General features: G+C 32.2%; 2 protein-coding genes and 1 long non-coding RNA gene across 5 annotated transcripts in view; 1 reads left to right on the forward strand and 2 right to left on the reverse strand.

Moving 5' to 3' along the window:
• LOC127718268 (uncharacterized) overlaps positions 1 to 3,156 on the forward strand; it is a 7,191-nt gene extending 4,035 nt beyond the window's left edge. Inside the window, exons 4-5 of the long non-coding RNA XR_007989679.1 lie at positions 1,593 to 1,621; positions 3,018 to 3,156. This is a non-coding gene — a long non-coding RNA (uncharacterized LOC127718268). The remainder of the gene's footprint in view (positions 1 to 1,592; positions 1,622 to 3,017) is intronic.
• A 14,970-nt stretch (positions 3,157 to 18,126) lies between these two features.
• On the reverse strand, positions 18,127 to 31,139 carry LOC127718256 (carcinoembryonic antigen-related cell adhesion molecule 1-like). Of its 3 annotated transcripts, XM_052224255.1 has the most exons (7): positions 31,079 to 31,130; positions 30,571 to 30,610; positions 24,328 to 24,648; positions 22,115 to 22,381; positions 21,110 to 21,388; positions 20,247 to 20,582; positions 18,127 to 19,672 (listed from the first exon to the last, which is right to left on the reverse strand). In XM_052224255.1, exons 1-7 carry the CDS (start codon positions 31,079 to 31,081, stop codon positions 19,242 to 19,244), a joined length of 1,677 nt encoding a protein of 558 aa, XP_052080215.1. In that variant the 5' UTR covers positions 31,082 to 31,130; the 3' UTR covers positions 18,127 to 19,241. The 3 variants fall into 3 exon arrangements, with proteins under 3 accessions (XP_052080215.1, XP_052080216.1, XP_052080217.1); XM_052224256.1 differs by lacking the exon at positions 24,328 to 24,648 and having other exon boundaries at positions 31,079 to 31,139; XM_052224257.1 differs by having other exon boundaries at positions 18,127 to 20,582.
• Positions 31,140 to 56,703: 25,564 nt separating this feature from the next.
• LOC127718752 (mucin-2-like) lies at positions 56,704 to 60,084 on the reverse strand. Its single transcript, XM_052224807.1, has one exon. The coding sequence runs from the start codon at positions 60,082 to 60,084 to the stop codon at positions 56,704 to 56,706; it is 3,381 nt and encodes a 1,126-aa protein (XP_052080767.1).
• Positions 60,085 to 72,089: the final 12,005 nt, after the last annotated feature.

Here is a 72,089-nt window from a genome sequence, read left to right on the forward strand (position 1 = left end):
TTATTGATGGTTGTTGCAATGTCTTACATTTTTGTTATAACAAGGAATAGAAGGCACAAGATTTATCGATTCGAACCTTGTCGGAAATTATCAATTACAAAGATTGATTGAAAAAAGTAAAGTAACAAAAATACCGAACTCCAAGGAAAATTCAAAACTGAAAGCCCCTTATCAAATGGCAAAATCAAAAGCTCCAACACATCAGACGAATGGAAAACAACTGACATATTCCTTACTTGGTACAGGTATTTCCTTATGTAGAAAATGATAGATTAAACCTGGTTTTATAACACATGTCTATATAATCATAAACTAAAAACATAATAAAATTAACGGTATCAATATTTCAGCATTTCGATAATAAATGTCTCCACAGTGTTGATCGAGGATGAAATCTTTGACGCTCCAAAACTTATCAGGATCAGATATTTGCATGAGAGAGATACATTCCTTAATTGGAAATTCCAATAAAAAAATATCCGTTTTTCCATGCCAGTACCAAAGTACTGGATACTAATATTCTTATAGGCTCGAGAACTAACAGCCCAGCAGACGTCAAAGAGGGACGAAAGATACCAGAGGGACAGTCAAACTCATAGATCGAAAACAAACTGACAACGTCATGGCCAAAAATAAAAAGACAAACAGACAAATAATAGTACTGATGACACAACATAGAAAACTAAAGACCAAGCAACACGAACCCCACCAAAAACTGGGGGTGATCTCAGGTGCTCCGGAAGGGTAAGCAGATCCTGCTCCACATGTGGCACCCGTCGAGTTGCTTATGTTATTACAAATCCGGTAAATAGTCTAATTCGGTAAGTCAATTATCCATATTGCAAAAACTTCCATACGAACGTTTATAAATTCAGCTGATAGACAGATTATTTTTTTCAATTTTTTTTTTTAATTCTAGATATTTATTCTCCCATTTTAGCAACGACAAATATAAATCTTTAAGAGAGGATAATAATAACATGCATCACAGAAAAATGATACCAAACATTGGCAACTAAAATTTATAGATTGATTGATTGGTGTTTAACGCCACTTTCAACACTATTGTGCTATTTCGTGGCGGTCAGTTTGTATTGGTTGAGGAACCCGGAGTACCCGGAGAGAACACCGATCTTTGATAGGAAAACTGACAATCCTAGTCAATTAAGTTTGGAGTCGAGTGCACCTGCTTCGTGCTGGATTCGAACTCACAACCTCAGTGTTAACTGGCTAGTGATACAGTAGTTGGAACACTGAGACCACTCGGCCACCGAGGCTCCCACCAATTTTATAGACAGATATTAGCTATTGAAAAAGTAAACGACTTTCTCATTATTTTCCAACTTCTTTTTACGATGTTTTGATAGTGGATTGCAGATATTATTAAAATATATTTTTGTGTGTTCTACATTAAACTTGTTCATTTAAAACTGGAGAGCCTCGTGTTATCACGAAATTTTGCTAATCTTTGCTTTTAAAAGTCTCTGGACGTATAACCAGTTCGTAATAATTCGATGCTTTATTGTTTACATAGATGCATTAAGTTTTTTTTTTGTTTCCTATAATGTAATATTTTGCAATTCTGTTTGCAGAAAGTAAAAGAGACATCCTAATGAACGAGGTAGGCTAGGAATTATGTCCTTAGGTCTAATTACATTGAGTTCATTTTAACTTAAAACAGTACTGAATATACTCTTATAAAGGAATAACGGAACAAAAAGGATAATGCCCGTGCTATGACAGGGTAAGCTTCATTTGCTATGGATGCATTACCCGCCATGCAAATCCACAATCAGTAAAGATGTCACATCCGGAAAACCACACAATCGTTAACATTATAGACCAGACGGCTGTTCTATTATCTAATGACTAAGACCATGGAAACATGTTGCATGTGTGTTGAGACACATGCACCCAGTATCAGTCAAACAATTCGAGATAGTGATCGTAAAATTATGTACTGTCGATTTCACTTCATAACTCTGTTGAAGCAGTTTTTGTTAAAGTAGCACACCTGGTAATGTAATATGCATGGACGTAACGTAAAAATAAAGATTCGTACATGCCATACGATTGGCAAATGGTAAGTTACTGTTGAAAAATGGGAAGTTGACAATTAGAAGTTGAAATCTTCACGTTTGTCATGGATTCTAGTTTGAGGTCGTCCTGTGTCAGTCTCGCAGAGCATATACAGATATCAATCGAACCTTCTAGTGTCAGTAATATTCGTTACCTTATGATCACTGGGGTATCATTCAAATGTTGGATGAAACATGTATTATGGTTGGCTGAATGATTTTTGTCTATCAGCTCATAGACATAATTTTGTCATTTTACCGTGACGTCATCAACATTTTTGTCATGATTTGCACCTTAAAAATGGAATTTATAATTAAATTATAAGGAACGACTGTTATATGTTTTCTGTCTATTCGAAATAACCTCAAAAATTTGGTGCACACTTTTAAATAACCCGCTACGCGAGTTATTCAGTGTGTACCACATTTTTATGTTATTTCTTCATAGAAAAAATATAACAGTCATTCCTGCATTATGAGATGCAAGCACTCACTGATATGTGGGTTAAAGAATGACAGGACATAATCAATTTATCTGAAAGTGAAATGAAAAGAAAACGTATAAGGATTAACACATGATTTTAATAATGAACTGAATGAATCGATTCAACATAACCATTTTATGATATCCTATTAAATAATTAATAATTAAATCCGAGAAGGGCGAAACATTGATAAAAACAAAGAGCATTACTCTGAGACCAAAAACAAACCATCTTCCATTGGCGATTTGTGTATTCATTGTCAATAGTTTGGATAGCTTATTTTGGATATCACTTTGATAGCACAATTATTTAAGAGGAGCAATGAAGCCATATCAGATACAGAATTACATTATAGATGTTCTGGTCGGTTTAATTGACATGTTCGTAGTAACTAAGAGCGTACATTTCGGAAGTTAAGTATCTAAAATGAAATTATTATTATTTTTGTTTTCAGGAATAGGTATGGTACTTGTTGGACGATTCTGATATGACGGTGTTAATTTTTTGTGACATTATCATATGTGGATTCTTTTTAACCAACCAACATACAAAATGAAATGTTCGTCAGTTTCAAATAAAACCTAGATGTTTTATGATGTCTTGTCTTTTTTCTTTTTTTTTAAATTGAAGATGTATTTAGAAATATCACTTATTTCTATATTCAATTTTTTTTATGGCAAACCATCTATTTGTTCAATTGATTAACAGCTATCATAATTCTTTCATAAAGCTTCACACTAAAAACCTTGATTGTTTGAATTTGCACGATAAGTCAGTCAAAAATATATTCTGATGAAGTTGACAAAGAAACGTAGGGATGCTGTCGCCTTTGGTATATGTGATTTAATTTTTATAATGTGACATCACCGAATTAGAATCATTAGCACATTTAATGAAAACCTTTAATTTTGCAACATATGTAACAACAAAACTTATAACACTTCCTGCCGCCCCATTTTGAAGTAAAATTACGTCTATAGTTTTTTTTTCTTTTTTTATGTGTTTCAATGACTGTTGATTATCTTTTTGTTGTTTGTTTTAAATTTTCTCATAGTCGTTGGTTGTCTCCTTCGGATGTTCTCCCACTTTTCCACCTAGAACGCCAAAAGGCACAAAAAAATATGTTACAATATATAGGGAATTATGTAATAAAATGTTATCTAAAAAAAAAGATAAGCGGAAACTTATAAAATGAAATATGTTAACTGTCACCAAAAAGGCTCGAAACTAAAATTTTGGAAAACTAAAAAAAAAAAAAAGAAAATAGCAAGAAAAAAAAATTAGAAGTCCATACAACGTAGACCAACAAAGATAAAATTTTACGGAGTAACTTACAATCGTACTTGAATTTATTACTATTATATGATTAATGGAAATTCACATTTATAGACTAGACAAAAACTATATAATACAATCATGATAATGACGTTGCATTGGCTCCAATGAATGCCAAAAGGTTAAAGGTGATAATAGTTTCAAATCTCATCAATCAAATAAAAAAAAACGAAGGAATGCATTAACTTAAAAAGAAGCGGGGCAGGTTGCATCGACAAGGTAAGTGTCTCCTGCTAGGCATGCATTCCCCTCCTCCAATAAGAATTAATACTCAGTCAGAATTTTACAATCGGTTAAGTTACAAATCAGACGACAATACTGGTATATAAAGATATCAGACCGTGAAACATGTCGCTAGTGAGATGAGACGCAGACACAATGTATCGGTCAACCAATTCGTAATATCGATTTCAGTCTTTCTTCCTCGTAACTTTCTTGGAGCCGGTTTTGTCCGTTTAGTGTGAGCATGCACGAGTGTAACGTATTTACTGAGGAACATGTATATAAGCGACATGGAGCAGAGAGCAAGTTACTGTGACATACAATTTTGACCTGTAAGTTTGAATATTCCTTTGGTATCTTTGGCCTCTCTTTTAAATCTAAGAATTGGAAAGATGACAACTGGAAAGTTGAAATCATCAATTGTGTCATAGATTTTAGTTTGAAGTTTAAGGTATGAAGCTAACCTTCTACTTTAGAACACTTGTAGAAAATATCATTTCTAACAATCTAAAACTGTAATATGTGTATTAATGTTGTACAATTTTATACAAACACAGATAGGTAAACTTTCATCTGTTTGTAAGTAGTCCGACGTCACCGTACTAAAAAATAGACACTATCGAGTCGAAATATTTTTTTCCTGGGTAATTAAGTCCCAGTGAAATGACGTGTTTTACTGATACGTATTATATCATTCTTTATTGCTTTCATATACAGTACGCGTTAGTTTGTAATACTGGTCGCTGGAAGAAAAACTACAAAATAACTCAAACTTTCTCCTTCTTTGTATGTGAGCAAAATGTAAATTTTCGAATTATCTGTTCACGAAATTTCTATAAGCTGATATGTTCAGGAATTTACTCGTTTAGGTCAACTGCTTTTAAATTTACGCTTCTAGTTGAGTATAAATATGTTGTTTTATATTTTTAAGACTCATGTGAGGAACCGACATCCTAGCACAGTAATTGTAAAGTACATGTAGGTATCATTTGCTCTAAAATTATATTATTTTTAGTGAAAAAGCTAACATGAGCAACAAGACGGGTGCTAAATGTCAAGCAAAATCTGCTTACCCTTCCGAAGCACCTGAGATCATCCCTAATTTTTGGTTGGGTTCATGTTGCTCAGTCTTTAGTTTTCTATGTTGTGTTTTGTGTACTGTTGTTTGTTTTGTCTTTTTCTTTATAGCCATGCTTATTTTCGACTTGTGAGTTTGAATGTCCCTTTGGTAATCTTTGCTTTTAAATTGGGATGTCACAGTTTATGGAAAGTTACGGCAGTAAATTTCAAGTAGGTTTGAAGAGACAATACATAAATGGGGTCGAATAATAAAAGGAAGTACTTTAAAGGCAGATGAATAACTAGTTTTGACAGTAAAGGCGTTTTGCTGATTGTGATTTTTAATTGAATATCCTACTTTAGCAAATGCTTCATTATGCACATGCTCAATACAAAACCAATCTGTTTTGTTTTGGCTTTATAAATATATCATACCTGTTTATGATAATATGCTTCATTGCCATTCGATAAAAATATAAAATAAAATAAATAGTTATCATTTTGACTACTGAAAATTCAGAAATCATTGCGTGCATTTATTATTGCGATTTTTGAAGAATGGACATAAATGCGAGATTAATTATTGCGATTTCAGGAAAAGCTGCATACAGATATATGCATCAGATATCAGAATGAGGGTTCTTATTATTGCGATACTCACACAGTCGCATTATTCGCATTAATAAAAACCTCGCAATAATTTCTGAATTTACAGTATTGTGATTGTTTATCCTCGTGATAATGATTAGGATGAATTGGTGTCTAACGTCTATTGTAAGTATTACATGTATATCAATACGATAACATATTAATGTGATATGAATAGAACCCCTGTTATGCACTAGACCGCCATGCTGATACAAGTTTTAACATGCTTGTTATCAAAGTAGCAGTCAAAAAGAAGACAACGGAATAGAAGATACTTTGTTTTTCTTTTGTTTTTTTTTTTTACTTTTTAAAAGTTAATAAAAGGTAATTTGCCAATAATAGTCTGAAATCATACGCCTATGAGACTGTCAACTGTGTATTATTTATCTTATCATGCAATAAATCTACATCTACATATATAGACGGGTCTTTCTAATTATACCCCTTAGTATTGCACATGTCCGCACGAGGTCATCGATATCCGGTCGCCATTAAGGTCGTGAAAAATTGTAAACAGTAGAGAAAGCACGCTATCAGAACACACATAATTTTATTGTTGATACAACCAAAATGAATAATCTGAATCCACCAAGCTTAGATAAAATAACAACATGGGCAGACGATATGAGGGTATGGCCAAATGTTATGTACGGTGATGTGTACAACTTTTTAATTTCGTCAAAAGCTGTCGATGGTCAAGAAATGAAGAATTTCAAAAGCCTGCAAAGTTATAATTACTTTCAAAATGGAAATGTCGGAGCTATTACGCACCATGTTTATACTGACAATACGTTTTTAATGAGAGCAGAAGTCCGTTCTTCCCAAACAGTATCGAGAATGAACATTCTACACAAGATTGCACAGTGAAAAATGGATGGTGTTCGTTTATGGCAGGCCGATGTCATGCGTGTAGTCATGTTGGGGCTCTTCTTTGGAAGTTGAAACATGCTGTGAGAAATAGTCTTACTGGGATTGCCTGCACTGATGAAAGTGCTCAATGGAATAAAGGGACCACAAGGAATGTGGAACCAAAGGCACTCTCCAATATAACATTTAAGAAGCCCAAGGTTGGCGAATCTGTCATGGAAAATAATGAGGATTATGTGCCGAGCGTTCGCGTCACTCCTCTATTTTCATCAGATGCAGAACTTAAGGCAGCTATAAAGAATTCACCTATATACAAACTGTTCGAAATAAAAGGAACAACTGTTTACAAAAGTTTTAATTGTACACATATGTCTAATGTGATAATCCAAGAGGAGCATGGTAAACATACTTCTATTAAATCATGTAGGAAATGTAATACCTTTTTCAATAAATATATTGAACTTAATGACACAACATCATTTATTAGGGAACATTTGCATCCCAAATTTACAGGGAACAAATATACGAGACATGGTACGCAGCAAGAACATGTGGCTAAAGAGAACCTACGGTCACTGGGCAATATTATTATAGATACCGGCATGTATGTCTCAACTGAGGAACAGTGGCTTTCTAGTAGTCCAGATGGAATTTTAAATGGTGACACATTACTTGAGGTTAAATGTCCAGTTCCAACAAAATGGAATATACTTGAAGAACTGATAAATGGTGGGAAATATGATGTAATTAAAACCAAAGAAGGACATTATCAAATTAAAGTCAAAGGAAGTGGGGGTTATTACATGCAGATTCAATTGACTATGTACTGTGCTGGCCTTCGAAAAGGCAAACTGTACCTGTGGAGGTGTCCGGATGACTTTATTTTAATAAATGTTGATTATGACCAGGAATATTTTCGTGAACAAGTCCAAAGATTAAAAGACTTTTATGTGAGAAAAATGATTCCCAGAATTGTTGATGAAGTAGACAGTGATCGTCTCACTTTCAGTAGACTGTTTTGTAATTTTATGAGATAGATTTTTACAATAATAATAATTTTATGGTCTAAAGCTTTAAGTTGTTCATTTTATCTTAAGATTCAGATTGACCCTGTAAGCATTTGTACTTGTAAATCAATGTATGGTCAGGGAGGTTAAGGATTTAAACCCGTACCAGGTCAGACATCTCTGCTAAGCACACAAACAGTATATATGTGTATATTTTTTTACAGAATTTACAATGTACATGTAGGTTTAGAAGTAAAGACCAGTTGACTCCGAGTTAAACAATGTGTCCTTGTTATAATACAGTATATTAATATAAAAATAAGGAGATGTGGTATGATTGCCAATGAGACAAATATCCACTGTCAACAATGAGAAAGACCCATAATAAATGAAAGGCCCAAACATAAAAAAAATTATGAAACAATTATATTCAATTGAGAAAACAAACAGCCTAATTTATCATAAAAGAATCTACAAAAACCAAATATGACCGACATGAACCAATGACAACCACTGATTTAGCTCAACTGGTTAATAGTTCAAGGAATGTATAAAAGTAACATATTCTCATCGCAATATTCATGTAAAATTTACCACTGGACGTTAAACACTATTACTTAATCTAGGTCATCGTTTAGCATGTTTAGTAAAAGTGCATGAAAAATCACACACTTAATAAATAGCATTTTGAATTAAATGTTTAGTTATATATAATTACATGGAGTAAACATGTACACTAGTCTGAAAAAAAATTCTTGAATTTGATAATTATCTCATATTAATGAGATAACACATTGGTATGCAATGTTGATGTTTGGACAAGAAGACTTCATAGACATGTGTGTAATTTACTAGGGATAATCACAGTTGGAAAGGCAAACAGTGTTGACTTGTTTACCTTCACATGTTAACGTAATTGATTGTTATGTAATAAACATTTATTACCCCCATGAGTTCACTTCAGGGGACCCGTAATTCCTACTTTGATCATGTTGATAAGTCCAGATGCTTATAATTCGATACAATTTAATAATAAAAAGTAATGAGCAGGTCTATGATTACCAGTATATATATATAATTTAACATACAACTATCTTTTACATTGTTCATAACAACAATAATAATAAGAAGACCAGGAATTATCGTCTCCACGCTAGTTTATACACACTTACATTTAATGACATCCAAGACAGGAGATTTAGTCCACTTTTCATTGAAGAGTTTTTGATGATTTAATCTAACGTTTATTGTTGGGTTACAGTCTCATTGACATATATCACACTTCCTGAATTCTTTCAATCAAGTCAATTATGGAAATCAATTAATTAAAATAAAACAATCTGAAGGTTGAATAAAAATGTAATAAAAAAAAAAATGAAGGACAAAAAATACAATTTACAATGTAATTATATTCAATCCGTATCTACACTGACATCCCGTATTAAATCTGATCTCAAATTTACCAATGCAGAACAAACAATAAGAATGTCATCAAAATTCTTTAAAGACGACACTGGTACAGTTCCACTTAAAACTTTAAATACTTTCAGTCTACGAATAGCACGCTCTACATGTATTCGTATAAGTGCAATACGTCTAGTAGTTGTGACATCTTCATTTGAAAGCTGGGGTTTGCATTTTGTAAATGCAGGAATGTTTAATTTTACACGACGAGGAAAAAGAAAATCTTTAATTGTAAATCCACGATCTGCCATTACTTCGTCTCACGGCAATAAATAGTTTAAAAATCCACTCTTTTCCACGATAAAATTGTCACTAGCTCTGCCGCCAAAAGCTTTGGAAATACACATGATTTGTCCATGAGGAGATATTACAACTGAATATTTTGCGGTATTGTGCGACTTGTAATTACTGAAAGTTTCACTTCTAGTTTAAAAGTTCGTAGGTCGTTGTATAAATGTTTCGGCACAGTCTATTATTACAGTGGTGCGAGGGTAATTTTCTCGGAAAGATTCGGGACAACATGCTCGTATTGTTTCCCTCGGCAATCATGCAACTAAGTCCTGAAGTTTTTCTGCAAGGACTGGCATCCAAGCATTGAACATTTTACTAGCTAAACTTTTAGAAATTCCAAATCTAAGAGCTTAGTCATCAAACAGCAAGTTTAGTTTAAGTTTCATCAACACTAGTAGTAACTGGTCTGCGACTTCAAGTTGAAAGTTAAATGTATTTACTTCTGACATAACCTCTGCTAACGTAAAGAACACTTCTTTACTTACACCAGTATATAACAAAGAGTCACTGTCCGTTACTATACTTATTTTTGCGGACATAGCGCTACTTTCAATTTTAACTTGAACCCCCTTTTCTTCAGTCAACGCCGTATTTGTTTGAGTAAAGGTATTCTGTGTGTCCGACCAGGGTTTTGAATACATATGATCCTGTGAAATCATATAATCAGAATCGACATATTGTGTTCCAACTGATGCCGTAGGTGGATTAACCACATTCAAATCACAAAAAGCTTCTGGAAGCAGTTCAGAACTAGACGGTCCTTCAGTCTGATAAATGTTAACACACGTCTCGGTACTACTGCTTTCTTCTAGTAAACGTTTTCTTTTTCTACTCTCTGGTTCTTGTCTTGACAGTTTACGTCTACCGGGGGTTGTCTGGCATTCATACCCAAGATTTAATTTCGGGAAAGGATTTGGTCCGTCGGAGCTCCGTCTAGAAAGTGATCCGAGCATACGAATACTTGCTTTGGAAGTGTTTTTCTATTTAAAGCGTTTATCCACTGTAATCGTTTTGTCTCATTAGCGGGCATAACATGTAGTTTAAATGGAACCAAACAAGAACAGTCTTCGTGATTTTGTCCATGTAATTCACAAAATGATACGTTCTAATCATTTAATTTACGACGATTATTAGAACATCCTTTAACAGCACAAGAATTTCTACCCCCTTTTCTATATTTTTCGTTACTTGCCATGGTCATATAAACATGAAATATGTGAAACAAAAACGTTATAAATGCCCGATAATTATATAGACTATATAGATTATTGATTGCACGTGCGTTATCATTCACGAGTGCTATGGCCGACGCACCACGAGACCTCTTAATGGCAGCGCACATGTTTTTGATAAACCCGTCTATATGTTACCGATATATTTAAAATTATATGCCCCAAAAGATAATAATTACTAACTGCCTATCATAATACAATTAATGGTATGAATAAGTTTATTGTTTAATCTGGCCCCCTTTAACATGAAAAGTAAAAATTCCGTCAATTTACTCAAACGGTACAATATACGTCTAAATATGTGACACTTTACGTCAGACGTTTTTCATCGGATAACCAAGGATTATACACGGCTAATACCACAATTTACATATACTTCGTTTAAAATTTAGCCAAACAATGTTAGATCTACAGTTTTATTCTCAAACATTACAAAGACAGCATGTATATAAGTATATAAGTGTTCTCATAATCTTTGATATCGGTATGATATAATAAGAAATACGTTTTTCATAGCAATCATACGCCATCTCCTTATTTTAACACAAGCGTTTTTTCCATACTTATTTTTATGCCCCGGTAACTGAAATTTGGGGGGGGGGGGGGGGCATATTGGTTTACCCCTGTCCGTTCGTCCTTCCGTCCTTCCGTCCGTCCCATTATCGGTATATAGCTATTTCAGATGGGTCAATATCCCTAATGCTCCTCAACTTGAGGAACACAAAAGTTGTGCGTGAACAAAAAATCTCTTTGTAGTGATATTGGACATGTTTCTATTTTTAACAAGTGACTGACCTTAACCATTTGTGTTAATTTGAAAAATAGAGGACCATAGAAAAAATGTGTAAAAACTATGCAGTTATTAAATGTATGCGAAGTATTTTATTTTCAAAGACCTTATTGTGTAAAAAAAAGGGATGTTTAACCACCAGGAGCCGCATCAAGAAAGGATTTTCGGGGTGTCGTTATTAACGGAAAAATAAATCACACTTTTCAGATTCGAAATGAGCCATTATGCATATCCAGGTTTACGATATGGACTGTGCTACAAAGGAAAACGTTACCATTACCGCCTACAAATATGTATGTGAAATCAATTACGCATATTGCTCCAATTTACAAGATGAATTTGAGAAGTTGTCAGACTAATTTATGCATGATTGCAACTTGTACACTAGAGAAAATTGTGAAAATGAAGGTTAGTTGTCTTTTAAAAATACCTAGTTATCACAGTTGGTCCTTGATTAACATTATTTATAAAGATCAGCAACAATTTTCGCATTTGAAATGTATGACTGGCATAGGGCTGGAGCACTTCTTTTCGGAACAATCTTTGTTTACAATTACATGCATGATCCAGACGTTGAAGGAAAGCACATGTCATTGACTTGTAAAGGGGACTTAATTCTTATGGAAACATTTAATATTGTTAAATAGTAAGTCAACATGACACACTAAAGACATTGTTTTGTTATTATCATTCCAGTCTACATGAATAGCTTATAATCATGATCAAGGGAAATAACAATCTTCGTACGAGTATAATTTAAAACATGTGTTTTACACCAATATTTGACCATTAATTAGCAGCTGCAGGTCAATAAAATATGCAAATAGTGAGACACACATTTTTGAAGAAAAGTATACTTGCTCTATTTTAATGCACAGTAGCAAATCACTAGATGTTGTATTTTCTCTGTGAAAAACGGAGAGGGTCAAATCTTTTAAAAACAAGGTGCTTCACCTATTTAGCTATTAAGCTATTACCGATTATAATAAAAGGTTAAACTGAAGGTTGTGAAGTCATCAGAGAGAAGCATCTCTCTTTTATTGTGATAAAACTTTGAAGAATTTGATTCTGTCTCTCTCAATAGTACAGTTTGTATTTAAATGAAAAGAAAAAACAACTTGAGCCAATTGTTTGTCTTATTTCAGTTTCAGACATATCATTCCAGTATTAACCTGAGATTGCAAATTAGAGGTTCTATATAAAGTTATGAATCACTGGTGAGCATTTTGTTTTATTAGGCAAGCTATATATTGTTTATTTATGGTGTTTATGCAATTCAAGTTACAGTCAGGACGTTGAAAATATGCTAATATGAAAACTGTTGCTATGGTCTTGATATTAAATAAAAATGCTTAGTTACTGATCTTTTCGACTCGACATTTTGAGTTAAACCATGAGGCAACTGTTCGTTATGTAGCACTGCAAACTGTTCTTAGCATTATTTTAATCTGTCGTTATTAAATGACATCATAAAACGTGTGATGTCATAATGTTTACTTAAAAACTTCATGTGCATCTCTCATTGATAAGGTTTTCAATGAAATACATAAAAAAAACTTTGTTGTTTTTAAATAAAATTATTTGAAAGGACATTTTTTTTAAATTTGCACTTCATTGTGCTTTAATTATATGATAAATATGACATTCACAGCAGTTTGGAATGGTCTCAAAGGTTGAAATAACAGATTTCAAGTGGTAAAAATTATTAAGTATTTTTTTTAGGGTTTTTGAAAAAATCTACATTTTTGCATAATTTCTCAGTCAAAATGCACTTTAAGACATCAGAAAATTTAATTAAATGCTAAAACATGGTCCGTTTATTGTAATTGAAGGTTATCCTCAGGTGTTTTATCCATATTTTGACTTGTAAAGGTATACTGGAAGAGATCAATTATACTTACACATTGTATTCAGAATTAATAAATATAACGATAAAAGGGTCATTGCCTTAAAGTGCTGAAACAACTTTATTTTCTTTCAGAAATGAACAAAAAGAGAAATTTATTCAGAAAGTCATACTGATGAAGATCACACAAGAATATTTGGAAAAATCAGAACTATGGATTTCAATATCCCTAATGCGCCTCAACTTGAGGAACACAAAAGTTGTGCGTAAACAAAAAATCTCTGTGTAGTGATATTGGACATGTTTCTATTTCTAACAAATTACTTCGCTTAAAAATTTGTGTTAATTTGAAAAGTAGAGGACTATAGAATAAATGTGTACAAACTATGCAGTTATTAAATGTATACAAAGTATTAAATTTTCAAAGAACTTATTGTATGAAAAAAAGGGATTTTTTATCACCAGGAGCCGCATCACGAAATGATTTTCGGGGTGTGCTAATTTACGGAAAAATGAATCATACTTCTTAGATTCGAAATGAGCCATCATGCATATCTAAGTTTACGATATGGATTGTGCTACAAAGGAAAACAACACCATTACCGCCTACAAATATGTTTGTAAAATCAATTACGCATATTGCCCCAATTTACAAGATGAATTTGAGAAGTTGTCAGACTGAATTATGCATGATTGCATCTTGTACACCAGAGAAAATTGTAAAAATGAAGGTAAGTTGTCTTTTAAAAATACCTAGTTATCACAGTTGGTCCTTAATTAACATTATTTATAAAGATCAGCAACAATTTTCGCATTTGAAATGTATGACAGGCGCGGGGCTGGATCACTTCTTTAAGGCACAGTCTTTGTTTACAATTACATGCATGATCCAGACGTTGAAGGAAACCACATGTCATTGATTTGAAAAGGGGACTTAATTCTTATGGAAACATTTAGTATTGTTAAATAGTATGTCAACATGACACACTAAAGACATTGTTTTGTTATTATCATTCCAGTCTACAGGAATAGCTTATAATAATGATCAAGGGAAATAACACTCTTCGTACGAGTATAATTGAAAACAAGTGTTTAACACCAATATTTGACTATTAATTAGCAGCTGGTCATTTAAATATGCAAAAAAAAAAACAGACACACATATTTGAAGAAAGGTATAATTGCTATATTTTAATGCACAGAAGCAAATCACAAGATGTTGTCTTTTCTTTGTGAAAAGGGGTGAGGGTCAGACCTTTTTAGAAACAAGGTGCTTCACCTATTTAGCTATTAAGCTATTACCGATTATAATAAAAGGTTAAAATGAAGGTTGTGAAGTTATCAGAGAGAAGCATCTCTCTTTGATTGTGATAACACTTTGAAAAATTTGATTTTTTCTCTCTCAATAGTACAGTTTGTATTTAAATGAGAGAAAAAACAACCTGAGTCAATTGTTTGTCTTATTTCAGTTTCATACATATCATTCCAGTTTTAACCTGAGATGTCAAATTAGAGGTTTTATGAAGTTATGAATCACTGGTAAGAATTTTGTTTTATTAGACAAGCTATATATTATTTATATATGTTATTTATGCAATTCAAATTACAATCAGGATGTTGAAAATATGCTGATATGAAAACTGTTGCTATGGTCTTGATATTAAATAAAAATGCTTAGTTACTGGTTTTTTCGACTCGACATTTTGAGTTAAACCATGAGGCAACTGTCCGTTATGTAGCACTGCAAACTGTGCTTAGCATTATTTTAATCTGTCGTTATTAAATGACATCATAAAACGTGTGATGTCATAATGTTTACTTAAAAACGTAATGTGCATCTCTCATTGATAAAGGTTTTCAATGAAATACATAAAAAAAACTTTGTTGTTTTCAAATAAAATTATTTGAAAGGACATTTTTTTAAATTTGCACTTCATTGTGCTTTAATTATATAATAAATATGACATTCACAGCATTTTGGAGTGGTTTCTAAGGTTGAAATAACAGATTTCAAGCGGTAAAAATTATTAAGTATTTTTTAGGGTTTTTGATGAAATCTACATTTTTGCATAATTTCTCACTCAAAATGCACTTTAAACACCAGAAAATTTAATTAAATGCTTAAACATGGTCTGTTTATTGTAATTGAAGGTTATCCTTAGATGTTTTATCCATATTTTGACTTGTAAAGGTATACTGGAAGAGATCAATTACACTTACACATTGTATTCAGAATAGATAAATATAACGATGACAGGGTCATTGCCTTATAGTGCTAAAACAACTTTATTTTCTTTCAGAAATGAACAAAAATACACAGATGTATTTAGAAAGTCATACTGAAGAAGACCACACAAGAATATTTGGAAACTATGGATTTCAATATTGGTCAATATCCCTATGCGCCTCAACTTGAGGAACACAAAAGTTTTGCGTAAACAAAAAAATTCTATGTAGTAATATTAGACATGTTTCTATTTTTAACAAGTGACTGAGCTTAACCATTTGTGTTAATTTGAAAAGTAGAGGACCATAGAATAAATTTGTAAAAACTATGCAGTGTTTAAATGTATGCAAAGTATTTAATTTTCAAAGAACTTACTGTGTGAAAAAAGGGATTGTTTACTACCAGGAGCCGCATTACGAAAGGATTTTTTGGGTGTGCCTATTTACGGGAAAATGAATTTCACTTCGTACCATTTGACCACATATGTGAAAATGTCTCAGCTTCGAAATGAGCCATCATTCATATCCAAGTTTACGATATGGACTGTGCTACAAAAGAAAACGTTACCAGTACCGCCTAGTATGTAAAATCAACTACGCATATTGCCCCAGATAACTTATCCTACATTTTGAAAGCTAGGACGGTTTCTCTTTGCTAGCTGTTTGTACATATATTGAAAGTGTGCATGTGGTCAGGGTTTGTTTTTTATTGATATTTGCTCTTTTGGGAGATAGTTGAACTTTTTTCATTTTTGGAGTATATACTTGCATAAGAGGTGCATAGCTATTCAAGATAACTCCTCCTATAGTTTGAATGCTAGGAAGTTTTCACTTTGCTGGCTGTTTGTACATATATTGAAGGTGTGCAATCTCCTATATTCTGAATGCTAGGAAGTTTTCACTTTGCTGGCTGTTTGTACAAATATTGAAAATGTGCATGTGGTGAGGGTTTTGATTTTTATAAATAATTGCTCTTTTTGGGAGATAGTTGAACTTTGTCATTTTTGGAGTATATACTTGCATAACAGGTGCATAGCTATTCCAGATAACTCCTCCTACAGATTAAATGCTAGGAAGTTTTCACTTTGCTGGCTGTTTGTACATATATTGAAGGTGAGCATGTGGTCAGGGTTTTGATTTTTATTAATACTAGAACACACCCGCAAAATCGCGGGCATTTAGAGCGTGGTTGAAAATATGTTAACTGTTGTAGGATGAATTTTGTAAAAGATTTCATGACTGGAGAATTTCAGGAAAGGTATCAAAAGTCACAGGTACTTGGTGACAGGACAATTTTTTTAAGCCTTCCCCCTTTTTTTCAAAGTCCGTGGTTTTTTGTTTTCTGTTTTTCTGTATACAAATACTATAAATAAAGTGTATTTGCTATTTACTATCAATTCCAAGTTTATTATCAAGAGACTCTCTATATAATATATCAGTGACCGCCGTGGATAGTAAATTTGGAATTGATAATAAATAGCAAGTACACTTTATTTATAGTATATGTATTATCATTGTATACAGAAAAAAAACGCAAAAATAATTGTCAAAAGTACTTATGAAAATTGTGTGTAATTTTAAAACAGTCCTTAACGGAAGTCTTGTCTATGACTTAAGTCTGTCCGATGACGGAAATAATATCAGGATGCCTTTATTTTCGTTTTCCTCCCAAAATAACCCAAACTGAATAATCTTAAGCAAGAATGACAAATGCGACTATGCATGGTACCTATAGGACACAGATGCATGATGATCAATTCATTGTGGAAGGAAAAGAAGCTACACACATTGTCTTCTCATTTAATAGTATAGATATGCTCTTTTGGAAGATAGTTGAACCTTGCCATTTTTGGGAGTATTTACTTGCATAAGAGGTGCATAGCGTTTCCGGATAACTCCTCCTACAGTGAACCATTGAACTATTTGCTCAATTCTCAGTTTTGTGTATCTTAAAATAACACTTTGCATCTGCGGGTGCATCATTTGTGTCTCCCAGAAACAATAATATCTCAAAGAAAGTCCTACATTGACTTTGTTATAATACAGTTACTTCAGAGTGGAGTGCGGGTGCATCACTGTGTATAGTTATTAAATATTCTTTTGTGTATATTTACAAAACTAGTTTCACCCGATACATCTCCATATAGTAAACTTAAAAGAGAAGCCAACGATACCAATGGCACATTCGAACTCGTGATTAAAAAAAAATATAATCTGACAACGTTTTGACAAAAAAGAAAAAAAAAAAAAAAAAAAAAAAAAAAAACAAAGGACAAAAAACAACATATAAAACGTGTAAAACACAACACAGAAATCTAAAGACCGAGCAACTCGAACCCCACTTAAGGGAACTTGGAACTATGTGAATATGTAATTGTTTTTCCCGTAATTCAAAGGAAAGAACGTACGTTTTGAATACTATCTTTCTTCTGTTCTGTATTTGTGAATTATTTGACTAACATGTACCCGTCGTCAATTCAGTGTGTATATTTGAGATAAAGCAGAAAACTATTCTTATTATCATAAGAACAAATTTTTAATAGTTTAACTGCAAACAGAGAAAGCAATCAGACCGTTTTATGATGTGTAACTTAATGGAATACATTGATCATTTACATCTGTGATATCTTTATTTCATTAGTAGAAAAGATTGTTTCGTGTAGATATATGCAATATATTTGCTTTTTTTGCACAGCAGTATCACTCGTAGATGCATTTTAATATTAAACGGTCATTTAGACTTTAGCATCATCTGAAAACAAATCAGATCAAGTCTTGTTAAGAGATAAAGTTATTTTTCAGATATTCTCTTATAATATATACCCATATTCTGACAGTTTGCTCGCAGTCAATTACGTTCTGTTCAATACATGTATAGACAATGCAGCATGTTGTTGTTTCGAACAGATGAAAACAACTACTGAACAATGTAAACAAAGATTGAACAGATTTTAATGGAATTCAAGCACTGGCTTATTCAGTCTTTCAGGAGCTGTTCAGATCAAAATGACCGTTTCATTTACAAGACTTAGTGTATTTATGTTTCGTTAATTCATAATCAACATACGACAAAACAAATATATCTTAGATAGAATTACGTGGATTTAAGCAAATATATGGACCGTAAGGCCGTCACCAATGAGAAAAACCCTAATCACATTGACAGCTTTAATTAGCTTCAAAATGATACTTGACGATTGCTTTCAATAATTATTGTTGATTACATCTAGCTATGCCTTTTATGTGAACCAACCAATAACCTGAACCTTAACCATGACCGCATTTAAAACTTCAATACACATTTGTTTTCGATTAAAACAGTCTTATTTCAGATCTGAGTATCTTGCAACGTTGATCGAATATATTGCAATTGAAAAAATCAAACGCGTTTTACAATTCGAAATTAAATCATAAAAAAGTTTGATCTCAATTCGTAAAACTAAAATGTCATGGTTACCAGCTATGAAAATATTATACAATAAATAATATCAATTATTTTGATTCCACCAGAAGTATATTGTTAAAAGCTTAGTATTTCCATGTGTTTCAAACAATTCAATGTTAAAGAATCACTAACGATGACTTTGATTCCTTATGATATAACTATGGAACTGACAATTTTTATATTTTATAATCTCAAATTATGTTTACTATACATTACAACTGATATAACATCCTGTAAAGTGTGGATTCACAGTCTAATCCAAAACATCACGTAAATATTGACTGTAACATTGATTGTCGTTTCTTTCGCGTACAATTGGTTGATACATATTTTCATAGTTATTGCGATGCGATGCGAGTCTGTTGGTCTGGTTTGTAATAACTGCATCGTAGAATTGTTTTCTGTTACATTTTGCCTTGACACATTACTGTCTATAGAGTTACCGTCGTAGCTTTGGTCATGAACATCATCTACAGGTTGCTGAATGTTGTCCAATTCATAAGGTACTACGTCTATTTCATCGTATGAATTTTCTTGAATAACATCTAATCTGTTGGATCGTGATGATCGGATGAGACAATGGAAATGACTTACGCCAATGTATAACACTAGAAGAGCAGAAATACTAACAGATACCAAGAAATGAATTTTCATATGTCTGCTTTTATCTACTTTGTCTGCAAAAGGGCAAATAGAAAGGTAGAAGTTAATTAAAGTAAGACAATGTTATTTGAACAGGACATTTTTTTATGGTTGTTGATGGTTTTGTTGTGCGGGTTATAGAGTTTATATGTCTACATTAAATATACTATTTTGTTTTTATATCAGACTCTTTCTATGCCGTAAATAAAATCACACGCACAACTTGATTACATCTTCAATATAGATTGATTTTTAACTGCTTCGCTTTCCAAACCTGTATTTAAAACATCTTTACCCAAGATAACTAAAATTCATTGAATCATTTAACTGCCTACATATTTTTATTCCGATGGATAACTGTTCCTCAATATATAATTTAACGTGGTTTCATTGTAGATTTTTCTTTGTGTTTATGTTTTTGCTGATGGTTAATATCTTCGAATTATGTGTTTTGTTTACCTACCTGGAATCTTCGTCGTTGAAAAAAATAATCAAATCAAACTTCATTACCACACCGGAAACATACAATATTTCTCGATAAGATCTGTTTTGCTTACATGTTTAGGTATATAGTCACTTCTCACGGTATACGATATCTTTATTACTTACCTAAAGCTATAATTTTGTACATATAAAATGATTCCCCAAAACTGTTTTTTGCCCACAAATTGTAAACAGTAAAATCTTCATTTGTCAAAATGTTTTTTTCGTATATAACTTCATAACCTGGAATCTTTTCTTTGGTGTCGTATTCCGTATAAGATAAAAGACTTTTCATAGTTTGATCTGTTCCGACATTTTGATTCGTTGAATGATTACCAAATTTCTTCTGGGGTCGCAATTCTTGTAAAATCGGGAAACTGTATATTATGAATTTCATTAAAAATGGCTTTCCTAGTTCTCCATATAAAACATTAGTATTTTCGTTCGAAAACACTGGTCGTCCTATAATTATAAATTGTTCAACCATATATTTAGGAATAATAGAGTGATACATATATCAAAAAAAGATCAGCAGTATTTCAATCAATTTGTTGACGGACAGAGAACACAAAGACTAAAAGATGCGAGCCTTAAATACAAATAAATTTACAGAGCTAAACACAAACATGGTCGAAAAGCTTAACACAAACAATGTAAGATGGCTCATATAAACCAATCAAAGACCATCGGGTAAGCTACTCTTCTAGTGGTTTTGTCATTCTGCTGCTTACGAGTAATGTCAAAGGTAATATGTGCAACCCAATGAATAATATGAATAAATATGTATTGAAAGCTACCAAACTACAAAAGTTCACAGGCAAACACTTATCATTAACAGCGTTAAAGGATAGAAGAAGTCTTTTTGAAAATAGCAGCATAAAATGTTTTAACACGAGTTTTGTGATTACCATTATTCTCAAATTTCAAAATCATGGTCAATTTGTCAAAGTACCAGATTATTAATGCATATGTACAAACGTGATCAATACCTGAATGTTTGAAAATCGTAGATTTATTATGAATTGCAAATCCATCAACGTCAACTACACCATTACTAGCTTGACAAACATATATTCCATTGGTTTCATATGGAATATACGACTTTAGCAGTAATAACTTATCACTTGAAAATGAATGGATTTCTCGAATGTGCACACCAAACACAGACTGATGCTCTAGCTGGAAAAGATTGTTTGAAGCAGGAATTCCTTGGTGTAAAATGCATTCAATAAAATCTTCTGATACGACTAGTTCAACTGCAGGCGGATCTAATTAATTTAAAGGAAATAATTTTAAATGTAATATCATAATTGTTTTTGATTTATACCATGGCGAATCGTACGAGACCTTAGGAACGCTTAACATCCAATGTCACCAGAGCAATAATGAACTCAGTATGGAAATTGAAATGTTCAATAAATACACATATAATGAAAAACAGAAAACAGGAATATGTCCTGTTTCCTTTCTTAACTTGTACCAAAAAAAAGTGTTGGTAAATTGCCTGTTAATCATGTTTTGGTAATATGAATAAAGAAAGGCAACAGTAGTATACTGCTGTTCGAAAGTCATAAAACGATTAAGTCAAAACAAATCCGGGTTACAAATCAAACCGAGGGATACACATCAACTATAAAAGGAAAACAACTGAAATATTTGTCTACTAAATTCAAAAGTCAATTGTCAAAAGCTTATTCCAAATAAAGGTGTTGAATAATTAGATTGTGGTCATAAAAAGACTTTTTTTTTCAAAAATGGTATTCAATAGTAAAAAAAATATAATATTAAAGTAAATCATAATAAAATAAAACCGTCATCGGTAATTTACTATAAAAGTATTTCGGTTGTTTTTGTCTCATGTATGATAATATTATCAAATATGAATGAAAATACATTTTGTAAAGTAAACTTTAATAAATGCTTATGCATTTCAAATAAATGGTTAAGAAGTAACGGTTTCAAAAGAAATATAAAGTATTATCAATTTAATTTACATTGAATGGTAATGTTTACTGTTGAACTACTGTTTCCAATTCTGTTTGTTGCTTGGCATTGATATACTCCGGTATCATTTCTGGTTACAGTTTGTAAAATGAACGCTTTGTTCGATTGATGTAGGTTTAACAGATTGCCATTTTCATCTAAATAAAACCATTCAACATTAACATTCGTCTCATCGTCAACTGTACATGTAAGATTCAATCGATGGCCTTCTACTAGTTGTAAGGATGACCCTTCTGCAATGTGCACTTTGGGATAATCTGAAAAAAAAAGATAGATGATCAGGGTTATAATGAATATCTACCTAACAATACTAAATAATAATTCGGAATTCGGATTTCAGATGAAAACAATACGTATAGAAAAACTGATTAAAACAACAAACAAAAAACAGCGATGTACACAGAAACCATTGATTACTTAAGATATGTGTACACACAAAACTTCGTTATCGCAAGTACGCATAAATTTCCAATTCCATGAGATCACAATTTTTATTATAGATTTTCGCAGACAAACAATACATCTAAAATCTGTTGGTAACTGATTTACTTGCATTAGTTGAGAAATTTCCAAACAACAAGATATATGTCATTGTCAGTAGCAACCAACAACAACAATATAATGTTTTGTTGATAATTTTGATAGTAAAAATTTGCATTTCGAAAAATAATGTGTTTTTAGTGATGCCTGAGGCCAAACGAATATAAAATGCATACCCTACGTCAAAATTTGAATAACAGATGCAGCCTTAACCTGGCCAAATAAGAAAGGAAATCCGGACAAGAAATACTATTAAGTAATAATAAAGAAATTGTATGTGTAATAAAGTCTTTTGATAGCCTGAATTATTCACTTGTCATTTTTTTGTGTAAATCTTGCATCAATGAATAGTTTTGATATTTAATAGATATAAGAGGATGTGGTATGAGTGCCAATGAGACAACTCTCCATCCAAGTCACAATGTGTGAAAAGTAAACAATTATAGGTCAAAGTACGGCCTTCAACATGGAGCATTGGCTCACACCGAACAGCAAGCTATAAATGGCCCCAAAATGGCTAGTGTAAAACAATTCAAACAGGAAAACCAACGGTCTAATCTATATAAAAAAACTAGAAACGAGAATCACTAATGAACTACATCAACATATTATTGCACAGACGATCAAAATAATTTGTTTGCACAGTAGTCTGTTAAGACTTTGAATGAATAAATAGATAAATTAATAATAATAATAATTATAAAAATGATAATACAAATTATAATAGAAATAATATTAAAAAATAATAGGTTATGATGATAATATATCTAGGATCCCGACTACTGAAACATATAGAAGAAAACTATCATTTAACGGTGTAAAAGGATGAATGTTTAGTTGTTTAGTTATATCAGAATATAACTTTTCGCAAGGCTGGTATGTAGTTTTATTGAGGAACCAATTTTAAGTAGTTTTCTAAGTATATTCGATTAAATACTGTAATGCCTCTTCAACATACAATACCATAACAATTTTCAATCTTTATACTTGCAAATCTGGTTTAACCCTTAATAAGTTATGTGCTTAAATGACTTCATAACTATTGTTCGCTTTTGATAATTTTTTTGATCTGGCAAATTGAATATTGGTGTCATAAATAGTTCCCTATTTGAATCAAAAATTGATAGGCTCTTGCGACATAGAAATTGCTATTGAAAAATGTATGATGTCATCTAAGAAGAACATTAATTTTCAAGTAAATGGCTTGTTTGCCATTCAATTACTTGTATTAATATCTATTTTGAATTAACGCTGCTCGGTGTGCTAAAATTGGTTTATCCCAACCACACTCTGTACATATCCCATATCAGTATATTTTGAACATGTTTTATTCTTAGTTGTTTTGTTATTGCACGTGTTTTTTAACAAGGCTGTTTGCTGGTGTTGTCTGTTGTACTAAAATTATATTTTTTCGGGTTTTAGGTAAAGCGTGTTATCTTCCTTTTGTACTATTTCATTTGTAATTATCATTTTATATTCTGTTTTAAAGACACCTCCAATGTGTTTCTGGTTTAAATACCATTATTATACTCATGATACTGTAAACTATCAAATGTTGACATTTGTATGTTTGTCTTTCTCTTCTGAAATTCTTGTCTATAATATGAACAATATAAATTTCTTTAGTAAATATGAAAAAACAATAATTAATGAAGAAACTTACTTAATACATGTAACTCTATATCATATCTAGAACCGTCTAAAGACCATTTACAGACATAAGTTCCAGCATCGTCTAATGTTAAGTTTTTGATTTGCAGTTGAAACCACTTTGATCTTTCCTTATTTAAAATCATATACTTTGGGGTATTTGCTAAGTTGACATATATCCCATTTTCAAATTGGAAAATAACATCAATATGCAAATATTTTTCGGAATCAAATAAACACCATCCATTTCCTGTCCTTTTTTCATCCTTGGGAAATGTAAGCAATGCAGTTGATCCTTCCTTTTGGTAAATGATATTTACTGCACTCATAATAACTTGAAAATAATTAATACGTTTTATATATATCAAAATATGTATTTCGCTCATAAAAGTACACTGATTTCATGTATTCAAATAAACCTGACAGTGCGTTTCAATACTTCAATATTCTAATTAAATTGTGTAAATACAGATACAATGAAAACATATAAAAAGTGCAAATCCCATTAAAAAAATATTTTTAAATGAGAGCGTCTACAATTCTTAGGATAATTAATCGGGTTACCACTTTTTTCAAATTTTTAGACTATCTAACTCCAAAGTTTACATCAGGTGGACTTGGATATTTGTTTGATCACAATGCTTTTCAAGTTGTCAATTATTATATAATCATTTACTAACCAATTTCAAAGCGCTATTTTTATTTGTCAGCACTTGGCCGATACCGCAGTTAGTGGAGTATAAGCATGTTAAGGGTATCGTCAGCTAAATAGTTTTTTCGTTGATACATACATGATTAATAACTTATTTTACTTGAATTCTAAATTTCTTATTTTATGATTCATTTAGAAACTAAGGTTCTAATTCTTAAAAAAAAACAAGTTAAACGTATGTCCCTTTTGTTGCTTGACTCCTAAAATCTTCGAGAATTATGCATTCTTGCGTTTTGAATACTGTTCAACGAGTAGCAGAACAATACATCAGCACCACATCGGTGTTGATCGGTTCGGAGTTTAATACTTTCCGAAATTTTAAATTAAGAATAAGTTTATCATCTAACTATGTTGCATTTAAAAGGATGAAAGAAGCAAATACTAGGATCTATATCCTTTAATTAGATATAAGAAGATGTGGTATGAGTGCCAATGAGACAACTCTCCATCCAAGTCACAAATTGTGAAAGTAAACCATTATAGGTCAAAGTATAGCCTTCAACACGGATCCTTGGCTCACACCGAACTGCAAGCTATAAAGGGCCCCAAAAATGACTAGTGTAAAACCAATCAAACAGGAAAACCAACGGTCTAATCTATATAAAAAACGAGAAACGAGAGACACTTATGAACCACATCAACAAACGACAACCACTGAACATCAGGTTCCTGACTTAGGTCAGGTGCAGCAAATGCAGTGGGTTTAAACGTTTAAATAGGCTCCAACCTTCATCCTCACCTGAAACAATAGTGTAACATCACAACATAGAAAGACACACTATAAAATATCAATTGCAATTGCTTAACTTAATCAATTGACATATTAACAAAAACAAGTGAACATACACTGAACGAATAAATTTGATATATGACACAATGTAAATACAAAATTAATAAAACAAGGGGGTTAGATGTAAAACAATATCAGAAAGACAACCATAACCTTGGACAACATACCGCTAAATAAAATAATGTACACAGGTAAATAAAAAAAAATTGTTGTAAGGTATACATGGAGTACGGAAATATTTTTTTACAAAAAAAATAATTTTGTTGTTCATAGTACGAGAACTGAAGTGAAAATTTATCGTCATACTAAACACTTATCAAAAGTGGTACATATTAAAAATAGTGAGACGAGATATAACACTAAATAAGTAAACATTAAATAACAAAAATACATTACAAATTGTAATAATACAAAAGTACAATATGAGAGTACTCGCAGTTACTTAAAGCTAGTTAAAAGCCACAAACAATTAATAATAAAAACTCATGCATCAGACTAAAATCAACTAAAATACATCCCATGGATAAATTGTTTTAACGTCATAGACTGTCAAAGAAGACATGGCTTGTGCAATGTCAAAATAAAAGTCTCGATAGGCAGAAGGATAGTTAGGAGTTAACCGTTTAATAAATATGTATAATGTTATATATAGATAGAGTAATCTCTATATAAATAATGAACGTGGATGTGTATTTATACATCCCAAAAAAAACGTTTGAAAAGAATACAAATTTAGTTATGTTTTAATTTGCTGATGACAAAATCGATATTTGTGCCAATGTAAACTTTATTTAAAGATCTAATTACAACATTGTTTAGATAACCTTTACTAATAAGTTTGTTTAAAGGTTCGATCAATTTACACGGATCAAATAGTGATTTCCGCGCTTTTAGTACAATATTATCGTAAAATTCAGGATGTGAAATACCGTTTTTAATCAATTTTCTACAGGTACAGCCAAATTTACTTATCAATTTTTTGTATCTATGAAAGAATTTAGTAAAGTTTTTAAGTAATTTATAGTAAAGAAATCCCTGACTTAATAATTTACCAGTGATGCATTGATTATGTTCTTTCAAATCTATGACATCACCACACACACGGGCATAACGAACGAGTTGGGATATATAAACACCGTATGATGGAGCCAAAGGAACATCGCCGTCTAAAAAAGGAAAATTAACAATAGGGAATGAAAAATCGTCTCTTTTGTCGTAAAAATTAGCATTGAGTTTCCCTTTAGAAATAAAAATGTCTCATTCTAGAAAAGGACAACTACTGCTGTTTATGTTAGATTTATTAAAAGTAAATTCCTTTGGGTAAATTTCGTTAGTATATTTAGAGAAGTCTGGATTAATTAACGAAGAAATATCATCAAGATAACGGTAAGTATTGTTAAAAGTAACAACCAAATGTAACAATGACGTATCTTCACTAAGATTGGTCATACACTGAGATTTATAGCAATACAGGAATAAATCTGCTATTAAAGGGGCGCAATTAGTGCCCATAGGAATACCTACTACCTGTGGATAAACTTTATCGCCGAAACGTACATATTTGTTGTTCAGGAAAAAATGTAAAGCTTCAATCATATCTTCACATTTCCAGTAAGTGTATCTAGCATACTTTCCTTTTTCATTACAGAAAAGGGCTTTAAATGAGTTACAGCAAATAAAATTTCAATGAGATTTTTCAAAAGACCATTTAGTTAGATATGAAAACTTTTTCTTGATAAGATTGCGTGGAAGTGTAGTGTAGAGAGTAGACAAATCATAACTGTCAACAGAATTAAAAGGACCATCACAAGCACGTATTTTATCTAAAACATCTAAATAATTCTTAACACTACAAAAATAATTAATACCATAATTTTCGTAAGCTTTATTACAAAAGTTAATAACAAGTTCTTTGATAATAGTTAGGGAGGTAGTAAGAAGCACTGTTAGATTAGTAGTATAACACTTACTAGATGCGGAGATGAAACGGAATTTCAATGGTTGTTTGTGTAATTTAGGTAACCAGTACATATCGGGACTTTCAAATTTTCGGAAGAGGCTTTAAGCTTGGTAGTGGCAGTGATATGCTTGTTTATAATTTGACTATCTGTGGAGCTGAATGTAGACGAATTGATAATCCCGTTTTGGAGAACTTTCGTGTAGTATATGCGTCACACCACCACTACATTATTGGCTGCTTTGGCTGCCGGTACGAACACAAACCGCTTTGCGATTACTTGGAGTTTATTTTTAATTCTAGAAATGGGTATATCATGGACCCTATTATTAATTTTAGAATTGTTTTCAAAGTGAGATATACGAATATCAACAGTATTCATAATTTTACTCAAAGAACTGTCTGGAGATTTTTTATCAGATTTTTCACGTTAACACTTATTTTTACAGTAGGCAGACAAAGTGTTTTTAATGCCCTGACGAAACTGTTCCCAATCTATTATAGATGGAGGACGATATTTAGGTCCTTTCTTAAGAAAAGTTTTGACCACGCGTTCTTCGACGATGTTGAGGTCTCCTGTAATGACATGACCATAGGGAACATATCTAAAACTAGATGTTTCAAAGTCTCAAGTGGAAGGAGCATTATTTTCTATATTGACGTCTGATGTAACTGACGTATAATTAAAAATCAAACTTCTGCTGTTTTTTTTATAAGAATACGAAATAACAGGTGGTTCTGTATTATCAAAATATGGAGGTATTTGGCTATGGATGGTAGAGTCATTGAATATACTAGATAAGTTAATTAAATCAATACCTCTATTTATATATTTTAATTTAAGAAAATGCTTTTTATGATTTTCAGGTTTATCGATACTAGGAAACAGCCCGTGATGACAAAGGGCTGTAATAATGTGGGTGTATTCATACAACGGGCTAAAAAATGAAATTTCTTCACACTCCTGAAAAATAGCATATAATTTACTTATTGGTATATGACCCAGTTTCCATAATACTTGATGTCTACCATAATTTATTATTATAGATAACAGATCAACAAGTGTATAATTTATACGATGTTTAATACGTTGACTACGGTATTTGCGTTTACCATGAGACCTATTATTTCTTAGTCGTTTATCGACAATATAAATGACATCGATAGAAGTTTTAGAAATGTTCCCCTGTCCCAATATTTTGTCATTGGGACCGAGAGGATAAGCTGTTTGACGTTTTTTTATACAAAACTTCACGGGATTTTTCAAATTACTTGTGTGATTGTCCTGGTTGTTTCTGAACGGTTTCAAGTGGTTGAAATTTTATAAATTTTAGAATGCGATTATGCTTATCTAAATGTTGGCACATCAAACTTTAGAACTTTTTAGGTCTTCAAAAGCGGTAAAGGTGAGCTTGATTTCTTCTGTAATATTCTCGTCCCGTCCGTCCCACATATTGAATACCACACTTATGCTGGATTCAAGTTACCACGTATATAAGGTTTTGAGTTTTTCAGGTAATGTCACAAGAAAAGGAGAGTGAAAAAGCTCTCCCGTTCACTGTTGACCTAACAGTATTTTTTGAAGTTAATCTAAAACAGGTAAGTCATTTTTTGGAATTATGTGGATATCCACGTGCCTTTTTGTTTAACAATCTGACTGTAGATGCATTACAAATACGTGTGTTTAAGCACGTGGATATCCTAGAAGTTGGGTTGTTATTTAATTTCTTTCCATTACGTAAAATCATGATAATTTAAATAGGGGTATAGGTAAAATAAAAAAAGACCGGAGGTTGTAACATTGAATAACGATCACAATTACGGAATATGAAATAATAGGCAAAGCAGTAAAAGAACTCTTACAAAAACTGACGTAAAGACTTCTGAATAAGTAATACAAAACAGACATACAACAAACACAGGGCAAAAACAGAGATTGTAAGAAATCTAAGTACTAAATTCCATTTGATGTAAAGTTATTTAAAATATCTTGTACAACGTCAGAGCAGCTACATGTATATATGTGTGCCAGGTTACGAATGTATAACTGTTGTTGTATATGTTTTGAATTGATAACTGTTGTTGCATATTTTTATTTAACAAACTATAGGTCCATTTTGGTTTTTTCATATCTTAAACGTTTGTTGTAGATAAAAAAATAAAAGCAACAGTAGTATACCGCTGTTCGAAACTCATAAATCGATAGAGATAAAAACAAATCCGGGTTACAAATTAAAAATGAGGGAAACGCATCAAATATAAGAGGAGAACAACGACACAACAAAAACACAACTTAAAAATGTAACACACACAGAAATGACCTATAATATAACAATGGCCATTTCCTTGACTTGGTACAGGACATTTTAAGAAAAAAATGGTGGGTTGAACCTGGTTTTGTGGCATGGAGATTTTAGATTAACAAATATTTAGAACATTTCAGAAGAGACATTAATCATCCAATATAAACTCATCATAGATACCAGGCTTACAATTTTAAAGTACTAAGCTGAAGAGCAATAAGGACGAAGACATTTCCATTCTCAATTTTATCAGAAAGGTTTTTGTCAAATACAGTCATGATAATCTATTCCTGGATAGAATATCCGCATCTGGTGATGAAATTGGTATCTTTTATGTTATTAGAGATAATTCACGTTAATTCATTCCGTTCAAAGCAAATATATATGTAACGGAACTAGCTATTTGAAGCAAATTTTAGCTTGAGACTCTTCTACACATCTATATTAAAATTACTGCATTTATAGCATGAGAACGACTGCTGTAATTCACATACCTATCATTTGATTCAGCCATATCATTTGTAAAAGTGTCACCTAAAAATAAACATAATGATGAATATCTTCACAATTTCAAAGTCAAAGATATTGTTATGAACAATCAATTTGAAAACAAAATAACAAACATCATAATACTGTTCAATGTAATGTCAAATTTGAATTTCCAAATGCTAGTATCACAGTTTATTTATGACAGTCATTATTTACTAAAGTATTATAGGTTAACATTTGAGGTGTGAATTTTATATACATTACTAAAACATAAGATGGTTTTATAAAATGTAAGAAACATGTTTATATTTTACAATTTGTTTATGTACAAAGTCTCCGATTTATTTTGATTTCAATTAAAGTGGTTTTACTTGTTATTAATATTTGTATACTAAGATAACAGCGAACATTTTTTTGCATTTGATTATCGCAATTTGTAAGGAGGTATTTTAGGTAAAAGAAATATGTGTTCTTGTTGTCAAATGAAAAACATTAAATAAATGATTTACTTACCATTATTTACCACTATATATATTGTAGTGTGCGTGATCAATGGATTTCTCCTTCAAAATACTTCCTTATCCAGATAAATGTAATTAACAATAGTTTCCTGTTATAAATCGGAAATTGAACAGTCATAATGTCCTGTGATGTTTAATCTATTCATACATATTTGAATGAAAGTATAGACTTGGATAAATTAGTAAAGTTGTGAAGAATAAAATGATACTAGTTTGCATAAATAACAACTCTCCTGTAGACCTCAGCAAAGACCTTAGGAAAAGTCTACTAGCACATTTCATAATGTCATATCTATATCAAGGGTCAAATTTTTCAAACATGCTACCCTATGTTATTATATTTAAGGTGCAAATTAAAACATTTGTTCATTCAAAAAAGACTGTCTGAGTAATTGAAATACACAAAAAGATTCGTCAGTGTTTATGATTTGATTTTTTCACGACACCATACAACACTACAAAAATGAAAATGGAACAAATATATGGAATATTTAAAAATCAATTCATGTAGGTATTTACATGTTCATGCACGGGAAATACATGTATTGACAAATTCAAGTTGTTCATGCTATTTTAATGTTATTGAAGTTTATAAATATAAACATACGAATTATAATTTTTTTTTTAATTTTTTTAAATTAAGGAATGTATCTCCCTCATGAAAAGCTCTTCAAATATTTTGGCCTCGAGCATCACTGAAGAGACATTGATTGTCGAAATGCGCATCTGGTGCAGAAAAATTGGTACCGTTTATGTTACTACTACCACTGGGTCGATACCTATGCTGGTGGACTGATAGTCCCCGAGGGTATCACCAGCCCAGTAGCCAGTACTTCGGTACTGGCATGAAAATACGGATTTTGTGTTATTAAATTTTGAATTTATTTGAAATTAAGGAATGTATCTCCAGCATGCAAAGCTCTGATTCCTTGCCCGGCTTTGGCTATACTTTGTTGTCCTTTTTGGTTTCAAGCTCTTCATCCTTTTAATAAGCTTTGGATTTTCAAATACTTTGGCCTCAAGCATCACTGAATAGACATTGATTGTCGAAATGCGCATCTGGTGCAGAAAAATTGGTACCGTTAATGTTATTGGTAATGCAGTATACAGTACTTGTATATACGTCAATGACACATCAAATCAGTATACAGTATAGTTATACTTTGTTGTATAATTACACAATCAACATAATTGCGACAACTCTGCAAATAGAATAAATACTCAAATCAATATTATAAATTTGAAGAAAAAAATAATTTTGTTTGAAGGCAGGTAAATGATATGTATGCAGAATAAACATTGTCTTAACATGGAAATTTATTTGATTTCAACAAAAAGATTTATTTGTTAATAGATATTTGTTATACCAATACATTTATGTAAAGTAGCTGCTGGAATACAGGTTTCAAAGTTTTTTTTTTTAATTATACATGTTGACTAACGTTTTCCGTTCACAATGTCCACGAACTGTTTGATAAAACTTAAAACAAGATTTCAACTCAATTAGTCAAAGTTGACATCTGACGGATGTCGCGGTTCCTTACCGCTAAATGGTTTTCGATGATCGCATATTTTAGAAGAGCATACTATCAGATAATAACATTGACAGTACTATATTTAGTGCACCAGATGCGTAATTTGACAATAAATGTCTTTTCAATGATGCTTCAGGCCAAAGTATTTGAAAATCCAAAGTTTACTAAAAATATAATGGTTAATTGTCAATATCTTGCGTCTATATGTTGGACAATATGCAATCTCTCAAACGTATCCATTTTCCAAATGTGTCCATATTACAGAAATAAATCAACTTTGCCGTGCCATTTAAATCACATATCGCCCAATTATTTAAATGTCTCACCTTTCCACAAACCTGTCATATCAGATTACTTTCATTTCTTGATCGTGTCAAAATTATGACCTTACTAGTACTCAGATACTCCTTCCGAATGGATTAAGGCTGTGATGTCATTGATACATATTAGAATAAAAAAACTAAATAGGTCTATAAATACACATGCTACATCTAAGTTTAAACACCAAATGTTGTGAAGCAACTTTCCTAACTCCATAACAAATAGGCTATATATACCTCAGATAAAGCCACCAACAACATCGTTGTTGTGTGTTAATCACATTACATGAACTGTGTAATCAATGAATTAGTTTAATGAACTCAACATAAACCCCCAGGACACATACCAAGGAGGTAATACTAATGGGTTTGTTCGATGTTTCTTTAGAATTTCAACCAAAGATGAAGAACTGGATCTTCCTTCTCTGTATTGGATACCTAGATTGCATAAGTATCCTAACAAAAAGCGTTATATTTCTTGGTCTTCCAAGTGTTTCACGAAACATCTTTCTAAATTATTACCATCAATTTTATCAGCAATGAAAGCCTGGCTTCATAGTCATTGTAAAATTATCTATTCTAGGGTTTGAGTGTATCAGATGTGGATACTAAAAAAGTCCAAAGATTTGTTACAGTAAATACAATCTAAGGCTCATTCAACCTGCAATAGTATCAATCTATTTTTTTTTATTTTTCTAGACTTCACACGTCAAGTGATTCCTATTCCAAACTAAAAATTAAAAAAAAAAAAAATCTTTAGCTTGCCAATTGTAAAGTTTCGATTTCTATGTAGCTACATTCCAGAAGGGCCTTGTATATGGAATATATATCTCCCAGCAGATTCTAGATTCAGGAGCTTGCATTTGATAACATGATTCACTTGTTAGAGTGTTTCTGCTCACAAGGAATCGATCAAACCAAGAGTTCCATGTGGTTTAGTTGAAATCATCCCTTCGAAAATTTCACAGCCGTCATCACGAGTTCGTTGATCGTTACGGAAAGTCTGTTTCACAGATGACGACGGATATTTCCCAATTGTCGTAACCATCACCCGGTCATATTTTCCTCGAATTTGACTTTCCGAATTTGATGTATCTCCGGTTTTTGTACATGAGGACGACTGGTGCTCCCTGCACAGCAAAATCTGCTAACACCCAGGTTTTGGTGGGGTTCGTGTTGCTCATTATTTCATTTTCCATGTTATGTTTTGTATACTGTCTTTTTGTCTTTTTTTTTTTATTTTTCGCCATGGCGTTGTCAGTTTAATTTCGACTTATGGCTGTGAATGTTCCTTATCTGTCATTTGCTAAGATACGTCACAGCTGTAAAATGTGTTTTTTTTTTCCGACGTCAGAAGCGTTGCGTTTCCACTGATTATCATATTATCAACGGTACCAATTTTTGTGAATTTTAATGCGCATTCGACAACTAACGTTTTTTTCCAGTGATGTTCAAGGCTGAATATTCTAAACAGGACCAACATTCTATCCACATTCAAATAAGTTAGCCAAGCTTTTCAGTTGGGAGATAATTATTTTAATTATATTATATTTCACCCAAAAAAGATGTCTTTTTAGTGGTAGTTATAACATTAACAGTACCTAGGTTACGCATTTTAAAGTTTTGTGTGTACTGCCCTTCCTGCAATGTTGTCTTTAACACTTGTTCTATTTATTAACTGTGTCGGTTCAATTTTCATTTTATGTCCTTCATTTCGCAATTATATGAAAGTAAAGGAAAACCTAATAATGGATTTTTCAATTATGGAATACAGATCTCTTCAAAGGTTCTTTGGTGCAACAAATGGGACAATGAGGTAAAACATCTATGAACAAGGTCATCTTTATTTCTTATTAAGGCATACTGTTGACTTAAATATACAATTATTGAATTCTTTATATAATTCAAGTAGTATTATGAATAAGATAAATGCATGTTAAGCAATGGCTACTGATTGTAATTTGGATAGACAAGTGCTCAAGACGTAGAAATCTGTACACAGTGATTAATTGTATAACAGGATATCATCGAACAGAAAGAGTGGAAAATTAAAATACATTTTTACTAAGGTTGAGTTATTTGCTGAGCAGTACAAACATCCCTCTTCTACTAGTTCCAAGTATGCCTTACTATTTTATTATCCTTCCTTATTTTGCACCTGATCCCGGCCTATGTTTACCTATATATTGACATTTCATTGTCTTCGACTTTCATTAACACAATATTACGTTTTATACCTTAGTGTAATTAATTTAATGCCTAAAATTTCTCTTGAAATATTCTGATTATGAATATGAACATGAATATTGAATTAACGTTAATAGAGTGGACACTTTCCTGTGTATCCATAAGGGGACACGATATATATTTAGACAAACACTGTCATCAACGTCGCACGTTTGGGGGACATGTTTCTAGTCTTTACATATGTATATAAATTATGATGTTCCACAACAAAGTGCTGATGCACCCAGAATGGAGAAGTCAAACAAGTGCAACATCGAGGGCTGAATACCTGATAGCAACACCATATAATAAGATATAGATTGCACTTAAGTATTTTGGGGAGTTAAAAAAGATTTATTGATTATTAAAAAATGATCAATGACACTTGGTTTTCTGTTTGGTACATTAACAATTCGTTTTTAATAAAAACGTACTATTAAACATACCGAACCTTAAGGTTAGTTCAATATTGATGCTGAAGCAATATGTAAGATTTAAGTTGTCTTTTGAATTTGTTACAAACAAACAATTTACAGCTGTACTGTACTATTGATTGTTGTTTAAGAGCGACACCTATAGCTAGGATTGCAGTTAAATTCCCGGACAACTTTTTCTGTAAACTTGGAGAAGAACATTGACACATAACTATATCTCTTTCATCCGTTCTATTGATTTCAAATGGATACAAATTGGCAATGTAATCTTTTGCATTCCATATTTAACCGTTTAAACATTGATAATATAACCTTCAAATCACGCAAATGCTCCCGACATTTCATAGTGTACATACTCACATAAATCTGTTTCAAGTTTTATAGCTGCACTGATTGAATTGTAAATGAAATAGACACATTTACAGTCCTTATTGGCCTGTAAGGTACACTTTAATACCTGTTGAATGTTGTTAACACAGTAAATATAATCTGTTTGTATATGCTTATGCGAAATTATTATGACATGTGGATATAAAAAGCGATAAAAGTACAAATAACCTTATCTAAAGAAAATCGAAAAAAGGAAAACAAGGTTACAAAATTAAGCAATATGAACGCCACGTTAACAGACGATGAATTCGAGTGATCCGGAAAAGTTAGCAATACAAATCAATTTAGTGTCTTTACGTTCTATAGTACATTTGTAGTACATATTCATTGATCTATCACAAAAAATGTTGAACTCATTTTTTATCAAGGGTAAGCTTCAGCCAAACATTGGTTTCTGAATATGGACATACCAATAAATGAATATTGGTTGAGGTCAGACAAATTATTCTACCTCTGATCGAGATCAGTGAACAAATGCATACTAAAACGTACAGTCAATTTTTCAGTAAAACACTTATTATAAAATTCTAGAAAACCAAAAACAATTCAAAACGTCACAAAGCATGTTATTCCGAACCATTTTCTTGTTTGATTGTGACAATGACGTTCGATAACTCACCAGTTACGCTAGAAGACCATGACATAAATTTCATAAAACAATAAAAAGCATTAAAACCAGTAAGGGTCTAACCAAAAAAAGGCGAAATCTTTAAGGTTCCAATGTTTCCAATTCCTGGCTATCGAATTCTTTAATACGAGCTTTCCTAATAAAGATACATAAAAAAAATGGCTTCTGACGAATACAATTTATAAGCCTTACTTTCTTTGTAAATAGCTTGTTATAAGAATAAGAAGATGTGGTACGATTGCCAATGAAACAACTAACAATTAATATTCAAATGAAGTGGATGTAAGCAATGATAGGCAACCGTACGGCCGTCAACAATGAGAAAACCCCATACCGCATAGTCGGCTATAACATGTATAAAAGACCCCGACATGAAAAATATGAAACAATTCCATTTAAGAAAACCTAACGGACTAATTTATAACAAAACAATTTACTAATTTAACAGACATAAACCTACGATAACCACTGTACTACAGGCTCCTAACCCCTTAGCTAATCCCTGGGGCAGTGGTGTAACAGAACAACATAAGAACGAACTATAAAAATCAGTTAAAGAAGGCTTCATATATCATAGGACCAAGATGTACGCAATTACTGTTCATATTTATGTATTGCATATACAACTACGAATACGAATACTTCATTAAAACAATAATCGGCCCATGAAGGGCTTGTAACATATAGTGATTACAAATAGACATAAAAACAAAAACAAAAACAAAACATACAAAAAAACAATAACGATAATACTTATGGTAATATGGATTTAACTACAGCAGTGTATTTCTTATTGTAAAACATTTATAACAAATTAAAGTCACAGTGTTGCATATTTCATTATATTAATAAGAAAAAACCCAAAACAATCTGTTTTCTGTATTTAGATTTATGAATTATTACATATTTTTAAAGCAGAATTCAGCATTACTTGTCTTTGTTGTTCGATGGATAATCCATTAGAAAATGAATGTCCTCTTCAATTGAATTCAAAAAACAAATACATTTGTTTTATCTTTCTCAATCTTTATATAACAACCCTGCTTAAAAAATCTAACTATTCTCACCCACTTGTTCACTGTAGCATTCTGTAAAATATCATCTTTCCAAAATTGCATATACCTCTTACTTAAAACATCTTTAATTTCATTAACATTGAGATTATTAATATCTACATTCTGTTGATTTGCAATAACAAACACAAAAGATGAATACTATGCATGTTTACCATTGTTGTGCATATAATTGCTACCTGCATGAGTTTGACTTAATAAATGACTCGCATTCGTGTCTTTTATTCTACAGAAAATTTAATTTATGAACAAATAATTTCATTAATATGTAGTAGAGTACAACCAAGTTCCCCTGCAAACTGCAAAATTTGTTGATTTGCTATGAACTCCAAGTATATACTAGTACTTATAAAATTTTAGGTATAAATTTTCACAAGGAAGTTTACTATACTAAAGATATGATTATTTACAGATGCATATGAATAATGTACAAACATAATATAACACCGCATTTATAAATCTCTGCAATATCGTTTAAACCGGGATATATATGTTGTTAATATACTATATCGTAACCGTATGCCAATGTTTTGAGTAGCTCGGTATGCTTTTTTAAAGTTGTATGTTGCCATAAACTCGAGTTAACAATCATACATAGGTGCTCGGTATCGACTGATCTTTGGTCTTTTAATTGTGAACTGAAAAAAACCAAATAAGCAGAAATATAAATTAGAAAAACCAAAAAAACGTATCAACAACACCTTTTATAATTGTATTACTTTCGGGGAGTAACGTATTACACAACTTATCAAGTATAAATTATATGGCCTTCCAAATACCGTTTCGATCCCTAACATCACTGAAGAGACATTAATTGTCGAAATCCGGATAAAGTGTATAAAAAATTTGTTGCACCTCATGTTTGTGATGTACCATCTTTTCGCAAGTTTATTGTTTTCTGTTTGGTATTAAAATTAATAACTCAGATCCATGTAACATCTGGTGATCAATTTATTTGGCAAACGCCAATGGCAGTCAGCAGGGTTTAGGAACATCAGTTGTTCGACCTGTTAGTCAAATGCGTTTTATTAAAATATACTTTTCACTTTTTGGTCTTTTGGAAAATGTTGTTTATGCTGTATTTAGACCCCTCTACCAAGAAATTTGTTTTACATGCACACGTATAAAAATTGCGAATTTTATCCAATGCAATCATAGATTTGAACGTTGTTTTCAATTTAGACTTGTTTATATTTTATTTTGTATTCCACACGAGTTATTAAGACCATACAGCTTAATTATAAACCTTCAATATTCTATCTCTCCCTTTTATGTTTCTCACCTCTTTTCCATTGATGATTTCTGTACTTTGATACCACGATGACAGCCTGACGTCACCTTCAGTAATCATATAGTCAGTATTCGTATAAATCTGAATATCAGGATGAATATAAATGAGATATTACCTTCTATATCATATCTACTTGGAATCAGATTCCCAGTAAAATTTATTTCACAGAAAAGTATAATAAAAGATGGCAAACATAGTGTATGTATATGACTTTGATTAGTAAAATATAAGATAAAATACATTTGCAGCTTAAACATTATACTATCTAGCACATCAAATGGGAAATAAAAAAAACTGCGTTATTAGGTTCTTTGCTCGAATTGTGTGTATTTGATTTTTTTCTCTTTTCTAAATATGCAACACAAATTACTTTGATTTGATTTGATTGTTGATTTTTGGTGTTTTAACGCCACTTTTAAGCACCGCTTTTGGGCTATTTCGTGGCGGCCAGTTTTTTTTGGTGGAGGAAGCCGAAGTGCCCGGAGAAAACCACCGACCTTCGGTAGGAAAACTGACAATCCTAGTCAATTAAGATTGGAGTCGAGTGCACCCGCACGAGCGGGGTTCGAACTCACAACCTCAGTGTTGACTGGCTAGTGATTACAGTAGTAACTACTTAGACCACTCGACCAACGAGACCCCTCAAATTACTTTGAAAAAAAACCTTACTCTAAGGAAACTCCAATTATTTTTGTTAATCTTAATATATATCTGTGAACTACTGCTCAAAACCACAAGAACTGTATCTTTTAGCAGCAATAGTGCAATTCTTATCGCCAGTATGATAGACACATAATTCTGATTCACATGCTCACTATGCTGAGATGTTCTATTAGAAACATTGGGGACTACACGTATGTTTGAATTAGCATTCCCTATTCGCAAAAAATCATCGTATATGTGTCACTTATAACAAAGCAGACAAAAAATAAATAAGCTAATATTGACAACGGGGAATATCATATTTGTTTCGTAATTCATTTATTTGTCGCAACTTAGGTTGCTAACATTTATTATGTTCTTAAACAATTTGTGGATGAGAGAATGGCATTGTATTATACAAATGATGTATATTCATATAATGCAACGTACTTTGTTTCCGCGATCTTTTGAATTGTCAATTGCTCCCTGATGTGCACATTCATTATCTTGGCTTTTATAAACAGACGCATAAGTATCGGCCGAGGTATAAAAACTCCGTCTAATACTACTTGGACGATACTGACTGATATCCTCTCCATCGCCACTGAAATTAAAGGTTATGTTTTTGTTTATACATTGTCAAGAACAAGCTTTAAACATTAATATGCTTATTACTTATATATAATATACCACAAACAGACGAAAAAACTGACATATACAACGTCTGGATGTTATTTGTTTCAACAATAGACGAAGTTGACGAGGATAGTCATCACGTGTCTAAGAGAGCAGATTTGAAAAACGATTTTATAATTTTAACAGAAGAATTCTAAAGAGTGGGTTGTATTTGCTATGTAAAAGTAACTTACGTGTTATTGAATGATGATTTTAAGACAAATTTAAGAAGGTTTTTCGCCGATTGTATGTGCTTTCTTTTCAAATATTCACCTATTTTGAAAGAATTAAATCAGTAAAATTTCAGATAATAAAAGAGATTAAATGCATTATTTTTTTCAATTTTCAGGTATAGTTTAACGAGCAAAAGTTGTATGCAAAATTTTAGCAAAATCTATTACATAGCCCATTGACTGTTCTTTGAACTAAATACATGCTGAGAACATGACACCACTTACACAGACTCAATGGTTTTTGTCATACTTCTCACTTTTCGTCCCTTTAAATAGTACAAGAAGCAAGTAATCATTATGAAGATAACAAGGATTATGCCGACAGTAGTAGTTATTGCAATTATAAACTTAGACTCCAATGCAAGTTTTTCTGTTCGAATTTCACAGTGAATTCCAGAGAATACGAAATCTCCGATTTGTTGGCATCTGTAATAGTATAAAAGATATGATTAGATACAAATGTATACTTTGTTCTCATTTTTATTTGTGGTAGGTGTAATACTGTGTTAACTATGGTTAATAATTATAAATATAGTTCGAAGTGAGGGGGAGGCCAAGGTACATGTAACCCCAAAATGTTCCTCTCGTTAAATTTTTCATCTATGTTTACCATGGAAAGGGTACGGGCCCATGCATAATCCGCAAAATCTTTTTTTCAAATTCACCGTTGAAGTTTATGTTTAGGGTACATTGAATATAACCAGTTTTGAAGTACCCTAATTACTGTTGAAATCACTAGTAGGTATATATCTGTGCGTGTTTTTCATATTTTTTCATTGGGACTACCCATTGCTATCTAAATGAGAATTAGAAACATATTTAAAAGTAAATCTTAATGTAATTGTAATATTTTGTAGCCTGAATGAAACAAATAAATGGTTTAAACATATTGAATAAGTCGAAAAGTCCGGCCGGCACAGATAACACCTTTTTACTAAAAACAAAGATTATCGTTTAATTCCTGAAAAAAGTTGCAGGAACAATTATTGTTCCTAAACCTTGAAAATATCAAACTCGAATTTGAGCGTTGGAATATTACAAAATCTTCTAACAATTTTTGCTAACAAACATAAGATCTAGAAAATCAATTAGTCTCCTAAACCTTTTTCATACTCTCTTTGCATTATTTATGTACGCTTAAGTGAAAAATGTATGATCCCAATAATAACTATAATCAAGATTATAAGGTAATAACAGTCATTTTCATTAAAGATTGCATATTTTGGCGTTAATATTGATTCACTTATAGGGTCTTTGCATCGGCACTAAACACATTTATTTAAAAACCAGTTGTTGGCATGACACGGGTTATGTTCTTCTCATATATGTTATGATGGTATGATACTAAACCCCTAACGGGAAGGATTGTGCCTGATATTCATATGATGAAGACATAATCTTTCAATCAGTTTAATTGAAGTCTGGAGCTGGCATGTCAGTTAACTGCTAGTAGTCTGTTGTTATTTATGTATTATTGTCATTTTGTTTATTTTCTTTGGTTACATCTTCTGACATCAGACTCGGACTTCTCTTGAACTGAATTTTAATGTGCGTATTGTTATGCGTTTACTTTTCTACATTGGCTAGAGGTATAGGGGGAGGGTTGAGATCTCATAAACATGTTTAACCCCGCTGCATTTTTGCGCCTGTCCCAAGTCAGGAGCCTCTAGCCTTTGTTAGTCTTGTATTATTTTTAATTTTAGTTTCTTGTGTACAATTTGGAGTTTAGTATGGCGTTCATTATCACTGAACTAGTATATATATTTGTTTAGGGGCCAGCTGAAGGACGCCTCCGGGTGCGGGAATTTCTCGCTACATTGAAGACCTGTTGGTGACCTTCTGCTGTTGTCTGTTCTATGGTCGGGTTGTTGTCTCTATGACACATTCCCCATTTCCATTCTCAATTTTATTTTCAGTATAGGACGATTATCAACATATTACGAAACGTCAGTTTCCTTCCCCAGGACTACAAAGTATTCCGCCATTGAACAGACGCTAAGTTAAATGTTTTAACAGTCTGTCACTCTCTGAGTACTATTTGTGTGCTAATTTATGTTATCTGTTAGCATTAGCTTGCATTAAGATGGATGTTTTATCATATCTTCTAGCATATTGCCGTTTGTATTCGAAAACCAAAGACATACAGTTAAGTTCATGCTATCTAACAGTAGATTAGCACTAAGTTAACATTTGACCTTTGCTGTCTATTTACAATTTAAAGTTTGAAGGCTAATTTGCAATACCTGTTGAACGTATTGTTTGTTTTTCAGTTAATACCTGAAAGTAAATCATATATGTAATCGCATTTTCTAAATTGCAGGATAATTAGATTAGATAATATTATGTTTGTCTTTTGTAGCCCATGTTGGCGTCTAGATATAAGTTACAAATCAGCAAATCAGATTGAAGAGCATCACAAATTGTCCCTTTAAAGATTCTAACAATATAGTATACATGTTATATAGGCATCCACCAAACACGTAATATGCCGCTACTTTTTAGATAGATAGGGGGATGGATGGATGGACGAATGGATGGACGAATGGATGAATGGATGAATGGATGGATGGATGGATGGATGGATACAAGTTTACAGATAAATGATTATGAATTTTTCTAATTTCTTTTTTTTTACATTCATTGATATTTAAATGAGCAATTCTGTGTCTAATAAAGTCTGTCTAGTTATTTCAACATATTAAAAAATCACCAAAGATACAACCCTTTTCAAAGTTTGTATAACAAACGAGAGAGTAGGTATCAAAGGGCCATTTAAAACTCCGAAGAAATACTGAGAGCGTCATGCCAACAAAAAATAAACACTAAGGACTGTTCAAAATATACCCCACTTTAACCGGAAGTAATCGTGATGCCCCGGAAAAAGTTGATAAATCCTGCTCCACTAGTTGCACCCATCATTTTGCTCATGGTCAGTATGAATCGTTCTAGAACTATCTTTCAGTGATCTCAAAATAAATGAAAAAGGGACGATGTTGCGGTTATGACATTTGAAACATATCCGTTGTCATCTGTGACACAAATATTAAAGAACGAGCAACTCGTGATGTTTTCCACTCAACTTTCAACAGGACAAATTCCACTTTACCACTTGGTAACTCTTGGTTTAATAGTTTTCTTCAAACCACCAATATTCTAATGAAAAAATTATTATTAGACATGCAAGCTCTTGAATACCATTCCAAATTTAAAAGCATACTTTGTATAACATGTATAAAGGCAAACCTAATAAGTCTGGACTGGAATGATAAAAATGAATTTTTAAATGTCACATTTTCAAGGTCACTTTTACATTCGGAGATGGACTATGAAATATCTTTTAATTCAAAGGCTATATCATTATTGAAGTGATAAGAACAGAGACATTCTAGCTGACTATGGTATTACATGTAAACTTACTGGCACATTGGAAAACCATATTTGTCAATAGTGCACTTCCCGTTATTATCACAATTAAATTCCAAGCAATCAGACTTGCAAATGTTGTATGCAAAATAATATCCAATATCACACAAATGTTCATCAATTTTTTCAGAACTGGTTTGATGATTGATTTCTAAAAGATAATTAATTTTAGTTATGATATTTAAATTAAAAGAAGGGATATTCCTGTTTTATTATTTTCGATTTGTAGCTTCCACAATTATTATAATTACTTTGACGGTACCAATTTTTCTGCACCAGATGCGCATTTCGACAAGAAATGTCTCTTCGGTGATGATCGATGTCAAATTATTTGAAAATCCAAAGCTTATTAAAAAAATGAAAAGCTTATAAACCACAGTGGACAAAAAGTAAAGCCAAAACCGGACAAGCAATCAGAGCTTTGCGCGAGGGAGATATATTCCTTCATCTAAAACAATTTCCAAAATTGTGTTACAGCAAAATTTAATGACACAGCGTTCGTACATGTTTGTTCGTGCCGGTTAAAAGTACTATATAAATCTATAAGCAAACGAATCACTCACTATTCCGTTAATTCGTTAAACCTAGGAAAAGTAAAAACAATATGTTTGTGTAAGTTTTTGAGATTTATATGTATGATCCTGTTTTGTTTTTTTTTTGCTTTTTCTTTGATACATTACTATATTTTACCAGATTCAATCCTCCGTTTCGTGGCATTTATTCCGGTTAAAACAAAATTTGAAAGATTTCCTTTTCCTAGGATAGTATGAGTCACATTTTTTATATCTGTAAATGAACTATTACTGAAATCCGTTTTGAATGGTTCAACAATGACCTTGAATCCAACTCCTAACCTGTAAGGATATTATCTTATATTCAAAACCATGGATATAATAAAACAATTTATCGTAATGAAATGATTGACATGCTAATAATTTGGCAAATAATATCAGTGTCAATACACGTGTTAGGAAAGGGATTTAAATACTGCGCTGATGTTAAATAACAATACCGATACAAGACTTAAGTGTGGACTTTCTCAAAATGCAATTGCATTGAAAAGTATTTCGGCGTAGTATAGTTTAGCTTTGTGATGTGTTTGATACAATATGAAGCGACCGGTTAACGTCGGCTCCAAATCTTAAGACGTACATTGGCCTTACGCAGATCTTCATACACTCATTTATATTTGATTGATTTAGGAGTGCAAAACAAAACTTTAAAAAACAAAAATATGTAAGGGTCAAGAATGGGAATGACGGATTTTATGGCCACAAGTCCAAATATAAACATTAAATGATACGAGTAGAATATGTTTAATAGTCAAATACCTCAGTTTGCCCCTCCACAAGTACGGCACACAATTCAACAATTTGATTTGATTCATGTCTTGGATGTCTATACAAAGTTCCGACAACCCTAAATGTTTTAAACGTCTGATGGCATGTTCGACATAAACTTGACATTCTAAAATTCTATTTAGTTTTTTGCATTTTCTTTTTCCCTTTGCGGTTTTGTCTTATTTTGTGTCTCCTTTATGGCGTAATAATTGGTGGAAAGTTCGCATAAATCTTATCACATAAATTAACACAGTTTAGAGGAAAATCCATTTCCAAGTTGGTGTCAATTCTTGGAAGAAAGTTGTCTTGCTGCGCATCGTTTTAATGTTCAAGAAAACCACTTTTCTCGAGCTCCATCACTATGTACCGTCCAATTTAGAAAGTGGATTGTATAGAGAATATTAGGCAAAACAAAATGAAGAAAATCAAAAAAAAAAATTGCTCGACATACAATTTAGCAGGCTTTGCAAGAGGTGAACATGAATATTCCATTTTCAAACTATCCTCCTTACCAAAAGATAATAAAATTAACTTCTCCATATGAAAGTTTAACGCCACTTTCAACAATATCTGAATTTAATCGTAGTACATGTATTCTGTTTTGCCAAGTTGGTGGTGGAATCCGTGATACCAAGAAGTAAAGCTTCCGACCCTTCACCGAAACGTAAATCTAATATGATTGATTAATGACCAATCTTTTAAAAATTAGATCGATGACCTATTTTGTCCAAAAAACTAACTGACAAAAGTTGATAGAAAGAAAACGTCAGTTAAAATGTGAATTAGAATAATTAATTCACACATTTTAGCGAGTTTTTTTCCTTAGGTATTGTCCCTTTTCAGCATAACATTGAATTGCCAGAGTGACCTTTCTAGATAAAATAAAAAGATAAGATAATAAAATTGAGTACGCCTTTGTTTCATTCTTTTAATTTTTTTAATTGTCAAGTACACCTATTTCTAGTATTTTTATTAGAATTTTAAGCTACACATTTCTCTATTTTAGAAAATTATATAAAATAATGAGTTGTGGTATGATTGTCAAAATAAACAACTATCTACCAGAGACCAAATAACATAAATGTGTGCAACTATACATGTAGGTCACCGTATGGCCCCTACAAGGAGCAAAATCCATCCCGCACAAAAGTTATGAAAGCCCCCACATGAAAAGTGTATTTCAAATAATTTTCAAATAAACGAACATTTTGAACAACTTTAAGATTGATGTATCATCAAAAATCTGATTCGGATTTGATTTGATTGCAGTGTTTTTTGTATTCATTTATTTTTATCACTGTGCAGACTTTCCTTGTAGTCGTTCAACAAAATAGGAGAAAAATGGGTGAACAACGATCTTCAACTTAATCGATCACTACTATGAAACAATGCAATTCTATGATAATAATATTGATAAAGATCATGTTGTTTTGCTGGATCCTCCTCCGCGTATTGCGGAATAAATTGTTATTATTTTATTATCCAAAAATCATCTCAGCATTATCAAACAAACCCATACAGGTATAGTCCGTTTGACTTCTACAAATCTTCAGAAAATAATTCTTAAAAATTCATTTTTACAAATAAACATTTTTTTTTCTTGATGTATGTTAATGTATGATATATACGAACTCTGACTATGAGTATCATAATTTTAGGCCAATAATCAAAAAAGTTACCCATTAGGTCTCTATGTTACTTCTATTTTTTTTTTATATAAAATACTTGATGGAGTAAGTATTAATAGTGTAACAGCTTTCCATTCAAAACAAAAACATAAGACATGTGCTTTAAACCTGTTTCATTATACCATGTGACTTTTCTCATTCAAATAACGCTGAGCAGCAAACAAACTTGGACTTCATTTAAGTTTTATGTCATGTGATTATTGAACTTATTGTATACATGATTTGTATTTTTTATTGTTCAATTTCTATGAGTAACCTTAGTAATATTTTCCACTGGACATTACTAGTATAACATTTTTAAAAACTACAAAGTAGTTTTATGCAAAATTCAGTTTAGAAATTTTATTAAAAAGTTCCCCTTTTCATCAGTAAAGGTCTTTATGGTTATATTTTGTCTAATTCTATTTTGTTTTTTCAAGAAAAAAGTAAATATTAAATGTATTCTGTAAATACTTATTGGTGAAACTTTTTAGAGGCTCTCCATTTTGTTAACACTGTCATCATGCTTTAAGCACGAAAAGCTTGCTTATATTCTTTTATAAGATATATATAAATATATAATCAAATTAAGGTAACAAAAATTAAGATTTGGTAAGGAATAAAAACAAAATAAAACATCTGATTATAATATTTTCCCCCACAAATAACATCTTTGTAGATACATGCAAGTTCATTTATAAAATCATATAAAACCAGTTATAAAAAAAATTAGATGATGGTCATTTTTCATGACATGTATAATGTACTTTGATATTTAAATGAGTTAAGTCACATGGTACAATGAAACAGGTTTAAAAACACATGTCTAATGCTTTTGTTTTGAATGGAAGGCTGTTACACTATTCATACTTACTCCATCAAGTATTTTTATATAGAAAAAAATAGAAGTAACATAGAGACCTAATGGGTAATTTTTTTTTTATTATTGGCCCAAAATTATGATATTCATAGTCAGAGTTCGTAAATATCATACATTAACATACATGAAGAAAAAAATGTTTATTTGCAAAAATGAATTTTTAAGAATTTTTTTCTGAAGATTTATAGAAGTCAAACGGACTATAACTTTAATGAACGATAAGCTATGCTTTTTGAGATGGTCCCCACCAGGGATGGGCACGATTACTGACAAATTTAATCGATTAATAATCGATTACATGAAGGTATTTTGTGCAATCGATTAATAATCGATTACTCAGTTTTTTGCATGTAATCGATTGCAATCGATTACTTTATCAAAAGTAATTACATTACTTTTCGATTACTGTCAATTACATGTTTCAAAATTAAAAAAAAAAATAAAGTAAGTTAAACTATATCATGTTGATCAACGTTTGTATAGTAGTTGTTTAGAACTTTACCAAAAAAAACAGCATTTAAATCATTGTTTCCAAATTATAAGCTGACAGTTGTTATCTAGATGGAATCTCTTACTGAGGATCAGAATTATTAAAAAAATCTTGAAATTTGACTTTCAACATGAATTAGAGATGACATTGCATTCCATCAATCACTTATATATATGTTTAAAGTTTTTTTCAATAATTTTGCTTTCGTACTGACTTAACTTAGCTTTTTTGTTTTTATTCATTAAAAGCAGGTATATTTTAGCATAGTTATTTACAATGTTGGAAGTTTTCTCAGAAGAAAATATAAAAAAAGTAGAATTATTAATTAGTTCAGCTAATTTTAAGGATCAAAATTTATAATTATAATCACAAACATGATTTAATCCTTTTGTTGGAAAACCATCTTAATTATAGGTTATAAAACTGCCAATGGAGTACAATTTATAACCTGGGGCAAAATAATGTAAATCTCCATCTTAATTAGACAAACAGTAATTGAAAAAAAAACAAAGTATGTGTCTTATATAGTGATTAGAAGACTTTGATCATCTGATTAGTAAAGACAAGTTTGTTAAGATTTTTTTATTCTATAATAAAATTATAAACAGTATATAGTTATAGTGTCAACGAGGGATACATGTATCTTTTTCTGAAAAGAATTTCAATGCATAGGCATTGGTTCATTGTTAAAAGGATTTTGTGTACTTATTTTTTATATACATGTATATCTTTACATTATAAGAAATCAACTGTTTTATCTATTCTAAGCTTAAATCTTATTGAAAATTATGCTTTTAGGAAATTTAATACAAATAAGCTTACTACTTTAAGGAAGTACAGAACTTAACTTAAGACACATTTCTTATTTTAAATCTATTTTCTTATTTCATATCTATTTTCTTATTTTAATATAAAAGGTGTTGACTTATTGACAAGCACATTATTCCATTTGTTTCAAAAGCTAGATATAAAGTAAATTATGGTAGGGGATCTGGTTGATCATAATGCAGCTTGAGACAATAGATAGAAATATAAAGGCAGTTAATAAACTCTTAAGTCATATCAGTACTTCAAAGTGATGAATATATACATGTTTTCATTTAAAATACTAGGTTATATTTCATCAAACTATTTTACTAAAGTAATCGAAATGTAATCGAAAGTAATCGATGATTACATCATGATTTTTGCTGTAATCGATTAAATTACAATTACATGTAATCGAAAATGTCTTCGATTACAGATTACTGTCGATTACTGGAAAAAATGTAATCAATTACAATCGATTACGATTACAGATTACGATTACCCCATCCCTGGTCCCCACTATAACCTGCAGTGGTATTGGTATTTAACATCAGCGTCAAAATCGTAATGACTTTTCTAACACGTCTAATAATAATACATACGACACTGGAAAAATCTGTATTAAATGTGATCTTCCGCTGCATTAAATAAAACATAGTAGAAAAAGGCACCTAAATTAAAAGAAACAAAATGAGAACTTAAACCCTAACAGAAACTGAGCCCAAATGTAGTCAAAACACTCCACGTAACAGGTGGGGACCAGACATCAAATTTCCAATTCAATGTTGATTTTTTGTGTTAATGTTTCTCTCATTTTCAAAAGATTAGATTATTTGCATAAAAATACGATCTCCTGACGGACAACAGGTATTTATATAACATGTATAATAAGCCAGGGCCGATTTTTGGAAATCCATAGATAAACATGTTTAGTACATTTTTTTCTCATCAATTCTATTTTAACAGGTTCTCAAAGAACTTAATGAGATATCATTATTCATGAGTATACATGTAGATTTTAAATCATAACTTTTTCTTCGACCAATTCGTAGTTGACATTTTTTGTACATGTATATATGATTTAATTTTTAATGTAACACATCTTCTGATTGGCTGAAAGTTTTTCGTCTATCAGCTCATAGACATAATTTTGTCATGTGACCGTGACGTCATCAACGTTTTTTCATGCTTTAATCCTTAAAAATGGAATTTAGAATTAAAATATAAGGAATCACTGTAATTTTTTTTCTGTCTATTCAACATAACCTCAAAAATGTAGTACAATCTTAAAAAAAAAACACACTACGCAAGTTATTCAGCGTGGACAACATGTTGTATGTTATTTCTTCATAGACAGAAAAAATATTAAAGTCATTCCTAAAATATATATTGTATTAACTCAATACATGTTCATGTTTTATTGGTTCTTAACCCATTTCTCTGACGTCAGTCTATTGTTCTTACAGTAGATTATTTTTCAAGAATCCACTGACCACTTCGTTAACTTAAGATAACTAATTTTATAACTTTAAACTTTTAACTTACGATTTTTTATCCTTTCAAAAACGAGAGCATATGAAGGGTTCGAACTCGCGCGTATTTTCTTCATAATCAGTAGAAGGCTTCAGTCTATGCATGATACCACTATACCACGAGTGTTGACATATATCAATATTTAAATAACACTCTTAAAGCGCACAACTGTCAATACATGTCAATAAACTGTATTTCTATCTTAGAGATAATTCGCTTTTGTTATCTAATAAAATATTTATACTATGTCTGGATTTGTTCATGTTCTTTTCAAATTTATGTAAATTGTTTTATGCGTTATTTTTTAAGGAAGATTATGTTCTACATTTGAACGTTCTTGAGTATAGTTATATAGCAGTATGGAAATATCTTAAAAAAGAGTTTATTCACGATGTCAGGTTTGAACATTGGTCGATTTTCAACATCGTTATAATGAACCGATGGGTCTTTATACGATTGTGGCTATTACACACTAGTTCTTAACACTAGAGAATCGAGGAATTGTATATATTAGTACAGTTCCTTGATAAAATAAACAACCGCATATGCCCATTACACATGTCACTTTTAACGTACAAGGACTTTTCCTTTTCATCATAGCAAATGCTTACTTAAGGTTTTAGTCTTATAATGATATCGAACTATCAATATTTTCTTCTTTGTTTGATTATAAATGGTCCAAATATACATCACGTCAACATTGAACGTACTCTTATTTGAATAAAGTGTGATATATAAGCTACGACCGTAAAACTACTTCCTTGACTGTAAAACCAGAAACAAAATCATCGCCTTAAAATGAATATGAAGTATATAATACCTCTAAGATTAAAACAATTGCAATGAAAATTTCAATTCGGGTACAAGGTTTGAACTTGGCACTGCTAATATCACAGTTGTGTCTTTTGATACCAACGACTAGACGATCACGGCTATGAACAGCTTGAATGTAATAGTAAAAAATTGACATAATTATACATTGTACATCTGTAGCACGAGCAATTCTGCTGGAGATTTAGAATGCGCACCACAGAAAATAGACTGGTTTACGATGGATGCCAAATGTAATAACGTTAAAATAATCTCAACTTAATGAAAGGGAAACAGTTTAAACAAAATACATATATAATTTTCAAAAAAGACCTTCAGCAATTATTTTATTTATTTCGGAAAGCATCATTTACTGGAGCATCATAAAATTGTAGTATAATAGCAACTACGCTAGATACATGTGTTTGACTTAATAAGGTTATATTTTTTTTTTTATCTTTAGACTTATTAAGGTTATATTGCAGGCAATCCTTAATCAGCTGTAAAGAATCATATATTGCTAAATACTATATATGTAAATTTGAAAGGTTTCTAAATTTTGGTAATTAGATTTTTTTAACTATTCAAAAAAAGATTAAAAAATTCTGTATATTTACATATGTCTTTTTGAATAAACCATAAATACCAAAATCTATATAATTTAAATACTTTGTAATGATAAAACATTAAATGAAATATAAATATACAAGTATTAAATCTGGTAATAAAAAAGGGGAGCTAACAACCCATTTAAGTTATATCAAACTTATGTTAACTTAAATATAGACGTGAACCGTGTGGATATAATCATTTCCAGCTATTATACAATAAAAAAGACAAAATACGAAATCATTTTTATGAAATTCCGTTGATTCATTGTCAAAACATAAAACAGACAGTATTTTTTACTAGAAATGGGTTAAGCTAGAGAATTGATAAGAAGTAGTGGATTCATAAACGATAATCAACTTGCGACTAAAGTCGCTCGTTGATTATCGTTTACGAATCCACTACTTCTTATCAATTCTCTACTACCTAGTTGTCACAAACTGTAAACATTTTCTCCGTTGTCTTCGGTTATCTTGATCACTGTATGACAAAATTGTGATTTTTTATAAAACTTCAAGAGAACACATTCAGACATTTTTTCTTTTAATTTGACGATGAAATAATGCGGATGGAAATCACACACAAAAAGTATAAAACCAATCATAGCATTTTCATGTTGGTGCGAAAATCATGTAAATTATAACTTTTTCTATCAATCAAAATTCAATCGAAAAGTGATATTTCTTGCTATATTGGCAACATATCGTTTATAAAGTACATAACTATGTTATTACTCCTGTATGTCGAAATCAATGCTTGTTGTTTTTCAATGAAACACTTATATACACAGTAGTAGTTACATACGTTTGATTTGTTTGCCCTTTACTCCTGTTTACTGGTGCTTGATCTAGAACTCTATACATATAAAGATACACCAATCACATGTAAGTTACATATGTATGTCTATCAACAAAATATGAATGTACAATCAAATTATAACTGCGTTTGAATGCAAAACAAATGAAAAATATCTGACAGAACTTCACATGTTAATTTTAAGATGTATAGTGCACTTTATTTACTTTTTTTTAGCTTATCTTTCCCTACACTTTCTAGACATTACAGGGATGACTGTCCTCTCGATAACTTGATTATTGTCACATGTACAATTAGTTATCATATTAACGTGATAGCGATGTATCATATTGAATACAATTGCAAACAGCAATTATTGATGCATGCATAAAAATCAAACCAGAAGTTGTTTATTGAACAAATTCGTTTGAATAAAAAAAAAATAGAACTAATATACATACGTAAAATTATATATGTATAACCCTGCAAATCCTGTCACATTCCTGTATTGGGTAGCTAACTACAATACATCAGTGGATTACCTTAATTATTTAATCAAATTTCTTTTATAAGTATATATCTTTATTGTATTCACGTTAACTTGTTGATCATTAAAAAAAGAATTATAATATGAATGAGAATAAAAACAAAATGATAATAAGAATACAAATAAATAATAATAGTTATGATTATAGTGATAAAAAAGAACAATCGCGGGAAATATCTGAACAAAATATGGGAAGTCGTGGAAATGTCGTACATGTAGATAATGTCGTAGGTTAAAAAATAGCTTATAAATCTCACCTAGCAACACGCGATAGTTAATTTAAACGTCATAGATTAGTGTGATTTACGTCAACACATTTAAACAAGCGTAATGAAAGAACTACTGCAACGGTGTTTTAAACTTTTCGTCGTTTATATCGAGATTAGAAAAAATACATTGATGCTTTTTTTTTATACGTTTTCCTTCAACCATGTGAACAGTAGGTGAAAACGAGCAAGCTTGATTTGATCAATATCAACAAAACAAAACACACACATAAAACCGTGCAACAACTGCACAAAGGAATATAATTAATTTGGATTTGATTACTTAAATAACCTGTTTCTCACAAGCTTTCCAAATATTTGTTGGTATCTTAAAAGACATGACAACATAATGATTAATTTCATTTTGGACGAACATGTTGTCAATTCTGCTGTCCTTTACGACATCCTCGATATAAATGTAAAGTTTTGAACTGACTCTTATCAATCAAGTTTCCTTCAAAATGTTATCGATATGCATGTAGTCTTCAGACAAACAGTAAACAATAAGCTAATCAATGTATCTCCTCTGCAAAAAGAACCCCCCGAAAAAAACAACATTGTCCTATTTTTTTTAACAAAGGAACGTGGTTAAGACTAATAAGACAGAAATTCTTGTTCAGAGAAAACTAGTGTAAGATTATCTGATTTATCAATATCAAAGAATATATAGCAGCTCACCAGAAGAGTAAGATTATTTTTCATCTTTATGAACTCCATTGATGAAACTTCATTCAGGTCTTTTGAAAAGTTCTTTCCGGTCAAAAATATATGAACATCCACTGGAACCTTTACGCCTAGAGAAATAAAAGACACAATAAATATAAGATGCATGAGATATATAACGCCGGACGTAAAAATAGAATCAATTGAATCAAAATACCCCCTTTCAACATGTTAAACAAAAGAGAAGAAACATGATTAATAACTGCATGTAAGTTTAAGTTTATATTGTTTCTTAAATTAAAAAAAAAAAAAAAACAGTAAACTGTCAAGGGATACGCTTTTTTTTCTAAAAAGAAAAGAAAGATTTAACAAACTTTTCGTAAACTGTTTCGGCAGCATTTTCATGTGAGGACTTGGAACAATCCATGCTTCTAAAAAGTCTTCAGATGTGCCTGGTTTCGCACTTAAATGGATACATGATAGGTTGTTTTCTTACCCTATTCTGAGATAAATCGAAGAATTCAATTTAATTTGAGGTAATCGCAACCAGTATATATACATGTACAGCCGTTGCAGTAATTATCATTCTGTCCAGTCTTAGGTAAACAAACATGTCTTATTCTTCACAGACAGTAAAATTATGTGAGGATATTTCCTAAAACAAAGGAACCTAGTTGATCGAATAATTTTAGTAGGACTACCAGAAGCGTAAGAGTAATAATAATCGTGCTAAGTGATACGGTTTACCAGACGACGTTGTCCACATGTAATGGTGGCAACAGCTTGGCATTGAATTTGCCATCCCAGGCTGTTAAGGGACATCAGTGAAATCACATACATTACTGAATGCTTTAACTTTATGCTACATTACAGTATAGAAGGTTATGCTTATATTCAGATGGTCGGCTAATGATTTTAGGAAATAATTGATGCAGGAAATCCCATTCATGTTTGACTCTACTATTTACAACTAACAGAAGTAGATAAAATTCAAATTTCATCCTAAGGTATCTACACTTGGCTTCGGTACTAATCCTTCAGTAAGTTGCAGTAAACGAATAAGGATATAATATTTTATCAGTTAAAGTCGCATTTCGAAAACAGTCAGCGTGAAGGATTACTGAGCACGACCAAATCATATTTTTACCCGAAAAGCACTTCTGGTTGTCTTACTGTAATCACGCAATGCTTACAAAGTTAATGTCAACTCCTGCCAGCATTAGATTCGGGGAAAGAGATTAATCAATATTCCAAAATCAGGCTGCATATGTGCTTTTGTGGAATGTCTTGCAAATACAAATTGGCATTATTTTATCCTGATTATCTAGACATATATGTAAACGTGATCGAAATGCGATCGAACAATTGATAGGTACATGAATTGGTGCGTGTTCATAAAACCACTGTCAATATCATCACAAAATATTAAGGCACCTACAGAGTGCAGTTCATTGTGATAAGTTAAGACTTTGCAGTCTAGAATCCCTATATTTAATCCAACCCGTGACGACGCAGAGTTTTGTTTCAAGCAAACAGTGGTCAGAGAAAGATTGTGAATAAACCTCTATAAAGAACATATGAAGACATTGGTTTGATTATCTGGCAAATATGCATGTTAGTAGAAAAACCGATAAATTTCGGTAGAACCCTGTGTCTAGCCTGCGTTACCGATGGCAGTGTGATGTCGATTGCTAAAAACTATCGTCATGTACAAGTAAGATACACAGAGAAATAGACAATTGTTACCCCAAACTTCATGTTAATGTAAACCACAAACTAAAATTGAAAAAAAAAAATATTTCAAAAATTATATTTTCACAATGTCTCTTTTACATGTATCAGTAAAATTTCAAAACTATCTATTAATCATAAAAATAGTTTAATTTTGATTTACGAAAATTGGAAATTTATAAGTAAAATACAGAATAAAATTTGAAAAATTCATAAACTGCACACTTATAGATTTAATTCTGTAAATTCTTTTGGAATTTTGCATCAATTTAAATGTTGTATTTGTATTTCGAGGATACATTTGATTAATATTGCATTATTTGGTGTTTGCTCTAGAAACTGATCTGAACAGTTAACAGAAAAATTGTTAAAGCAGACCAATATTCTAATATACTGATACGATTATATCTCGGTTCAAGTAGTGTATACGAGTACTTAGTCTAGTATCCAGTTCCTGCGGAAGTAATATTTCAAAAATAAATCGGTTACGAATTGGCAAATTTTTCATTGAAAGAAATTCAGTAAATAGTTTGAATTATTGAACGGCATTCCAGCACTTAAAAATTTATAAAGAAATAGAAATATTTTCAGAAGTTGCCAGTTCGGAACTTATTTGCAACTGATTATGCTTACTGAATAACACTCCATCCAATAAACATCCAATTTAAACAATATAATACTACCTTTGTTGGGGGGTTTAGATGATGGGTCAATCGTTGACACAGTACTTGGTGGTGTTGTAGTTGTCGATGATTTTGTGGCTTGTGACGTCATTATCGGGACAAGAGCTGGAGTAGTTGTTGATGCAGCACTTGACATAGTTGTATTTGAAGCAGATGAAATAGTTTCAATTGCCGCTGTTGTATGTGTAGCATCTGACGAAGTGTTAGATGCAACAGTTGACATAGTTGTAGGTTTATAAGTTGGCACAGTTGTAGATGTACCAGTTTTCATAGTTAGAGGTGAATCAGTTGGCACAGTTGTAGATGTATCATTTGTCGCAGTTAGAGGTGTATCAGTTGTCGTAGTTGAAGTGATATCCGTTGGCACAGTTGTAGATGAATCAGTTGTCATAGTTGTAGATGTATCAGATGTTGCAGATGTAGATGTATCAGTTGTCGTAGTTGTAGTTGTATCAGTTGGCACAGTTGTAGATGTATCAGGTGTCGCACTTGTAGATGTATCAGTTGTCGTAGTTGCAGTGGTATCAGTTGGAACAGTTGTAGATTTATCATTTGGCACAGTTGTAGATGTATCAGCTGTTGTAGTTGCAGTGGTATCAGTTGTCACAGTTGTAAATGTATCATTTGGCACAGTTGTAGATGTATCAGTTGTCGCAGTTGCAGTTGTATCATTTGGCACGGTTGTAGATGTATCATTTGTTATAGTTGCGGTGGTATCAGTTGGTACAGTTGTAGATATATCAAATGTCGCAGTTGTAGATGTATCAGTTATCGTAGTTTCAGTGGTATCCGTTGGCACAGTTGTAGAGGTATCAGGTGTTGAAGTTGCAGTGGTATCAGTTGGCACAGTTGTAGATGTATCAGCTGTCGTAGTTGCAGTGATATCAGTTGGCACAGTTTTAGATGTATCAGTTGTCGTAATTGCAGGTGTATCCGTTGGCACAGTTGTAGATGTATCAGGTGTCGTAGTTGCAGTGGTATCAGTTGGCACAGTTGTAAATGTATCATCTGTCGTAGTTGCAGTGATATCAGTTGGCACAGTTTTAGATGTATCAGTTGTCGTAATTGCAGGTGTATCAGTGGTCGTAGTTGCAGTGGTATCAGTTGGCACAGTTGTAGATGTATCATTTGTTGCAATTGTAGTTGTATCAGTTGTCGCAATTATAGATGTATTAGTTGTTGTAGTTGAAGATGTATCAGTTGGCACAGTTGTAAATGTATCAGTTGTCGTTGTTGCAGTGGTATCAGTTGGCACATTTGTATATGTATCAGTTGTCGTTGTTGCAGTGGTATCAGTTGGCACTGTTGTAAATGTATCAGTTGTCGTAGTTGCAGTGGTATCAGTTGGCACAGTTGTATATGTATCAGTTGTCGTTGTTGCAGTGGTATCAGTTAGCACAGTTGTAGATGTAACAGATGGCGTTGTTGCAGTGGTATCAGTTGGCACAGTTGTAGATCTATCAGATGTCGTTGTTACAATGGTATCAGTTGGCACTGTTGTAGATGTATCAAATGTCGCAGTTGTAGATGTATCAAATGTCGTAGTTGCAGTGGTATCAGTTGGCACAGTTGTAGATGCATCAAATGTCGTAGTTGTAGTGGTATCAGTTGGCACAGTTGTAGATGTATCAGTTGTCGTAGTTGTAGATGTATCAGTTGTCGTAGTTGCGGTGGTATCAGTTGGCACTGTTGTAGATGTATCAGGTGTCGTAGTTGTATATGTATCAGTTGTCGTAGTTGTAGTGGTATCAGTTGGCACAGTTGTAGATGTGTCAGTTGTCGTAGTTGTAAATGTATCAGTTGTCGTAGTTTCGGTGGTATCAGTTGGCTCGGTTGTAGATGTATCAGGTGTCGTAGTTGTAGATGTAGCAGTTGTTGTAGTTGCAGTGGTATCAGATGTCGAAGTTGTTGATGTATCCGATGGCACAGTTGTAGATGTATCATTTGTCGTAGTTGTAGTGGTATCAGTTGGCACAGTTGTAGATGTATCAGTTGTCGTAATTGCAGTGGTATCAGTTGGCATTGGCACAGTTGTAGATGTATCAGTTGTCGTAATTGCAGTGGTATCAGTTGGTACAGTTGTAGATGTATCATTTGTCGTAGTTGCAGTGGTTTCAGTTGGCACAATTGTAGAAATATTATTTGTCGTAGTTGCAGTGGTATCAGTTGGCACAGCTGTAGATGTATCAGTTGTCGTTGTTGCAGTGGTATCAGTTGGCATAGTTGTAGATGTATCAGTTGTCGTAGTTCCAATGATATCATTTTGCACAGTTGTAGATGTATCAGTTGTCGTAGTTGTAGATGTATCAAATGTCGTAGTTGTAGATGTATCCGATGGCACAGTTGTAGTTGTATCTGGTGTTGTAGTTGCAGGTGTATCAGTTGGCACAGTTGTAGATGTATCAGTTGTCGTAGTTGCAGTGGTATCAGTTGGCACAGTTGTAGATGTATCAGTTGTCGTAGTTGTAGTGGTATCAGTTGGCACAGTTGTAGATGTATCAGTTGTCGAAGTTGCAGGTGTATCAGTTGGCACAGTTGTAGATGTATCAGGTGTCGTAGTTGCAGTGGTATCAGTTGCCACAGGTGTAGATGTATCAGTTGTGGTAGTTGTAGTGGTATCAGTTGGCACAGTTGTAGATGTATCAGTTGTCGAAGTTACAGGTGTATCAGTTGGCACAGGTGTAGATGTATCAGCTGTCGTAGTTGCAGTGGTATCAGTTGCCTCAGGTGTAGATGTATCAGTTGTCGTAGTTGTAGATGTAGCAAATGTCGTAGTCGTAGATGTATCAATTGGCACAGTTTTAGATGTATCAGTTGTCGTAGTTGCAGTGGTATCAATTGGCACAGTTGTAGATGTATCGTTTGTTATAGTTGTAGATGTATCCGATGGCACAGTTGTAGATGTATCAGTTGTCGTAGTTGCAGTGGTATCAGTTGGCACAGTTGTAGATGTATCAGTTGTCGTAGTTGCAGTGGTATCAGTTGGCACAGTTGTAGATGTATCAGTTGTCGTAGTTGCAGTGGTATCAGTTGGCACAGTTGTAGATGTATCAGTTGTCGTATTTGCAGTGGTATCAGTTGGCACAGTTGTAGATGCATCAGTTGTCGTAGTTGTATGTGTACCACTTGTTGCAGTTGTAGATGTAGCAGTTGACGAAGTGTTAGATTTCGGATTGACTTCTTTATTTTTTAGAAATAATTTCAAAATTTGAAGTATTATATTGGTTGTAGGTGAATTGCTACTTGAATGGATTGTATTTGTTGCAGGGATAGCATTGGTTGCATCTGTAATATTTATAGATGGCATGGTATATCTTGTTTGCGAAGTTTTACTTAGAGTAGTTACTGGAAGTGAAGTACTGTTATTACCAGTAAAGCGGCTTCCATGTACGGTATTCCCTATAGTAAAAGCAAAAGAAGTATCTTATTACAACAGGGTAAAGAAGTATCAGGTCAAGATTTTGTTAAAAGTGTAATAGTATCTGTTCTAATGAGAAATAAAAAAAGAAATTGTACTGTATACAAAAAATATCTTAACAACAGAATATAATACTTTTGCTTAGAAATCATAGACCTTTTGTCAGAATCCACAAATATCCCGTATTGGCGTAAAGCCAAATTGTTTTGTTTTGTTTTAACTTATATCTTAAAATATTGTTTTATTAAAGATATCTTTATCATTCTGGAAAAAAAAATTCATTCAAAAACCGAAAAAAAGAATAAAGTTAAGAAAAACAGATTAGATTAGATGCCAAGTTGGAATTACTTTTGATAATACGGGAGAAGAGTTTAAAAGGTAAGTGAAGGAGAAAAGTATTGGAATATTTTGTAGCAGACGGTAATTTGAAGCATAATGAAAATTAAATAAATAAAAGATGTGGTATAAACAATGAGACAATTATCCACCAGAGACCAAATTACGTGGTGGCAAGTGAATATATCAAATGACTGTACGGCCTAGCTGTAACAACCAATACCGTACAGTTAAGGTTAAAAAAAAGGCCGACAAGCCAAAGTGTAAAACAGTTCAAAAGAGAAAACCACAAATAAGTATAGTTTAGATTTGCCATGTCTGCTAGTAATACCAATTCAGTAATTGATTTAGACTGTTATGTTTCGAATTGTGCTCCGTATGAAAATATTTCCTAGACGAGACAATGATACTCAAGAAATCTTGGTTTATAGTTTTAAGAAATTCGTGTAAATTGTGTATTTACAAAGTAGTTTAATAAAACTTTAATGAAATTTGTTCAAATTTCCTTGTATGTAATATTTATTTCCGTCGTTTTGCCTAATTCTAATAATGCCCTTCTAAAGAACATTACGGTCTTCTATTTGCTAAATATTTAATGTCACTCCTAATTCTTTGTCAATACGCATTATCATTTCGATTAATATTTAATTGTTCTTCTCTCCCTTTTAGGACTTGTGTAATCAATAAGTATTAAATCTTAAAAGATGTCACTTAACGTTGTTGTTAGGGGATTCTTATACCTCTTCACACACAATGAAATATGACACAGAGCAATAAGTATCAATTGTAATACTAAATTGCATTTTAAACACAAGAGGAAGGTAGGAATGTTTTCAGTTGTTATAACTTCACACTCGGTAAAATATGTTTAATGAGCTTTGTATTACTTTTGAATAGAACAAGTGGAATATTATAAAACCATAAAACTTTAATGTTACCCGGCTAAAATAAGTCAAAATATAAATAATTATATATTTCTTTCTTACCTTCTGTTGAAAATACTTGCCACGCTGATATAAGACTAAGAATTTGAAGTATAAAACAATTCATTTGTATTCGCATGATTTGTTTTCAAACAACAAACCTGCAATTAGAGCATTTGCATTATTCACGTATTTGCTTGCGTATCCGCATCGACGTATCGTATAACACGTATCCGAAGAAAGGATAAATTAAGTCAAGTTGGTCCCGATGAAGATATTTTATAATGCATATAACATACAATAACAAGAATTAATCGTATATTAAAAAGTCACATACATTTAATACTAATAAACCAAATGTTAGATTAAACCAAAAAATTGGTTCTTCGGGCTGCAAGAGCTGCACACAAACAAACAACCCTACTTACAGTATCCCTATGATGTCTGTACAAAGTTCCAACAACTCTAAAAAGTTTTTAGCATATGTTTTTAATTTTTAAACTGAATAACTGCAAAAAGTAAAGAATTGGGTAAAAGTATATTGAATACAGAAAAACATGTGTAGAATTCACAAATGATGTAATAACAGAATAGCCATTATTTTTAAAGATAAAGAATACAGAAATGAAGCACGACCTCCATCCCCCAATCAATACCCTTGTGTAGTAAGAACTTCAATTAGCTGGAATTTCGGGGAAAAACGTACAAGAAAGGATTTAGACATAAAATGTGGTCGTAAAGCAACAAATATAACTGAATGTGTAGCAATCAGTGACGGATCAAGAATTTTTGAAAAAGGGTGGCGCTTAACTTTTCGGTTCTATAATCAGTTTGATAAGGGGGGCCCGGTCCATATTTTGCCAAAAATCCCTGTGTATTTAAAAAAAAAAATTTAGGTTAGGCGGACGGGCCCCTTGGGTCCCTTCTTTACCCACCTCTGGCAATAAACACACTATTATTGATAAATAATGTTCTTGTCAATTTTCGTAGACAAGGTGTGTTCGATTTGATCGTTGATATTTGTATAGGAAAAAGATACACTTATCACAGTTCTTCAATATGAAGCGTGTATGTTTCTGGTCTTATAAAAAAAAAGAATATTTAGTGTTTTAACTATATATCATCAACATTTAGTGTATATTTTACCTCTGTTTAGTTTTAATTGAGGTCGGGGCTTAATCATTATTTTATACAAATCTGCCCGATACGTATACGTCGATCCGTGCACGTATCCAGATACATGAATAATGCGAATGCTCTACTATAAAGGTATACAAGTAGTATAATTATTTAAATCTGTAACCATATTGCATTAATGTAAATGATAACAATGATATAATTGGAATGAACTAATTGTTTAAAAATATAGAAAAGGGTTGTTCAATCCTATTGATAAATATAAGATTTGCATGAAATAAGTGCAAAGATGCATACTTTAGGTTTGCACAAGGTGAATCCCGATCAACCTTCCCAAGTCATGACTTAAAGAATAATGCAAAACACCATGGCTTTATCACTTTATGAAGTTATAGCAAAGGTCAAAATCTAAAACGTCACATTGATTATTGACTTCGATCTTTATTCGTACATAATCAATCCAGAATGTCAAATAAAACGACGCTAGTTCTCTTAAATGTATGGTTGTAGGTGACATCACAATGCAACATACATAACAATCCAGGGCAGAACACTCCGATCAAATATCATCGTACCTTTTCCACAATAATTTTCAAACTATGACATACATTATGTCGAAACTGACATGCTGGTACCAACTATTTTGTCGAGGGTCTCGTATGAGTAGCGATAGCAAAAACGAAACACAATGAAGAACATAATGTTGATCTGTAACAAGGAGAGGTTGTAAAAGAGAAGCGATAACAAGCAAAAACAATGTTTGATTAGCTGTTCGATGTCAGATACCAAATATCTAATCAATATCTTACTTGACAAACACACAAAAGACATAAAAGTAGTGGAAGAAACAAAAATAACTATCGAAGAGTTTCTAACGGTATTGGAAAGTAGACCTAATAAATTTAATCTCAATTAATCCCTTTTTCTTAACAATAGTTATATATCCATTTTCTAACAAAATAAAAAAAAAATAATACGCAATGTCGTTAACATTTCAGAGTAACCCTTTCACATTCCGCCAAATTGGGCGTAAACTTATGGAAAAGACACTATCGAAATTCAATCGAATACAGCATTCGCACCAAAGCTCACACATAGGTCATTTTGGATCCATATGAAAGATAGTTAATTGAATATTTCACAAAAAAATAATATTTCAGAAAATTTGTCTTTTTAAGTCACGTGTTATCTTTCTAAAAGTCATGTTACTTGCGGGGAAAATGTGAAAAAATACAAAATTCATGCGAAAAAAGTCGTGTGAAGACATTTTTATGCGCTAATAGGGTATATTTTTGGTGTCAAAGCAATGACCCTAGTCTGATAGAAACAGAAATGTTGCCATTATGGTAGGGACGGAGGAAATACGTGCTATATGTCTCGCAATGTTGATGCCCGCAACATGCAAAAAACGGACTTCAGTCGTTTTCTTCCGTCCAAATCTAATCCTTGACACAAATTTCTGGCTAAATCATCTTCATTCAAGCAGCAAATAGAATTTTGACTTTAAAAGTAAAGATTCAATGAATTACCAATAATAACTTGGTGTTTTGGGCCCATAATGTGTGTGTGTGTGTGGGGGGGGGGGGGGGGGGGGTGCAGTTAGAAAACACATTCTTTAAAAACAAACCAACATTGATTTCAATTTTAGTTTTGCATATATTCAAGACTGTCTTATTGAAATAGAAAGTTAAGTTAAGTTGCATTTAATATAGGAAATTAATTTTCACTCCCGGCTTTGAGATTCGAACATGCAATATTCCTGTTGTGGGTTAGTATAGCTTCCCACTGCACCACTGGAATAACAGTTTAAAATTTCAAAATTTTAGTAGTTAACTCCACCATAAACGCAGTGAGAGTAAAAAACAACCCAGCCTGTTTTCGTTTAGAAATTAAGTGTCGAGATAACATATAATTGTCAGTGATAATTGTTGTCAATCCAATCATTTTAAGCAAATAAGGAGGATACCATACCCTAGTCTGCCATTTTTTTCTTAACTTATGCCTGTTCCTTTATTTCAACAAATGAGTTTTCGGCATTACAATAACCAAGCACTTAAGAAACACTGTTTTGTTACATCTATTTCAACTTCGCTACATAATTTCATGATACTTTTGGGGTTTTTGTCTCTTTTTCAATTAATTTGGTAAGAAATGACCACTCATTTAGAGTGCATTTCAAGTTTATGATTGCTTTGGTACACTTTAAATCACTTATTTAACTTGTGTACAAGTTTTAATCATAATATGATGAGTTTACATCAAAATTACACGGCAAAATTAATAAAAAAGGTCATATTGCCCCCGAAATCAACAGTATTCTTTACCATACTCTATGGAGATATTGTGTTCAAATTATTAAAAAAAATCACGGGAGAAAATCTTGTCAGTAAGAGGCGATTTGATACCAAACAGTACTTGGTAGAAATTTAAGGCCAATGAATCACAAAGCTGAGATATAGAGTATTGATGTGAGCTCTCAAGCACTGCAGTATGAGGAAAAGTAGTTGGCAAACATTTCGGAGCTTTTTACAGCTTGCTTTGCGGAATGGGTTTTGCTTTTTTGTTGAGGGCTTTATGGTGTTTGCAGCAATGACGCAATGTTTTGCCGATTTTGGATTTAAACAGCCTAAACGATTTGGTTCATAGTTGATTTGGTTCACATTATGTGCTTTCGTTTGCACATCTCCAACTGTTTTTATATATACATGAAAATTCTGACATTTCTAACATTTTGCACATTAGCCAATATAATCGAACCAGTATTCGGAAGAATGCCTTCCACACTTTTATGTTGGCCACATGTTGGGTCAAAGTTTAAATGTTTAGCTGCTGTTGGCCACTCTACTTAAAGAAAACATTGAGCCTATATGAAACTTTGTCAATATTTACTCCCGTGCCTAAGCTTTGTTGGAGAGCTTTTTTTTTATACAGTTTTATATAATATGTGTATAAAAACGAGCATGAAAATAGGAAAAAGGTAATATGAAGGTACTCTTGCGTTGAATCAACACCAATAACCGGTCAACTATCATAAAGCCATTGGTAACTGTACGTCACATCAAAGTTTTTCTCGTTAGTATTCGAACAGCTGATAGACAAAAAGTGGATATGATAGTTGATAGTTCATATTTCCTGTTTTTCTTTTATTTTCTTTCTTATTTAAAGCCGAGGTTTGTTTACAGATACAAGAAATCACAAATGCACAACGTCACTTTACTTACTTCTCAATCCCAGCATAGTGATTGAACAAACAAATATTTGAAAATGGCCATAGAATCACAGAGAATGGTTTACTCTGTTTTGTCCCATGCCTTACAATTTCGACAGAGCAAACATGTACCAGACATTGTTTTCTCTACATCGGCGTTTTGCATTTGCGCCGACTGCATTTCATTTGCGCCGATTTTGTCTTTCATTTGCGCCGATTGTGTACAGGTAAATTAAAGGTGAATGTTATTTTTTATTTATAATCACTATCAACATGATCAAACCTATAACTGTCATAACTGTTGATCCCTGCTCATCATTGTAATGCAAATGAAACGATTTTGGGCCGTTTTTCGGCCATTTACAATTTTCAATGGGTGCAGCTGCCCACAAATGAGCTCGAGGTGAATAACGCGAATATAAGTACTCAGTACGTAGTCAAATAATGCATGACATTTAACATCAGAAGGAGCGTCAGACATTATGCCAAACGTAAAGCAGTTCTTGATTTCATCTTGGGAAATGAATGGTAGACCGATAAATTACGATAACCATTTACCAGTGTCACTTGATTTGTCTTTATACTCTGTACTTAGCCCAACATACTGGATTTTCCTCCACCAGTTCTGAGCCAGATGAAAACGGCAACAATCTATTTATATATACATGTTGGATGGAGAGTTACCTCATTGGCATTCATACTACATCTTCTTATATCTGTGTTATAATTGACAATTCATAACATATGTAGAACTGGCTAAAGGAAGATGTTTATAATGATAAATAAAAAAAATAACATTCATCTGTAATTTACCAGTACACAATCGGCGCAAATGAAAGAATCAAATCGGCGCAAATGAAAGATTGAATTTTTTTTTAAATCGGCGCAAATGTCATACGCCCCTCTACATATATACACATGTCACTGGAGTACTATTTATTATGCGCAGACATAAGTATTGGTTCTTAGTTTCGTTTTCATTCCTGTCGATGGGACTGGTATTCATACAGATAAACACAAAAACAAAAAAACCAACAACAAAAAAGAAAAACGAGTTTAAGCGAAAAGTATATTTAACAATAGATATTATAATTACTACCACAAGTAAATAAAAATAGTACAGACTATCAACAGCATAAAACAATGTTCACAGTTATTAAAATATATGTTTTTAATCATACCTTTATTGATTAATGTTCTATTCCAAATATCATATACAAATTGTGCTATGTCGAAGTATAACTTTCTAAATTACCCTCACGTTTGTCTTTGTGAAAATAATAATTTATTACTAGAGTACTTCATACATGTATACCTTTGTGTGTGACACTTATCGAGACATTTGAATGATTTGGTTTAAAATGAGATAAGACAGCTGAATAGTTATCTCTAAAAACTATATATATTTTTCTCTAGAGAAATTTCGGAAAAATGTTATATTTTGTCCTTATTATTTCCATTGTAGGTCTTGTCTACAAACCAAAGCAAAATATGACGTGTCTTATTCTTCCCCCCCCCCCTTTGCCCTAATTAGTGGGGGGGGGGTATGATTGCCAATGAGACAATTCTCGACAAGAGACCAAATGACACCGAAATAAACAAAATAAACAACTATAGGTCAACGTACTGTCCTCAACAATGATCAAAGCCCGCAAAGCCCATACCGCATAATCAGCTACAAAAGGCCCGAAATGACAAATGTAAAACAATTCAAACGAGAAAACTAAAGGTCTAATTGATGTACAGGATAATGAACGAAAAACAAATATGCAACACAGCAACAAACGACAACCAATGAATTACAGGCTACTTACATGGAACAGGCACACGCAGAATGAGAGGAAGCTCAAATCGTTTGGAACCTGGCACCCGTCGTGTTGCTGATTCAATTAAAATCCGGTAACGAGTCTCATTCGGTAATGTCCCAGTCGCTGACAAGAATAAGGACGTACTATACGATATGCATGGGTTTTGTTTCGTTGTTGAAGGTCGTACGGTTGCCTATAATTGCTTACATCCCTTTTTTTTTAAAACTTTGGTGGATAGTTGTCTCATTTGCAATCACCATACCTCAACTCTTTTTTCATAAATACATGGTTATGATTGCTAATGAGACAAATATCCCTATTAGACCAAAGGACGTTGATGTATGTATTTATAGGTAAGTAAAGGGGGCGCGAAGCGGGAGTTAGGGGTACGGGAACCGGGAGAAAAGGGTGCGGGATTTTTTTTTATAAATGAGAATGAAACTAAACAGATATAAATGGCCTATATGGACCCAAAATGCTTCTAAGACCTTATAAGGTGGTCAACACCAACCATTTCAAATCTTAAATTGGTCTACATTGGCTAAAATGATCTAAAATCGTCCGGTTCCGGAGTTCGACGGAGACCGTTTCCGTTTTCTATTTAGATGGATACAGAGCACCTGAGATCACCCCAAGTTCTTGGACGGGTTCGTGCTGCTCTGTCTTTGGTTTTTTTCTATTTTGTGTTTTGTGTACACAAGGTCATTAAGTAAGAACAGCGAGAGGAAAAAACTGCTATTATTCAAATTATTAACATGAATTTATTTCTTTTATGGGTGATAAATTCGCCAGGTCAGTTTTTATATTCGCTATACATTAAAAGCCACATATGTTTGACTGTTATCGTACAATCTCTCTCTTAATTTAACAACACATGCATGACACTAATTAATCTAGCAACACGTTAATTACTCTATTATTTCAAAAACTAGTTACTAGTATATTATCATGATATTTTATAAAAAAAAAATCCTCTTGAGCCTTTTCCTCCTTCTCTTCCTCATCCACTTCCTCCTCCTCTTCCTCCTCCTCATCCTCCTCATCCTCATCATCATCATCATCATCATCATCATCATCATCATCATCATCATCATCATCACTATTCATGAACAAAATACTTTAAAAACATTAGAATTCTTCTTAAAATTATCATTTAATGATTAACAAAAACAAACCAAATAATACTCAAAGGTTTCAATCATGTTAATGCTTTGAAATCGCTATGTTTTGTATTTTCCTTATCTTTGCTGTATCGCCGACTAATTTTCTAATTTTGAAAAATGACCTAAAGCATTTGAATTGCATGTATAATGGAATAGTATGACCATGCGTTGCTCCAGTAATAATACATCCTAAGACATTTTATCAATTGATGTTGTTCAAACTTCGAAGCTAGCTACTTCTTCGCAAAACAAATACACAATACAAACTTTCAGAAAAACGAACTTTTAAGATGTTAAACTTATTATACGTGGATCTCAAATACAAATTATGCATTTTGTAATGTTTCCATTATTCCATTTTTGTTATTTTCAAATGACACTCGTCTTTGATAAATGGGGGATAACCTAATTATTCATAGTAATGTTTACATTAGTATAACAGGTCCGATGTTTATATGTTAAGTTAAATATATTTGGAAAGATGTTGCAAGGGTGATTGGGGATTATAAATATGATCACTCTTGGTCTTACGACCGGCAGTAAAGCCCTTGCTAAAATGGGGTGTCTGCTTGGTTGTTCTGGAAGTATAAATTCGCAACAACGTCCGGTCATAATGGGGACGTTAAATCTAATGATTGTCCAGAAGAGGGGCGAAAGATTCCAGAGGGACATTCAAACTCATAAATCGAAAATAAACTGACCATGCAATGGCTAAAAAAGAAAAAGAAAACAGACAAACAATAGTACACAAAACACAACATAGAAAACTAAAGCCTAATCAACACTAACCTCACCAAAAAGTGGGGGTGATCTCATGTGCTCCGGTAGGTTAAGCAGATCCTGCTCCACATGTGGCACCCGTCGTGTTGCTCATGTTAGTACAAACCCGGTAACTGAATTGAGAGTCCTTTCCAACAACTCTTTGGGGGGTCCGTAGGTAGCCTGTTGCAAGACTAAAGTTCTGCCCCCATCTTACTTTCATTTTCTAGATTGAATGGCAGTCTAAATTTTTCGCCCTTCATCCCGGCATTACAGGATCTACTTATTGTATTGTTAATCATTGCTCTCTTCCTGAACATGCCTGAAATATTTGCCACTGGACGTTAAGCAACTAACAATCAATCAACCCATGTTTAAGTTTCAATGTAGGATCGTGTAGCTCAATTCACAATTTTTTGTGTTGTGCGGAATTTTCTTCCTTTTGTTTTCACTTATATTTTGCGTGTTCATTCTTTGAAAAAAGTTTGTCGCTAAGTTAAGCTTAGTAAAAAGTCTGATTAAAAATTAACACAAAACAAATAAATTGCACAAATGCATATTGATGATGATAATGGATGACTGCCTAACGTCCAGTTGCAAATTAATATGCATATCTAGGACGAGAACATGCAAATTTAATATGAATATTAACTCTGTTTTATACTAGACCGACAGGCTGAGCCGGATTTTTTAACGTGCTACCTCACAAGGTAACAGTTCGCAGGAAGGCATGTCACCTTACCCGGACACATTATTCCGATTCCGAGCCGACCAGTCTTTGCTCTTACTTTTAAATGCCGCGTGCTTAGCGGAGAAGAAGCGAATACCAATTTTAAAATCTTTGGTTTGACCTGGCCGAGGTTTGAACCCACGATCTCCCGCACTCGAGGTGAACACGCTAACACGAGATCAACCGAGGCGGTGCAAATGCATATTGAACAAAATGAATTAATCTCCAAAATGATGTTTCTGATATTCATTTTAGTTGGGAAGGATTATTAATCGAGATGAAACTTTTTAGTGATAAATAAAAGTATACAATGTATCAGCATGAATGGTATAGCCAGATCATCTGTTAAGCAGGTCATATTTATTCGTACAATGCGTGCTTTTTCTATAGAAATTGTTACGTTCTTAATAGCATGAGACCCTGTAATACGAGGATAATTGTCCCCTTGACGTAAGAGGGAGTAAACAGCTGCTGTATAATAGAGAGATTAAAATCTTAAAAATTAATTTTTCATCAATATTGTACTAGTGTATTCACCATTGTTAACCGCTTCACACAGGACAAACAAAGAATGGAAGGAGCTAAGACAAGTGCATTAAATTTGATTTTTAAAAGTTGTTATAACACTGCATGTCTTTCATCGCATCATCAAACTAGCAAACAAGAAATAACAAAATATAATGTAGCAGTAAAGAAAACCTTTTCTACAATAAACAAAGTATAATAAAATATTTAACTTTCATATATCCTGTTTTAAAAATACCAAAAGCTAAGTAAAGATAAATAGGACATACTTCCCTACGTCATCTTATGTACGGGAGACGAGGTCTTTGCTTGTCTTCCATCTTCCATATTCCCAGCGGCACAGACACTGATTCCCGTATGGCCTTCGTTGGTGGGTTACCTATTTTCTTCATCGTGTCCATAATTGGAACTCTACAAAAATATATTCAACTGGATATTCAGACATTTTATTCACCTTATACATGTACGTGGTCTTTATCCTTAACCTGACTTAATTTTTTTTCAAATATTTGTCACTGAATAGTTTAATGGCTTGATTGTCGTTGGATAACCAGTGCCACATTAATACGAATACATGTACCAACAACCTGACACGTTAAACATGTTTTTTTTAAAGTGCTTGTTGCATGTTTCATTATTCAGAAAAATATTCTGACTCAGAACCGCCCAGTTTATCCCTTTACTCCTAAATACGTTGTGGTTATCGGAGAAGCAGTACTGAGATATAAATGTTCAAGACACTTATCTAAACAGTAACGTCAAAATATTCCCTGAAGGTTTGACAACAGTATTGATGTCCCTAAACTATGACATTGGACTGTACTTAAGGGTCAGCAACTGAAAAACAATCCATATACATGTAACAGTTAAATATAAAAAATTGAGAAGAAATAAAACAATATTTATAAAATTGAGCTTGGAATACGGATACAGTTCTATCTTTTTTTTTTATGAACATGCATTTGTCCTTCTAAAATGCCATTTGGTTTGACATGATAATTGATGTCTATTTCTTTAACCTTAAACGGTATCGAAATGTTAATTGCAACCCAATTTTTCAGTGAATGCGGAAAATAAAGAAAAACAATGTTTTCAAAATTTTAGATTCTGTATTTAGACTGTGAAAAGCCGCCGTCCAAATATTTTTAAATTCCATGAAAATTCGACAATTTCAAAATTATTGATGTCTAAACAAAATTTGCTGCATATACATCACCTATTCAGAACAATAGAAAATGGCTGATCAATCTAAAATGAGACTTTTACAAATCTGTATTCAACTATATTATTGTTATTTGGGTTTTT

Source organism: Mytilus californianus, unplaced genomic scaffold, assembly GCF_021869535.1.
Source record: "Mytilus californianus isolate M0D057914Y unplaced genomic scaffold, xbMytCali1.0.p SCAF_10, whole genome shotgun sequence".
In the NCBI taxonomy this organism is placed as follows: Eukaryota; Metazoa; Mollusca; class Bivalvia; order Mytilida; family Mytilidae; genus Mytilus; species Mytilus californianus.

Bases quoted from the DNA above. Each gene is read 5' to 3' on its own strand.
- LOC127718256 (XM_052224255.1), bottom strand. The intron at 22,382-24,327 runs GTAAGTTTCTTC...TTTTTTTTTCAG, and splicing joins TATAGAGTTACATGTATTAA to ATTATCCCAAAGTGCACATT. The intron at 19,673-20,246 runs GTAAGTAATAAA...GCCCTTTTGCAG, and splicing joins GTACAAAATTATAGCTTTAG to ACAAAGTAGATAAAAGCAGA.
- LOC127718752 (XM_052224807.1), bottom strand. From the start codon at position 60,084: ATGCCATCTATAAATATTACAGATGCAACCAATGCTATCCCTGCAACA.